Here is a 58,760-nt window from a genome sequence, read left to right on the forward strand (position 1 = left end):
TTAATCATAAAAATTAGATTTAGAAAATTTAGAAAATTGTTTACATTTAGATATATCATTGTAAAATTTGGAATATCAAAAGTTTGTATCAACTTTCAAGAGTGTTTTGATAAAGTATCTAAATTTTATGATAAAGTATCTAAATTAGAATATCAAAAGTTGATACAATGTAAACACTCTTGAAAATTGTTTACATTTAGAAAATCATGATTAAAAAAAAACATTAATTACACTGATCTACGCGTGTTTTTGTCATAAATTCCAAATTTTATACAATTTTCAAGAGTGATTTAATGTTTATATATAGCCCTAAGGGCTATGTATATCATTACCCTTATTTTAATGATATATAATATGATCGGTTCATATTTTCACATTATAAAATGACTACAATTAGTCTTATAATAACTACAATGTAAATATAAATTTTGAAAATTTTAATTCAACATAAAATAATTTTTTTATTAAGAAACTATAAAATAAGAATAAAAATTACATTAATGAAACTAAAAATTTGATAATAAAAAAAATGTTAATAATACTATTTAATACCATTGAAAAAGTAATATAAATAATTACTTGGAAAAAAATGTCAATTATAAACTATATAATCATTAAAACATTACATTAGTCATATTTAAAATTTTCAAATAATGAAACCTTAAATGATAATTTACACCATCTGTTCATAAAAAATCTTTTTGTATTCTTTTTTTTGTTTTGGATGTCCACAAAAAAAATCTCTTGTTACGTACTTAAAATAGAGAATTCAACCCATACGAAGTGAAATCCTATTAATTTCGTTAATATATGTGTGAAAGCCTAGAACAAAAAAAATTAGAAGGATAGAGGGAGTATTTTCTTAAAAATTAATTAGTTTTAAAATTAAACATGATAAAAAAAAAAAAAAAAAAATCAGTCAGCTTATTTTTTATTTTTTTTTAAAACAAAGAAAACATTGTCGTACTAAAATTTCATTTCTTTTTTTTTTTTAAACAAAATTCCATTTCATTTGAAGAGAACAATAATAAGTCATAAGTGGTTTCACTTTCACACTACGTTTTAGCTTTCCGATACAATAATTTTGACGAAAAAAACATAGCCCACAAGCCACAACTCTCAATCTCTATGGCTCAAAACTCAAGTCTATGATTATAATTTTGGCCCAAATTTAAGGGCCTGTTCTCTTACGTTGAAATTCAGTTCAGTTCAGTTCAGCTGAGTTCAGTTCAGTTCAGTTCAGCTCAATTCAGTTCAGTTCAGTTCAGCTCCTAATTTCCTTCTCTTACGTTGAAATTCAGTTCAGTTCAGTTCAGCTGAGTTCAGTTCAGTTCAGTTCAGCTCAATTCAGTTCAGTTCAGTTCAGCTCCTAATTTCCTTCTCTTATAAAATATTCATTTCAGTTCAGTTCAGTTCAGTTCAGCTGAGTTCAGTTCAGTTCAGCTGAGTTCAGTTCAGTTCAGTTCAGTCAATGAGAACAGGCCCTGAATGGGTTGGGCCATACGAAAATACTACGTAGTAAATCTTCAATAAGTCTAAGGTGCACCCTAGATAGGTGTAAAAACGCAGCCCAAAAGCCCAATTACACACAACCCAATTAAAAAAAGCCCTAAAACTAAAAAGCACGGAAACTGCAATATACCCACCCACACCCAATACACCCACCCACACCCAATAAATGTAACGTCACTTCCAAACTCAAAACTCTTCTTCTTCTATATGATTTTCTTTTTCCTCTTTTTCACTTTCTCTCTCCTCTATTTCATTTTCCCTCACTAAAAAATTGCAAAAATATCAATGGACATTAGAGAAGAGATGCAAAATCAAAAGGATCCTCCCTAAGAAGGCAATTTTATGTAAATTTCACTTAATTTTGTTTGAATTTATATGATTAGCACTTAATTTTGTTTAAATATTATTCGATACTCTATTGTTCGAAATTTTTTATTGGAATTGTTAAAAAAATTAGTGAAATCAAACGGATACCTTATGTTCATATTGCGAAATGCATATGTTCATATTTTGAATTCTTATGTTCATATTTTGAATGCATATGTTCATATTTTTAATACTTATGATGCATATGTTTCATAATCATATTATTTTTTATTTCTTCAATTTTTTATGTTCATAATTAAATGCCTTATATTCATAATAATATTTTATATGTTCATAATGTAAATATTGATAGTAAATATTTGTTGTTCATAAATATTCTCATTAAGTCTGTTTATGCATATGTTCTCTTTCTTAAATGCATATGTTCATATTTTTTCCGCATATGTTCACCTTTTAAATGGTTATATTCACTTTAAGGAAACCAATGCTTACGTTCATATTTTGAATTGTTATGTTTACTTTCTGAAATGCATATGTTCATATGTTTTATGCCTATGTTCACTTTCTGAAAAGCTAATGTTCACATTTAAGGGAACCTATGCATATGTTCATATTTTGCATGATTATGTTCATTGATAAAAAAAATGCAGAAAATCAAATGAAATTCATACACAGATGAAATTGATCGAAGCTAAAAAAAATTCAATTCATATGAATTCAAAAAATTAGATAAACAACCAATTCCATATTATAAGGAACAGATTCAATCGTTAAATCGAAAAAAAGAGAAAAATAGAAAGAAAAAAAAAACAGAGGAAAAAGGAATTAAAGAAGGAAGGAGAAAAAACAAAGTATAATTTGTGAATTCAAAGATTCATATAAACCTTAAAGCACAAAATCGAAATTCACACAAAATTTCATACTTAATAACTACTTTCATGTTGTAAGAAACAAATTCAATCAAAAAAGTGTAAAAAAGGGGGAAAATTAAAAAAACAGAGGAGAGAGAAAATAAAAAACGAAGGAGAAAAATAGAGGAGAAGAAAGCTAATGTTCACTTTATGAAAAGCTAATGTTCATATTGTGCTGTTGTTACACCTATTTCTAGGCGCATGAGTGTGCACCTAAGAATATGCGGTAAATCTTTGTTGCCTTACTTGCACAGCCCGTACCTATTTCCATGGGAATTGACAAGTAAAGCCATCAAGATTCAATATGCTACTCTCTGTCTCCCTCCATCCCTTTTTGTTTGCTCCATCCCACAAATCTACTTCATTAAGAACTAGTAAGGGAAAGATAGTAGGGGCGGTCCCTAGTCAACATTAGCGAGCAATAACTATGGCCCAAATTGAAATGGGGCAATTAATAAAGATCAATCATTTGGGAGTGAGGGATAGCTCAAGTGGTTAAAGCTTCCCCCGTGATTCCAAGAGATCATGGGATCGATTCTCATCCCCGCCCTTGTGGCTCTCTAAACACCAAAAATAAAGATCAACCATTTATGGCAAATGGAGCAAAAAAAAAAAGGGACAAAGAGAGTGATACATCATTATGATACATTGATACATAATTGCACGTAACTTTTGCTATAGAATTTCAGATCTTTTTCTTTTGATACCATTAATAGATGAATTATGACCAATCATTATTAATATTTGAGTAAAATTAACTTATATTTGTTGATTTTGAATGATGTGCAATTTATACTCCGTATCATGTAATATGGAAACATGAATCAATTGTCCCTCCATATAAATGATCTCTAAGATGTCAACTACTCATCTGTTTCTTTTTAATTTGTTGCATTTTGAATTTTAGTGTATCAAATACATGTTTTTTACAACAAATATGTTCAATAAGTTATTAAGTTACATGTAAAAATTATATAAAAAAAAAAAATGATTTTTTTGAAAATTCTTTTAAATTAAAGGCGAATCTAACATCTCACCATGATATAGTTTTGACCATTATAATAGTGTATACAAATTGACCACAAAAGTCATAACCTAAAAAACAAAAAGAAATAAGGGGAATAGCTTATTATGGAGGATAATGTCAAGAGTATCTCTTGTTATGAACTTATAATCTTCACTGTACTGTGTAATCTCTTAGCAAGTTTTGTGCACATATTATTAGCTAGAATAACACTTAGAGCTAACTTTTTAAAAAACTGTTTGGATAATTAATTACTATCTTCTACTTATGTACATAGTTATCCCTTGTTTGGATATTATCTTTTATTCTTTAGCTAGTTGATTTAAGTTCCTACATAGTCAACTACCTGTTCACCAACATATGAGAGTAAAGCATATAGTTATATACTTTGTATTAAGCATTGTGAATGAATTGAATAATGTTAATTTATGAAAATAGTGCAAAAACTCAAAACGGTGCAACTAGCTATTTGAACATAATTCATGAGAATGTAGATAATAATGTCTGTAATTGATCTAATGATCATGATCTGTAATCTACTCTTAATACGGTGTAACAAATTTTCTTAACGGCTGATAGGGCACTGATCTTGTGAATAATTTGCCCATATATTTCAACATAACCTGATTTTTCATTAAACCAGCAAAAATACCTCATTCTTTGTAGTTTAAGTACAACAATGTATTGATCTAAAAGTCAATCAATGATTAGCATCGATACTCATGATTGACATTAACGCCTTCATTAAGCATCTGCCCTTTATAGCACAAATCATACGTCCGAAATTTGATAGGATCACAAAATTACTTGATCAAATTTCACTCCACAGCAGCTTGATTGACTCTATACTGAGGCTCCTTTCACCAGCTCTCTACACGAGCAACTACCTTTTGTGCCTGCAGTGGCGGATCCAGGAAAATTATTTAAAAGGGTCAAAATACGTTTGATAAATTTTAATGGGAATAAGTGGGTAATTTTATGAGGAAAAAACTCAACTTTATAACAAAAATAATTTATTTTAAATGAAATAATTTTATTTTTTTTGTTCAAGTAGGGTCACTTGACCCCACTTGCCACTACATGCATCCGCCTCTGTGTGCCTGCTCATAACAACACACAAATATAGAGCGATCAAAATACAAAATATAATACTCTCTTCGTCCTCAAATAAAAGTCTCATTCACCCAATAGTCTGTATTATAAAAACAAAGAGAGGGAGATAGAATAATAATTGACTAGTAGAATATCGAATGATAAAACATTTAGCGTACCTCTTTATCCCAGTCGCATGACACTGTGATTATGCCCAATATCACTGTCTGAAGAGCAGTGCCACCAAAGATCATTCCAGCCCAAATTCCCTATTATATGCATTAATCATACAAATTATAAGAAAAAACTCCTAAAAAATGCTAGGAAATGATCACAAATTAAGAAAGTTGAGTTAGTTGAAAATGGTTACCGTAACACCAGTGTTGAACACCCATCCCATAACAACCCCAAGAGGAAGTCCAACAACATAGTAGCACCCGATATTAATGTATGCTACATAGACTTGCCATCCCGATCCAATTGCCACCCCTAGACCACCATAAACATATACGGAATAACATATTAGCTCATTATTAATTCATTATATACAGTACACTTATAACTTATTTTTGTTGGATGTATCGTGGGATTAATGATTCAAAGTTGTTGTTTGACTTTGCTTAAAATTAGGATTAATAAGTTAGTGGTTTTTGTCAGTTAAAATCCTAGAATTCATTATCTAGTAATTAGGATGGCAGTAAGTTTAGTGGGGCATGATCTCACGTTTATTTCCTTTGATTAAGCTTAAGTTAGTTTGTTTGTTGCCTATATAAAGGCTTATTTATATTCAATCAATACAATTAATATTATCAAATATTTATCACTTATCTCTCTTTATAGTTTCTACAATTTTTAGGTATTCTTTAACTTATTATGGTACGTTTGATTTTTCTTCTGAGGTCGTTTTTATTAATTTGATTTAAGTAGTCAATAGCAAAAACTATCTACAATACATGTACAACTCTCATAACATACGTGCAACGTGCATCATTTTTTTTTTCTTTTCCTTTTTATTCCATAAATTGTAGTAATAAATAAAATGGAGTGTATTAACAAATGTCTTCCTACTCTTTTATCTCTATCTTATCTCTCTACTCATACACACTTCTTGAAAACATCTACCTTTAATTTGTATGTCAGTAAACGCGTTAAATAATACGAAGTATAAGTACATGTATAGAGTCAATCTAACAGGCATCTCTTGAACTATCACTTTTGTAGAGAAGTAAGCATGTCATAATCTTGCAAACTTTTTTTTTTTTTTTTTTTTTTTTGTAAGAAAGAGAATGAAAATGAGTCATATCATGTTCATCTTTATAACCATGTCTTTAATTTCCGTCAGGTCATGCATATTATTAAAAGGTTGTATGAAAGTAAAAGTGATTGATAATTTAACCTTTGTTCCTCTTATCCTGTCTATTACTTTTAGCTAGGACCGTTTGATCATTATTGTTAATTAGCATCAAATTGGTAGTAATAGACTAATGCAACATTGTTTTACGACAGATTCTATTAGATGGATATTATGTTAATATCTATGATAATGTAACTCGATTTTTGAATACGCGACGGTGTTACCTGAAAGGACAGGCTGAACGCTGTTTAAAAGAATGGTAACAGCCAAAAGCCATGAAAGTTTATCAACTTCTTCAAGAACAGGAACACTGTCTGAGAATATGATGGCAAACCTATCATGGAGTGCCATGATTATTACGCAAAAGATTAGTCCGATTACTGTGGAGGTTGCCACTGACACTTTTGTCGCGAATTTTGCTGCTTTGCCATTGCCTGCTCCTAGTTCATTAGCCACTCTTACTCTGTTGAACCATAACATACGGAATATAGTAATTGATTAGCTAACTTTTACTTCGTACCATTTAAATCTATTATTGCAAAATAATGTTATGCAGATATATTATGTAATTAGCAAATGCAAAGTAAATTATCTTAATAAACTCTTTAAATCATCTATTATCAAAACACCAAAAATAACGTATCTTAATGTCAAACCCCCTAATCCCCTATATACGAAATATTTGCTTCCAATAAGCTAAATTCTCATCAATCATCTCTTTACCAAATACGCACACACTAATAATTGTATTTAAACCTATATGACCAGCATCCGTATCGAAAGTTATTAGTGACGGACTGTATATTCAGTGATAAAAATTTCCTCAATAGGACATGTAACACGTGGTTAAAGAACTAAAGGGCAGGGTTAAAGAAGCCGTATTTAATAAGGCTGTCCGACAGTCCTACACCAGTTACCCCCAAGGCCCCAACTTTACTAGTATTATTGAAACCAAATCCTTCTGAAATTTTATTGTGCGTGATTCATATTTGTAGTTTATAGAATTGATATTTAATAATGTGTACTGAAATTTGTAGTACAGAGTATTTGTATGTGTTATATGAAGTACTTCGTATGTGTTGGACCGTATTGGTGCATACTATTGTATTCCTACTAGAATTCATAAAATAAAGGACGGATTTATTTTTGGGTTAAATAAGGTCAAAACTTAAAGGCCAATCCAGCTCGGTTTACTGAGTTAGCTAGCTAGGTCCCAAGGAAATGTAATGACATTATTTCATGTTTGTGAAATGCAAACTTTTCAATAGATCAAGATTTGGTAAAATATTCATATATATTTAAATAACAGATAGATGAAAAATTGTATAGTTTAGTATGATACGACTAATGCCCTAAGTTGGATAAAATTCCACAATGTATACGGAGTATAATGTATTATTGTTGAAAAGAACTGGTCGAAAGAAAAGACAAAAGAAATATTACCCGGTTGCAGCGAAGAATGCAAGAGGAATCATCATCTCCCAACCATTAATTGTCATGCTGTCCGTTCAATAAATTGACAAGATGAGTACTAGTATTAAATTTATACAATTAATCATGTAATGTATATAAATAGTAGGTACACAAAAAATAGATTTTATCAATATAATTGTAACAGAAAGAAAGTATAATTAACAATGTACAATCACTACAAGAAATAGGTCATTTTGCGACGGAAACCTTGCAACGGACTACAATTCCGTCGCAAAAAGGGTTAATTTGCGAGGGAATAAATTCCGTCGCAACTTTGCGACGGAAACAAACTTTTGCGACGGAAATTCCGTCGCAAAGTTTGCGACGGAATTTATTCCCTCGCAAAAGTTTGTTTGCGACGGAAATAATCGTCGCAAAACAATATTAAAAAAAAAATTTAAAAAAAACATTTTGCGACGGATTCTGCGACGGAAATTCCGTCGCAAAAAGTTTTTAAATTTTTTTAAAAAAAACTGAAGTTTCGCTGAAGGAGAGAGAAAAAGAAAACGAAGAACAAAAAGAGGAAAGCGTAGAGAGAGATAGAGGAAAGCGTAGAGAGAGAAAGAAAATCCGGCCACTTCACCGCCGCTGTCGCCACCGGAACGACCGGAATCCGGCCACTCACACCTACTAACGCCCACCCCCTCCGTTCACTCCCACTCACGCGCACTCACGCCCACCCACGCCACCCCCTCCGTTCAAGCCCACTCACGCCCCTCCGTTCGCCGGCGGTGTGCAGCCACCACACCACCCTCCTTCCGGCAGCCGGATTTCCGCCACAACACCCTCAAATCCCGGTGAGTATTCCACTATCCCCCTTTGTTTTTGTTTTCAATTTAATTTTAATGTAAACCCTAACTTTTTCTAATTATGTTTTTTAATTTAATTTGTAACTAAATTTTATTATTTAATTACTTGTGTTTAGTGTAGTGTAGTTTAATTTATATTGCAATGTTAGAATTAGTTTAATTTTTAAGATATATTGCAATGTTAGAATTAGTTTAATGTATGTTAGTTTAGTTTAAAATATATGTTAGATTAGTTTATAATGTATGTTATTTTAGTTTAAAATATATGTTAGTTAGTTTATAATGTATGTTAGTTTAGTTTAAAATATATGTTAGATTAGTTTAAAATATATGTTAGATTAGTTTAAAATATATGTTAATTTAAAAATACATGTTAGTGTATGTATGTTTATTTGAATGTGGGTAATTGTGTGTTAATTATATGTGTTTCATCACTTGCTTTAAACTTGTTTAAATTAAACAATTATGGTATGTATGTTAATTATATATGTTCACTAAGATTTGAAAGCATTTGCATCTTCTTATTCCTAGATAACAAATGTGAGAAATAGGCAAGTTAGAACCAAAAACGCCCCATTTTCACCCAATTTTCCTAGTTTTAGGACCTAGTGAACCTATATTGCCACTTATGAACTATTTCAAGCCTCGAACTCAAGTAACTATGTTATTTAGGTGTATTATGGTCAAAAATAAGCTCATTTGATAACAAATGTGAGAAATAGGCAAGTTAGAACCAAAAACGCCCCATTTTCGCCCATTTTTTCTAGTTTTAGGACCTAGTGAACCTATATTGCCACTTATAAACAATTTCAAGCCTCAAACTCAAGTAACTATGTTAGTTAGGTGTATTAAGGTCAAAAATAGGTTCATTAGATAACAAATGTGAGAAATAGACAAGTTAGAACCAAAAACGCCCCATTTTCACCCAATTTTCCTAGTTTTAGGACCTAGTGAACCTATATTGCCACTTATGAACTATATCAAGCCTCAAACTATTGGTTCTCATTCTTTATTTTTATTTCTGCATTGTATATCCTTTGTTTGTTACAGGAGGCGTACCAACACAGACAGGAGGAATCAAGAACCCAGGGTTCCCAACTGTCTGAAAATGAAATTTTCTTTGAGGCGGCTGGTGGTCGTAATAAGAAGGGTCGTGTTAGAGGTCTTGGTGTTGGTGCTGACTTGTACTACGGCACATCTAGGGGACGAGGATCGGGTTCTTCCAGCCAATACGTACCGTCGGTCATAACTCAAATGCAGGAAAACTTCCACAAGGAGTTGAATGAGAGGGTGGAAGCAATTGAGAGCCAGATCGATAGCCGTGTGGCGGAACAGCTCGATGCTCGAGTGGAGGCTCGAGTGGCAGAACGGATGGCTGAAATCGAGAGGAAGAACAAGGAGTTCTTAGAGGAGTTAGCCAGTAGATTTACAGGATTGACCACTCCTTTCACTTGTTCTACGATTCAGCCTCAGATTCGAGACCTTAGGAACGACCCGGGTGGTGGTGGTGGTGGTGGTGCAGGCCAAGGACAGCCAGCTTGTGTTTAGTTAGGTGTCATTTTTCGATTTTTGTATATGGATGAAATTGTAGTTTAAAAAATTATATCATGTACCGTACTTGGTAGTTACGGCTACGTGTTGTATATATTTGAATTATGTTAGGGCGTGGACTTTTTGACTGAAATTATTTTAAATGCACGTATTTTATTAAACAGGATTGCATGAATACAGGTTCCAGGAAAACAAAACAAAATACAAAAAAATTAAACAGGATTGCAGGAATACAGGTTCCAGGAAAAAAAAACAAAATACAAAAAAAAAAAAAATTAAAATTACAATAACTTTGCGACGGAATGTAATTCCGTCGCAAAATGGAGTATTTTGCGACGGAAAAACTTCATTTTGCGACGGAATTACATTCCGTCGCAAAATTTGTGACGGACTATTCCGTCGCAAAAGAATCCATTTTGCGACGGAAATACATTCCGTCGCAAAGTTATTGACGGAATATTCCGTCGCAAAATGATTCCTCTTGCTACGGAATTTTCGTCGCAAATGTTGTTTTCAGCTACAACTACCTTTCCGTCGCAAAATCCGTCGCAATTCGTTTTGCGACGGATATTCCGTCACAAAAGGACTGTTTGCTACGAAAGTTTGAGCGACGCCATGCCTGTGACGGAAATCCGTCGCAAAGTCACTTTGCGACGGAATTTTGCCAGTTTGCGACGAATTATTTCCGTCGCAAAACGGCCCTTTTCTTGTTGTGAATGACATTTACTTACCAAACTGATAAGGCATCAACGGCAATCGCAGCATTTTCTAAGCCACCTACCATCAGAACCAGTATTCTGTAGTACCAATTCTCCAAGCTTTGTTTGCATCAGGGAACATATAGACACAAACAAAAATTTAGTTTAAGGGTGTAGGGTTACAAAACTCGGAAAATATCTAATCATTCCGTTCCAAAATATAAGTCGTTTTAACCAAAAAAAAAAAAAAAAAAAAAAAAAAATTATGTGCTCCATAGGTATTTTATACTCAGTACTCTTTTGTAATATAATTCATACTCCCTCCGTGTTTTTTTAAGTGACACACTTTCCTTAAACGACCGTTTTTTTTTTAAGTGACACACTTCCTCTTTTAGAAATTCCTTACATTTTAATAATGTATCTCCACCCCACTATATCTTATTTTATCATTTCTCACTCCTTTCATGGTCCTCACTTCCTCTCACATTCTTTTACTTTATCATTTCTCACTCCTTCAACCTACCCCACTAACATCTTATTTTATTAAAGTCAATAAAATCTCCTAAAACTACGTGTCGGTCAAAGTGTGTCACTTAAAAAACACACGGAGGGAGTACTTAATTCATATTATTTTTATAGATAATATGAATTTATACTCGAATACCTATGGAGTACATAATATGAATTAACGCATACTTAATTCATATTATGTACTCCATAGGTATTTTATACTGAGTACTCTTTATAGCAATATCCTTATTGTTGAAGCCTATTATTGCTAGCCCTACAATTATACATTCATTTTCAAGATAGTTCAATTCAACAACTTTGGATATCCTTTACTCATTGATAGCTGTTTATTACTCCATAATTAATACGGAGTACTTGGTAGCTAGCTAGTTCTATGATTAGCAAGCTGGTTGTATTAATTGTTCGTTGATTTAACTAGCTGATTGTATTAGTAGTTTATGAAAAAAAAATAAAACAATCATAATTTTATGGTGTAGATTGACTATAAAATTATTGACATAGTATATGGTTATTGGAGAATTTTTTTAAAAAACCCCTGATGATAACAGGTAATTAATTTGATCAACTAATTGTTTCACAGTTGTATATAAATCTTCTCTTTAAAGAAAGACTTCTAGTGTATTTGATAACGGGCTTGGGTCACACCCGTGTCACAATTGTCCACTTCATATGACCAACGAGGTTCCAACTCAAAACTATATGGTAATAAGGGGAGTAGCCCCTTAGCCTTATAAAGTGGATACAACTTTCTTAATTCTTCAATGTGGGATACACTTCCACACACTTTCTACACTCTTTAATGTGGGACAACACACTACTCACATGTGGGTTTTCTCATGAGCTCAACAGTATTTGACATTAAGACTAGCCAATTCTCTTATTTACCCCAAAGTTCTCAAACAAACACTCCGATCCAATACTCCAATAGACTTATTCTGTGATCACTGACACAAAATTTATTGTTCTATATATGATTGATTGTTTATTATGAATTTATGTCTATACATACATATATTGTTTAGGATTCAGCAAAAGTATGTATTGACATGAATAGCATTGAATTGTATCATCATCATGTGATGCAGCTGTTGTATAGGAATAGTCTGATAATAGAAAATTACGGAATATAAAGTGAAAGAAAGTTGTATGTAACGTACCAAAGCATGACACCTGAGGCAGCAGAGAGCTTAACGAACTCCCAAAGACCTACAAAAGCTTGCCAAGAAAATCCACTCCATGTCTCAGGACAACCACCCCAAGCAACATACGCCATTTCGCCAAAGAAAAGGATCCACCAAGAGACATTTAGGGTTACACAAAGGCCAATAATTCCCATATTAAAGACATATACAAGGAGCCAACTCATGAATATATGAACAAAGAATGCTGCAAACGAAACCCAAGCAATGATGGCCGTCTTAAGTTGGCTTTGTAGGAAACGTTGCACCGGGAACACGAAAGCAAAGCTGAAGTGTAGAGGGATTAGCCATGCTGCGACTAGGCCTGTTAATTCAGCTATGTCGTCTGGCTGGCCTGCTAGTTTGAGTAACGGGGTTGCGAAGATGTAGAAAGGGAGGAGGAGGAAGCAACAAAGGAAGAGGACTATCCATGATCTTTGCATGTAAATGCCTAGCATGTGTAGTTTTTTAGCTCCAAATGCTTGCCCACATAGTGTTTCCAATGCACTTGCCATACCTAGCTATGTAACATTTTATGTAAAGTGAATGAATTTGTGTTAGTAAAAAAAAATTGCATAGAGGATTAGGAATGAAATCATTAGAAAATCACAAAACATTAATCTCCTTGTACGTTTGTCAATGCACATTTTCGGCTAGATTTTTCTCATTATGCAGTTTTGGTAAAATGTGTATTATCAACATGTGATGATATAATTTTAAAGTCGTATATTAGGACTAATCAAGCAAAATGCCATGCACATGACTATGCTTTAGCTTATGTATTGAGAATAATGTATCAAATTCTATCAAATGTTACTACACATAAAATGTGATTCTCTTTTATGAAGAAACAAACATAAAATATGGGTTTAAACTTTAAACTATTCTAAACTCATACCTTATACCTAACTTATTTAAAACAAACACCCCTTTTAGTGGATACATGGAATTCTTGCGACTGATTTGGTTGCACCCAATTCGAATTACACTGTGTGCACTAGATTGATATTTTATTCTAAGAATTTTATGTAAACAAATTTCATTCATATTATGAATCCTAGTATATATGTAGAATATAAAAGAAAAAAAAATATGAGTGAAGAGATAGTTAGTCTCTCCATTTCCTCCAGATATAATCTGGATTCGACTCCCCATCTCCCTCTCTGGTGCAGTGATAGGAGGGGATCCCTCCATATCTTACCGTTTAAAAAATATATATTATATATTTAAAAAAAAAAATGGGGCCATCATTTGTCATTATTTATCCGTGTTTGATTTTACCACGCAACTTATTCGTGTAGGAGTTTCGTGAAATCGACCACAAAGTGGAGCACAATAAAAGAGGTAGCTGTTTAGCGTTTACCATTCCATGATATTGTATTAATCTTCCAATTAGAAAATTGATATTTTGTTGCCTCGTTGGTAGATTTCGTTCCAACGAATAAATTAGATGAAAAAGTTATGCTACTTTATCATATCCTTAACGATGATTAAAAAAATACTTTCTCATTAGGATTCCTTAGGGTTGGAAATTTGGAACACTCTAGACAAATTCACTTTAAGAAAATAATACCCTTAGATTTGATAGCCATTATATAGTCATTAGTTAATTCTCCTTTAAATTAAACGACTCATCATTACATTCACCTCACCTACTTTCGTGTGTTAAATATTCCTCAGTTCCTTTTTATTTTTTACTCTTGGTTTTTTCAGTATTTGATCAATGCACATCTTTGATTACAGATATCTTTAATTGAATATGAGAAGAAGAAAAAATCTAAAAAAAATAATAGTCCATACAAATATTTTGAAAAATATATTTAAGTCAAAATCTAATAAAATTTCACATAATATGATTTTACTGTATATAATTGTGAGTTCTTATACACAGTAAAAGTTTCTAAAGTTGACCATATAAGTCCAAATGCAAAGAATTATAAGAATCAGGTAGAACTCAATTCTCAGATTATTCAAACATTTTTCATGCTTAAATTTGTGTAATGTGTCCCACCATTGATCATGTTACGTACTCCTTAGTACACTAATTTAAAGCAAAATCAGCCTTAACCAAGTATCGATCAACAACTAATTAACCGTAGTCATAATAGTGGAGTTAATGTCGTAAAGTAGGACATCAATCAAGCACTCTTTTCGTAAGAGAAATCCGACATTGATAATATTCTAATTGTTTCAGTTAATTAATTAATTAATTAAGATATTACTAAGTGAAAAGACTAAAGCTCGATTGATTTTACCCTTCAAATAAAAAATAATCATACTGAGGCGTGGAACATTACTTCAAATTTTAAATCATTAATAACTTGATTATATAGCACCCAAATTTTGAATATATTGACCTTTCCAAAGTCATCGTCAAGGATGTCAATTCTCGAGTTCCACATGGTGAGTATTTGTTAAATACGGGTCTGAGCCACACCCGCAAATAAAAAAAGAGAGTCCACTTCACAAGTCCAAAAACTATATAACAATAAGAGAAGTAGCCCTTAACTTTATAAAGTGATTAATTCTGTCTTTTTAACCAATGTAGGACACTTACATGTGGTGATATTTGAAAGACCTTTTTTCAACAGTATTGTATTAATGCTTCGGTAATGTAGCTAAAATTTTTAAGACTATCCTATCTATCTTCTTGTATATCTTTTTCATAAATAAAACAGTTTAGCTAAAATTTTTAGGCAAATATAAATAATAAACTACGGGTCTGTTCTTTTCAAATTATTTTTAGTTCAACTCCAATAAGTTCAGTTCAATTCAGTTCTTAATTTCCTTCTCTCATAAAATATTCAATTCAGCTCAGCTCCAATAAGTTAAGTTCAGTTCAGTCAATCAGAACAGACCCTACATACTACTTTGTATAAATTTATTTATTTATTTATTTATTTTTGTTTTTTAAAGTCTCATTATATTTTTATTGTATGTGGTGCTTTAAATAGTTTGAATTCTTTTACTGTATTTTGTTTATAGCAATTATATGATACATTAATACTACGTAATATTTAAAGTCATGTTCTTTTGAGCTTCTGGATAGGGTAGAACAGAGCAGAGCAGTGCAAAACAGAGCTTCTACACATTGCGGAGCAGAGTAGAGCCTCTACACATTGCGGAGCAGAGTAGAGCAGATTCTAGCATAGCAGAGTAGAGCAGATTTTAGCTGAGCAGAATAGAGCATAGCGTAGCAAGACAGAAAACTCTAAAGAACAGGGTACACTTTTCTTTGGTCTCACCCATATTTATCAATTTTTTCTAGCCTCATATTCAATTCTTTTTTCCCCAATTTTAATTTCCTAAATTTAAGTACCTTTAGTTAATCTTTTAAATTTCTTTAACCATTTTATTCATAAGTATATACTTGTATGATTGTAATAAAATGTAACGTTGTGCGAGTACTTTGTAAAAGGTATGCATAAAATATATGGAGTGCTTTTATAAGTAGCAAGAAAATTGTTACTACTCCATAACAAAAAATTAAACGAGTAAGTTACTTGAAATTCCTTACTCGAATAAATTTACTTTATATCACCCAAAAAAAAGTAGTAATTCAAATTAGAATTTGACCACCGGTTGAAAAATACGGTAAGAAGCAGGAGAAAGAAACAAGACAGCTGCCACTCAAAAAAAATAAAAAAAAAAAAAGTTTGTTCTGGCAATATCTAGAAAGCTGGGAATCAACCACATAATTACAAACAGCTCTTTAGATTCATGAGCAACAAATTTCAGTTTTCTGATTTTAGACTTTTCTGGCGGTTCAAAATTAATTAAATAAGCAGATTTTTTTTTTAAAAAAAAAAAAAAAAGTATATTGTTTTAATATATTAAACTGAAGATAGACAAACGAACATGTACAGAGTATTAGTTACTCTAACAGTCTAACAATCTTAACATGTATTCATAAACATGCATTAAATAACTTATTAGTTTACCAATAATTACACCATATTATTAGCTAAATCAATTTAATTTACCGAGTTTACAAAAAAAATATCCATATAAAATGAATCTTATTATCCAATCTTAGACCTTGTTCACTCCAGTTCAGTAAAAATAATTTCAATTCAGTAAAAGTAATTTCAATTTAGTAAAATTCAGTTATCTTAAAGAAAAATTATAATAGAAAATCAGTAAAAATAATTTCAGTTCAGTAAAATTAATTTAAGTACAGTAAAAATAATTTAATTTCAGCAAATATAATTTTGTTTCAGTAAAAATAATTTCATTTCAGCAAAAATGAGGTGAAATGAACAGGGCCTTATTTTTAACTAATGAAAATATATAGTAAATAGTTTATATTTCATTAATATTTTTGCATTTGATTTTTAAGTTATCTTAATTTTTCTTAACTTATCGTATAATAAAAGATAAACATTTTATTTTTACATTTTGTTTTTATTCATGTTACTTTCATCATCTTTATTAACAAATATAAATGCTCCGAATATTTTTTTTTTTTTTTGAGGACAGTCTTCCACCTTTTCCCTAAGAATTTCCGATAAATGCTACACCTCACTAGAAAGAAAAGAATAGAACATTTATTACGTACCTCAAATGAGTGTACACAATAATTTTCAAAAAAAGATAATATCATAAATGTGAAATAAACCCAAAAACAAAGGAAATAATAAGAAAATTATAAGAGAGATCAAAGTACATACCAAGAGGCCAAAATTGAACCCAACAATAACGGTGTTAGCAATTGAAAGAGACGCAAGCTCAACATCTCCGAGGTGGCCGGCAAAGGCGGTCGTAACGACGTTCATTGAGAAAGATGCAATCCTACTAACGATCGATGGACCGGCTACATGCCACAGTTTCTTAGACTCTTCCCATATCCTTTCTCCTAATTTTAAACACCCTTGCTGTTGATCAACATTATTATCCTTGACAATAATCGAATTTTGGCCATTAATATTATCGTTTTTTGATAATATTAATGGTTGATTTAACTCTTCAATCTTCTTCATAGTTTTGTTCTCCGTATTTGTTTGAATATGGAAGAGTTTTGGTGTATAGGAATTTGGAATGAATTGTTTAGTAAAGAAGATGGTTTTTATGTAAGAGTGAAGAAAAATGTCGCACGTAAATGAATCATATACGATACACAACAAACACAAGCACTTATGTGGCTCCCACGAGTATTTATTGTAAACGCTCAGTGCTGACGAAATATCATTTTTCGCAAAATTTGTGTATAACGTGTACAATTTTATTTGATTGTTCGTTTTAATTGCTGAGATTTTTATACATAAGCAAAACTTCGGATTGACCGACTTAGCTACAATACTGAATAAACTTCGTCAAAAAATAAAAAGCTTTACTGAACAAGTCAGTACTATGTTGATTCGATTCCAATAATAGTTGTCAACTCCGCCATATTTATTTTATACTTTGTAAGAGATATTTTGTGTTAGATTTTTTTAATCATATTTTTCAATACACACATAAAAATAAAATTTATAGGCTACAAACTAAATGGATCGTGTGGGAGGGAGTTGTCATTGTGTATTTGTGTGTAGGCATGTAGAATTAATATTGGTCTAGGCCGGAAAAATTGATTGGACTACACCAATCCAAATAAAAAAAGAATTAACGGATCTGGTCTTTAAGTCGAAAAAAATTATATTGGTCTTTGATTTCAACTAGCTAGTCTATAACCTTTTAAAAGCATATTTATATTTTAGGCTTTTTGAGAATATTAGTATGAACCAGAATCAACAATTAGTTTTCTTTTTAATTCTAATTTTCTTTTACTAGTCGTTGGTGCACGCGCTACGCGCGTGCACCCCGACGGCAAGATAAGTAATATTCGCGAATTTGTATGGTTCGTGTAGTATTCGTTATTATGTTTCGGCTTTGTAATACAAACAGTGAAAAATTGATATAGAGTATATTTTATTGTCTATTAGAAGTGTAATGATAGAAATGTGTGTAAAATATTAGTTCAAGTGCAATGTGTTTTATTTTAAAAAATGGCTTATTGTGTTGTAAAAATAGTGCGGTGTATACATAATGTAAAGTAAGAAACATAGTGCGATCCATACGTGGTGTATTTTAAAAAAACAATTGGTATAAAAACAAACAATCTAGAAAAAAAATTAAATCGTAGTCAACACGCGTGTTTCATAGATGTGATCGTGTTTCGTAGTTTGAGATTATGAATTTCCCAGCAACCTACACTACGCGCGTGCCCCCTCGACAGTAAGATATGTAAGATTCGTGGATGTGATCGTGTTTCGTAGTTTGAGGTGTTATTAACATGCTAATTAGGGGAGCATAATTTAATGAATTTTAAAAAGAGCTTGTTGAATCATTAATGTTATTATTGTCTGTGATTATCTTGAATATCAGATATCCAATTTTTTCGAATCAAATATCCAAATTTTTTGGATCGGATCAACAAATATTCGAATTTTCAAATAGTTTTGCTTAGCCCTAATTTAAGGACTAATTGGTGCAATATATGTAATGTTATATAAATGCACATAAGTTTGGTTTATGCTAATTAGTTACATTTGAACGATTGTAGTGTTTTTAGCAATCGAGCATCTTATTTTATAAATAGGATGTTCTTGTGTTGTTTTAGGAAAGAGCGCTAAGGGCTTTAAACAATAGATAAGTTGAATTCTAATTTGGTTTGTTGATTAAATATGTATTTTTAAGAGTGCTATTGTGTATAGGAAAATATGGAACACATGATAAAACGTTTTCTTTCTCATGATTTATATAACTATTTAATGGCTTTTAAGTGTACTAATTAATAATATCTCTCTCTCTCTCTCCCTCTCTCTCTCTCTCTCTCTCTCTCTCTCCCCCATTTGACTTTATCTCCCCTTTTTTCAATAGCTTTGAAATCATACGTTTACTTGCTCACATTTCACTCATCTTTCGTTTATTAGCTCAAACTATTTCCTATATATCTCTCTCTCTTTCTTCTGTCCTAAATCCTAATCCTTCTTGTCCTTGTTCCATTCTTTAAAAAAGGCTTTTAAAACTATAGGTTGTATTTTCTTGCTCTCCTCCCCCCAACATCTATCTTTCTTTTGCTCTCCCTTGAGCCCTCTCTCTCTCTCTCGCTCTCTTTCCCAACCCCCTATCTCTATTTAGCGCTCTAGCTTTATTCGATCTTTCGACCTCCTCTATCTCTCTTGGCCCTCGTTATCTCTCTATCTCACTCTCTTTTTCCCAACTCCTCTTTCTTATTCTCTCTTTCTCCTAAATCCTCTTTCCCATCTCTTGGCTCTTCTCTCCCAGCCCTTCTCTGTCTATCCCCTAACATGTTTTTTAATTTACTCTTAGCTCATGTCCTGCCTTTTCTCTTTCTATTTTATTTTACCTTTTCTCTCTTTCATAACACGCTTCTCTTTTAGCCCATCTCCCCTCTCCCCTTCTCGTGACCTTGCCTTCTCTCTCTTTAGCACCATCATATCTCAACCCCCTCTATCTTTCTTTCTCTTTTGACATTGTCATTCGGTCTATCTGTCTATTCTTTCTCTTTCTCTTGGCCTCTTTTTCTTTCCCAACCCTTTTTTCTCTCTTTTCCATCACTTTTCATTCCTGGCTCCCTCTCTTTTTTTCTCTCTACCCCTCTCTTCCTTTCCCATCCCCCCCCCACTCTTTTTTTTCCCTCTACATCTCCTCCTAATTCTTCCTCTCTCTTTCTCTCCTCTCTCGAGTCTCTTCCACTCCTTCTCCCCCTTCCTATCTGTTACCTTTTATCTTTCTAAAGTGATCTATAACTATGATTGTATTAACATAAAAAAAAATATTTAGTCATGAATCTAACATGATTTTTTATCAGAATGTTGAAAAATTTAAGCCTTGTTATGTTGACCTTATTTTCACTTATTTCGGGAAAAATAAGTTCATATAATGGTTAATAAGTTTAGATAAGATAAATTCAGAAAAAATAAGTTTAAATTAGTTGTGATAAGAGCTTATCAGGGTTACCCAAGTTCAATTTATTACTAAAATAAGTTTTAATAAGGGTTAATAAGTTCAAATAAAATCAGGTAACTTCATATAAGTAATAAATCAAGTGAATAGAACGCACTCTTATTCTAAAGGTGTTAATAAATTAGATGCCTTAATTGTCACGAAATCACGCTGTTTAATTAATAACATTTACTAATTATTTAAAAAAAGCGTGTCCAAATATAGTTGTCAAAATCTAGTCCCCCTATTTTGCTATTTCTTTTTTTTTCCCTCCCTTTAGCTTTCTCGTTATTTCACTCGTCTTTTGTAATTTTGACTACTTTAAAATGTAGTGCCATCTTCTCCTTAATGACACTCTAATAAGTATTCTTAATAAGTACTCTCTCTCTCTCCCTCCCTCCCTCCCTCTCCCTCCACCCCCCTTTTTCAATGGGTTATTTTTGGGTGTGTTCACCTCTATCCTCTCATCTACAATTTTGTGTTCTCAATTTTGAGTATCTATTACTCCTACCTTGAATTTTGTTTAAGTTTTCATTTCCTTGTACTACTTGTTACGGAGAAAAAGTAACAATTTTGCAACTATATGCTTTCATCAAACACCAATCAGTTTATAATTGCCCCAAGAAAAAGTGAACAAATATCGACATAACTTGTAAGAACTCTTAAGCATCAATAAGAAGCCGAGGGTAGTACAATGACCCTTGATTATCATACTCTTCTACATAATGTTCTTAGCACACACATTGAGATTCATCCAACAAAACAATGAACAAATTTAAAAAAATTGAAGTTACATGGTTTGTATGGTTATTTAACTTGTTTGTTGGTTAGTTATATTTATGCTATTTGGCTAATCCATCTGTTGCTATATAGAAAAATGTGTTCACACATAACGAAATTGAAAATGTACATTCATACAAATGGAAAAACATAGCCACTAATTACGATTAATGTTAAATTCTTAGAATATCCATTTGAGTAACATCAAATGCAAGAAACTATTCAAGGACATTTTAAAGCTATCTTAAGCTAAAACACTGTAATGGATTGCCTACTTATCTTCACAAAAAAATAAAATAAAAAAAAAATTTAAAAAACCAGTGGCAAAAATTATCCAGTACTCATAATTTATTATTAAAAGTTTAACACCCAACAAAACCAATCAATTGTTTCCACCAGCAGATACTCGGTCTAGACCTCGACTTTCTTTTGATGAGTTGAAAAATGCAAACATAACACATTGATTATTAATCCTTTCTTTGGAAGGGGAGCAGGAATGAGACACGGTCACAAAGTTCTCTAATACTCTATTAAAAGATGTGTATTACTTTGATTTGAGCTGCTTCATGAACTATATCAAATTCCTTTCCCCTAAATCTTCGTAAAGTAGACTCACAGCCTTTTTCATGACCAACCTTCACCTGCATTGAACTTGGGTAGCTACTATCTTCTTGACCTCTTCCGAAATCCCATCATATAACAAAAGCAAAAATAGTAGAAGTAAAAATATCAATAATGCTGAAAAAACTCAATTCTGCAGTGATTGATTCAGCTTCCTATTCCTCCATCAAAATTATTGAGACATTAAATTAAATATCATAATTTTATAGTAAGGTATATTCTAAAAATACAACCATGATAGTTTATAAGAAATCATATGCCACTCATCTCCTACTTAGTTGCCCTCTAAAGAAAAATACATCAATACACGAGAATGGACTCAACGATCCACAATGGAGGCTATATTATAAAAGTAAATAAATTACAATGTAATCAAACATATTGTTTAGTCCAAACTTTACCAAATTACTTAGCAAAAGAATCATGTTATCTACGGCACTAAAAATACCAATCTTTTGAGCTATCTTAACAGATTTAATAATTTTCAGACAACACTATAAATTCGCTTATAATAGCTCACAAATAACAGTTTTCAGCCATAGTATAAGCATATACAAATTCTCAATTCAAGGTAATGTTAATGTTAGCTACCAATCAATAAAGTATGAGTAATAGTTTTCCCAAATGCTCACTAATACTCGCATCAAAATAGAGAGACTCAAATCAAAATAAACATGGATAATCAAGAAATCAAAAGTGAACCAGATTTAACTATGAGCATTTTGGATTAAATTGCACAACTAAACTCATTTTTTCCCCTCTACAGAATTCCAACAATACCTATAAATAAACAAAACCCAAATCTCAAAATTCAAATTCATCAAAATAAACATAAAAAAAAAAAAAAAAAAAAACACCTGAGAAATAGACTAAACATAAATGAACCAAAAAGATATTTGCCAAAGAATAAAAGGATACTAAAAAGGGAAGGCATTGGAGATCGAAGAACTCACTCAATACTGCTCTTTCGCTAGCCATTAACCTTTTCACTTCAGATCCCATTCAATCTCCCCATTTCCCCTTTTACTCTCTTCACGAACAAAGTAGAAATCATTTTTTTTTTAAAAAAAAAAAAGTCAAAATGGGATTTTTACATGAGGTTAAATATCCACAATATAAACTTAAATTATAAGATCAAAAGAAGGTCTGTTACTCTATTCCAGATGAATTAAGAACCCTCTTTGTCTTATAATCATAAGAAAACTTTGTTTAAATTTGCAAGCTTTCTATCTTCCCGTATTTATTAAAAACATGGCAACATTATTATAGTAATTTGGGGCTTATAAAAAAACTGAAAATTTACTGAGGAGCAACAATTCTAGGATGGTAATAATGAGTGTTCTCGACTCTTCCAATAGTTGGAGCTGATATTCCAACATTCATATAGAAAATAATCAATTAGAGATTGAATGATCTAAATCAAATATATAAATAAATAAAACCCTAGCTTTATGATGCATGGGAATATAATCCCCATTTTTTTACCAAACTGAAATGAAACCACCCCAAAATTCTGAAATAATTTGTCACCCTCCATTTCTGCATAGATAGAAATTAAAGCATCGTTCATAATCAAGGTATAGGAAATATAACGAAAAAAAAGGAAATGAACAAAACCTTAAAAGTAGAAACAATAATAGCACCCAACCAATCTTCATGATGAAACAATGAAGGAAGAAACCGAGTTAATTATTATAGCATTCATATTATAGCCTAAATGTTCAGAAATTTGTAAGTAAGGAGGTTTCTCTCCTTGGGCCCTCAAACCACCATAAATACCGGCAGCCTTGAATCCCTTCGCAGCTGTACCTCCCCCAGAAATCTACAAAAGAAACTAAACACTGAGATTTCAAGCTTTTCTTTCTTCATTTCAGATATGGAAATAGACGCCAGAATCTGTCTTGCTATCCTTTTAACTCAATATTCAGGATCAGCATGACCTAATTAGCTAACCCCACTCCCCCAGCCCCCTCAAAAACTACGATCACAAACATGCGAATTGGTACAATGAAACACTTAAGAACTTATAAAATAGTGACACTTTTGAACAAATAATATAAATAGTAAACTGCATTCATGTACCATTCCATGTGCTGCAAATTAATTAACATTGTTCAGGATAAACAAGAAAACACAAATATAATTCGGAAATCAGTAACCTGCTGCCACGGTCCTTCAGGGATAAGTACAGGAGCTGCAGGTATATGATTCGCTGCAAGTACGTCCTTCACCGCATCAGTAGCAACTGACGACATGGAGACTATTGTCAATTCCCTCCTAGACCCAGACAGTCTGCAAAACTGATTAAAATGTGTATTGAAATAAAATGATTCAGGGTAATCCAGACACCGTACAAATATCATTTTCCAAACTGAGCAACCTAATTATTAGCTTACTCTTATAATAATCTTACAATTAAGAAATTATCTAGACCTTTTTGTTGTTGAATCCTGGAAGTTTGACCGGAATGTGATGGAAACAAATCGACATTGTTGAACAAATTTGGACTTGCTGCATTTTAAGAAAATGTGCAAACTTTTAGAGTTTTTCATATTAAATTCAAAATCTATAATACTGGAAAAGTGAGGAATGCAAAAAAAAAAAAAAAAAAAAAAAAAAAAAAAAAGGAAAAACTTAAAACATTCTTGAGTGTCTTAGAGCTAAACAACCCACAAATTGAGGAACTGATACAAATCAACAAGACAATAATCAACATACTAATTCATTCAATTCACTCACTAATTCACCAAACCCATTTGAATTAATAACCAAATTTGACATAATAAGGAGAAGAGAATACTTCGTATATACTTATAAAAAAACAGTAAACAATCATACAAGCACAACCTAAAAAAAATAAAAAATAAAAAATAAAAAAAACAAGCTCGAAGGAAGCTAGAAGCAAAAATTAAATTTTTAACATCTAAAACACCCCTATAAGCAATAACCAAGCTCATTGTCTATCATGTTTGACGAAAAGAATAATGTGCAGCCAATTTCTCTAATCTAAATATAAATGTACTGTATTAGGCAAAGCATCATAAGATGAGAGGAAGCACAGTAAGCAGTATATCTTAAGAAATAAACCCAAAAACAATTCATAGAACCCACTATTCATTCAGCACCATTATTCTGGAATGCCAATGATGCCTTCATCCCAAGCCTACTCAAGAACAAGGCATATAGGATGTGCAGAAGAAACACGAAGAAGCAACAATTTAGCAAGAGCTGCCAGAAAAGGAGAGTGTAATAAGCTTGATGGCTACATTATACAAAATAAAGAATTGTTTTTTTTCCCTCAATTTATAGTAACAAAGCCTAAATGTTCAGAAATTTGTAAGTCAATTAAATCTTTGTCTAAAGATTAATAAGGATAATTATAAAATACAGTTAAATTCATACAAGCACAAAAAAAAAAATCCTGCAAAAATCCATAAAAGCAAGAAGTCACTCACAAATACTTATTATGAGGTTCGGAGCTCCAAAAGCATTTGGGCAGAGTGCTTGAGAACTTCTCTGAGATTGTCTTCCTCTCGATCCTCTCCTATTTTCCCCCTGGAACTCAACAAAGCACAACGAGTGAGTGAGAACTACAGCAACTTTAGAGTTATTACAACTCAGTTGTTGTATCAGGGCTAGCTGACAGATTCGAGGGGTACATTATTGCTCATAGATCGTCAAGATTTATATAAGAAGACCTGTATAAAAACACACAAAACAAGTATGAATAGCAGAAACATTGATGTAGATAGTTGCAACTGAAGTATAAGTGAGCAATCTAAATAGTCAAAGAAACAGGAAGAGACGTACACTTAAATTCATCAAGACCCCCGACCAGATTTGGCATTTAGGTAATGCCCACCTGCGAACGCAATCATAGTAGGGTGTCCTTTTTTTTATCTATGCCTCCTAGATTAACTTTGTTATGGGAAAGGTCATATTGTTTCTCTTATCTTATGACAAACTTTAGGCAGATAAGTCTGCCTCCTTTTCAAACACTTTAAGAACATGGAACCCGTCTTATTCACAAGATTACAAGTAAGAGGAATCTTCGGAACATTAACACTTCAGAAACTTCTGTCAGTTTTGTAGCACACATTATTTGTTATAGGAGTAGATAAAGTCATAAATGACAAATGACATAAACAATATTCAATTTCGGGTCATGACTACGTTGTTTGGCCACGGGAGTGCTATGCGACCGCAGCATTCCCTTAAAGTTGAAGGGAAAATTCTACAGGACTGCCATAAGACCAGTGTTGCTCTATGGTACAGAATGTTGGGCTTCTAAGAAAGAGCATATTAAAAAGATGGAGGTTACGGAAATGCGCATGTTAAGGTGGATGTGTGGAAACACTTTAAGAGATAGAATCAGAAATGAGGTTATTCGCAAGAAAGTAGGTGTGGCGGGCATTGTAGATAAATTAAGGGAGAATCGTCTGCGTTGGTTTGGACATGTAAGACGGAGACCCGAGGGTGCACCGGTGCGAAGAGTGGAAGAGTGGGACCATGGAGGGATTAAACGAGGAAGAGGGAGACCAAAGATGACTTGGTTGGAAGGAGTGAGGAAGGATATGAAGTGCATGGATTTACGTGAGGATGAAGTTTTGGATCGTAAGGGATGGAGGAGAAAGATTTATGTTGATGACTACACGGAATAATCAAATTTGGTTCATGTTAGCCGACCCCACTTTTGGGATTAAGGCTTTGATTGATTGATTGATTGATTGATTGACTACGTTGTTTGGTGATCGTGATGAGTTGTATTTTCCTAAAGTAATGACTACTCTCTAAGCTTTAATGAGTATTGGGCCATTGGCAGGCTTTTAATACATACAATCAAGAAAATAAAATAAGCAAGCAGAGATGTAAATTAATTGAAGTGCTCGAGAACAAAAAGTCTAGAAGAGTAGTATATTGTAATAATCTCATTTAATAAAAACAACAAAAGGCTCATGTAATACGAAATAAGAAGTTAATTAAGAGTGATGAATAAACTTGGGGAGATTAGTGTTCATTCATTAAATCTATTTTATAAACATTTAAACCCTTCAATACATTTAAACTAATTAACTTTAGTCACTCACACATTTGAAAATTTAACATATACATTAATCCTCATCACTTTGGCAAATTATCAAAACATCCTACTTTCATTGTAAAATTACATCTAATAACCAAGTATAATGAGAAGTTGAGAGCAATGCATTTTCATCCTTTTTAATCTAACAAATCTAGCTTTAATTTTTAATCTCCAATTGGAACTTCAAGAATCAACACCCTCAAACATCACCTATAGCATCTCATGTCTAAAAGCAAGCTCACCAGCAGATAACCACTTATTTCAATGCAATGGAAAACTGGCAGAATAAAACAATAATTACCATAATATGCTAAACATGCAAAGCTACTGCGACTGAATCAAGGCAGCAATTTGGTTCCATTGCTAAACTCCAATGATAAAAACTTACACCTCTGGTAAATGTACACGCTACAAACAGTACAAAAATCTACCTAAACCCCTTAAAATCTCAATCAAGAAATGAAAATTTATAGAACCTACTTAGTTAATCCTCTAAATTTAGCAAAAATTGATCAATGTTAGAGACATAATCAAGGATAAATCACCAATGAACGAACAGAAATTGAAATTAGTTCTTCACAAAATAAAACAAAACCAAAAAAAAAAAAAAAAAATTAAAACTTAAAAACAAAAAATCAAATTTTAGAGCATATACCAGCATCAATAACAGCATCCCAATCTGTAGTAATTCCATCTTTCTGAAACTGCTGCGGCAGAAAAACCTGTGAGATCGCTAGCAATACGAACAAGAGAAGGGTTGAAAATTGAACCAATAAGAACAAGAAAGAGAAAGGAAACAGATATTGTATACACAACACATCAATATTTCTATTACACTGCAGGATTGTTCTCAAATATCCAAAATAAATCCAAATATTCCTAATAAACTGCAGAAATTTACTCAAATATCCAAAATACATCCAAACCCATATTAAAATGCCAGAATCTTAGTATACATCAAAATTCTCCTGGGTCCATCTACGTCCTTGCAAAAATTTAATTTCTAACATCTAAAACACCCAAAATATGACAAAGCTCAAGTAAAGTAGAAATTTTTACACCCATGAATATCTTATAACCAAAATGAGAAGAAAACTCAAAACTTATAGTTCAATGACAAAAAAGAATGCCTGAATTAAGAAGTTGCTATTTAGAAATATTGTTTAGAAATGAGCAATTTTTCTATCTTTCTATTCAACCACAACAAATTGAAAGGGAAAGAAAATACATTACAAGTTTATGAGTTTCGTCTATAGTTTAAGTGGTTGCAGTCCTGAGATAGCGGCAGTCTGATGCCGGAAACTTTGCCATCACCAGTACCCCTGCCGCCGTTCATCGCAATATGTCTCCTCTTTTTCTTGTTCGACAAAAAAAGAAAACCTGAATCAAAAGGGCGAAAATTCTTAGAATTTCATCAACACTCCTTCTTTCATGGATTACTCAGATTATTTCCGATTAAAATTTCCTCAATTCAATTACAAAATTAAATTAAAGAGATGATATATAGAAAAATTGAATTACAAAATTAAATTAAACCACAAAAACCTCAAATTTTCAAAAACCCACAAAAATTCACATTACCCCATTTCACAATCAACAAAAATAAATCAAATGTTGGGTAATTAACCATCAAATGAACAACATCAATAATTATTTATTTTTTTTTTTTTACCGAAAAGCTGTGACGGAGGGGAAATCGGTGGTGGTAGGCATATCACGAAAAGGTCGAAGCTGAATATCACCCCATTCTTCTGATAGTTAGACTTCCTTCTCCCAATTTTTTTCCTTTCTCTCTCCTCTATTACTTACTTCGTCGACCCAAATCAAACAATCCCCCCAGAAAAGCAAATCAATCTCGAACAATCGATCATTTCTAGGGTTTGTTTTAATTTCTATTCAGATTAGTGTTTCATTTCTTCATTTTTTGTTGATTTCATCTATGGCGAAATGGCAATGGAGGTTTAAGGAAGAAGTAAAAAATTGGATGATTGAATTACTAATTTGAGTCAGATTGCGAGCTTAATCTTCAATTCAAACTTAATCAGGTATATATCTTCAAATTTCATGCGTTCTTCATAATTTAGGGTTTTTACTTATGTTATCATACCTAATCTTGATTCGTTCTGAACTTGATGATAGTAATCTTGTTGATATTTATCTGATTATTGATGTTATTTTATCAATTCGAGTACAATGATGATTAATCGCTGAAATTTGCTTCAATTTCTAAGCACAAAACATGCTTTTTTTTCGGAATTAAGGATTTCTAGATTTGCTGATTATTAGTTGTGGTGCTTCATAATCACCATAAATCGTATCCTCTGACCTCTGAATTTTAGCAGAAATTGTTGTAGCTACCTCTGCAATTTCATCTACCTCTGGAGGAATCGAATTCACAAGAGAGGAGTGGTAATTGATCAACTAATTCAAAGAAAAAAACTAACCTCAGAAACTGCTCCAATGGTAATTTTGAGCTCATCGCCATTGTTGTTGAAGGAAACATATTTTCTCTCTCTAGCTTTCTCTCTCCTTGTTTCCATAAAAAGTCTGAGCTTCTTTCTGAGATGAGAAGAAAGAGAGCTAAGGGAAGTCGGTGATAAATCACTCAAGCTGTCAAGCATGAAGCATCAACCAATTAGATAAGGGAGCAAAGGGTAATTTCGGCATTTCATTAAATTCGGGGCTGATAATGTAATAACGCACAAAGTTACTGTTACTAAACTTTGCATATTTATAAGTGTTATAGATTCCAAGATATTATAAATATATTCAAAAACATAGAAATAATCAAAATCAGTCCAGTTTGAATTTTAGAACAATTTTATCAATCTGATTTATTTGATCCTAACGTGATTGTTCAATCTCTGGATCTTGTGTATACAATTTTTGGTCTGTAGTCAATTGTGATTCAAATTTAGATCCACCAGTGAATAGTCCTAAATCCTAATAGTGTGACACTATTGCAAGCGTTCCCAAATGTTCGAGTTAGTTTCTTTGTAGTTATCTTATTCATCATTTTTTATGTTTTTGTTGAGTTATAAACAAACGCACAAGTGAGCAAAAGTGTTGTTCCACATTAAAAGTGTGTAAAAGTATTGAGAAGTGTATTTCATATTGAAGAAATAATAAAGTTGTGTCCACTGTATAAGGCTAAGGGGCTATTCTTCTCATTGTCATATAATTTTGAGGTGGATCGCTAACCTTCTTTATCAGATAAAGTAAATACTCGTGACGGGTGTGAAATTTGCACCAAAGCTAATACAAGTAGTTGCAAAAATGTAATCCATTCTAGATCATTTGTATGTGACTTGTGACAAATTTTTTGTTCTTTCACCTAGTGACAAACCTGAGAAGGGCCACAGTCCAAAAATGAAATTATTTGTCTTCGTTTTTGGTACTTGGCACACTTTAAATAATCGATCGTATTTTTTAAGTAAACACATCGTTTTTTAGAAACTTTCTACGAGTATCATTTTTATTTCAATCATATATTTTAAAACAGTGTGGTCAACCACATATAAAAAATAGTGTTAAACTTATTATCTTTTATCATAATCTCTCACTTTCACATTCTTTAATCTTTCTCTGTTATTACATCCTATGTTTTAAATAAGTTGTTAAACACAATCACTTTCACATAATATTTTATTTTTTCAATTCTTCAACAAACCCTGCTACGTGCTACCTTTATATTTTAAGCACCATGTATATATTTTGTCACAATATAATTATATAAAAAAGAATGGAATACAACAGTGAAGTGCACCTAAGTGAAGTGCACCTAAGTTCAATTCAATGAAAGCACATTCATATAATAAGTTTGCATTTAATTCCTATGTATAAGTTCAGCTCAACATAATATATTCGAATAAGGGCCTTTTCACATTTACTTAATTTCATTTCAGTTCGGTTCAATTCAGCTCCAATCAGTTCAGTTCAGCTCCTAATTTCCCTCTCTCATAAAATATTCAGTTCAGCTCAGTTCAGTTCAGCTCCAATCAGTTCAGTTCAGTTCAACTCCAATCAGTTCAGCTCAATTAAGTAAATGTGAACATGCCTTAAGTTTAGTCTTTAGAAATTCAAATGGCTGAAAATAAGGTGAATAACACAATCTAATTACACGGAGTACTAAGGCCCTGTTCTCATCAAATTATTTTCAGTTCAGTTCTATTCAATTCAGCTCAGCTCAGCTCAGTTCAGTTCAGTTCAGCTCCTAATTTCCTTCTCTTGTAAAATATTTATTTCAGTTCAATTCAATTCAGTTCAGCTCTAATAAGTTCAGTTCAGTTCAGTTCAGCTCATTTTAGTGAATGAGAACAGGCCCTAAGTATAAGATAGAAGAAGTTTTAATAATTTCTAGATAATACGTAATAGCCAATTGCTAAAACAACTCTGGAGTTTATCATCAGGTCAGCTCACTCTTTGATCAAATTAAATCAATTCTCTATAATTGACTGAAAATTATAAGTAATTTACTTTATTTTTCTCTATTAAAATCCATTTATCGAATGATATGGACTTACGTACAGGAAATAATGTCAATGATATTGTACTTTATTTATGACTAGCAATGATGTAGTACTTCTTATAATCTTGAACTTTTTTTTTTTTTTTTGTTATTTTCCAATATGACAACTTGACAAGTTCTCTAAAATCATACTATTAAAAAAAGCTACCAAACCTCACCAGTCACCACAATATATACAGTATAATATTCTTTTACTTATCCAGACTTTGATTTGATAACGAGTTCAATAAATATATATATATATATATTTAATATTTCAATGATCTTTAAAATGCTGTCGATTCGCTGAAAGTGATACTACTAATCTAGTACAGTAAATAAATTGGAATAATAATAATGTAGTCCATGTAAAATTTAGTATTGGGTTCGACTTCGACTTTATGCGACATTTGGGACCATAAGCCATAACGTCCATAGACATCTAATTCTAGCATGAACACTTTCAAGGATTTTTTTTTTTTTTTTTTTTTTTTTTGTCGATTAAAGTTTTAGAGCTGGTATTCAAGAGATTTTAGGTCGAATTCCATCTACATTACAACATCGTAAAATAAAAAAATATAAAATAAAAAATTTATTTTTTGACATTGTTAAAACACTACAAATTATCATAACATAATTACATATAACATCATAATTTAGCGAAAGTTTTTGGGAAATAACTTTGACGCTCCAAAAGTTGTTTTGACACTAGAGAGAATAATTCTTTGCGTCATATGGCCTATCTAATAAGAAGAATGTCAAAATGTTTTAGACTAGGATTGCCAAAATCAATTTCCAGTGTTTGGTGCATATCATGCACTCTTATAGTTCTTTTGTACATAGGCCACAGCTCGTTCCACATCCATGCCATCAATTGCCTCGCCAGCCTTCCCCGCTATTAATTTTGATGCATGAGTTTTGTCTGCTGTTATTGCCTATTGGGGACGCAGGCTGATGCACCAACACTGTGATGCGTTAGCAGACGGAACATAGTTTACATCATGAAGTTTAAGGGGGGCATGGTTGTACAAAACGCGGAGATCACTTCATTTCTTGTTTTGTTGCTGAGAAACATCGGGATTGTGGTTGTTTATAATCTTTATTTGGATCATCTTCTGGTTAGTGCTAGTTACAAGGCAAATAGTCTAAACACCTAGTTTGATAGAGTTTCTACCACCATTGATGTCCTAGGCATTAAACTTACCGAGTTTACTAAAAATTTCTGCAAGACTTCCTGCACTCCCTTTACCGCTTTATTGTAAGAGAGCAGCAGATCAAGATGCTCTTATTAGCCATTATACAGAACTAGTTCATGGAAGGATAAAAGAAGCTTATGGAGGGTTTTTTTTTTTTTTTTTTTTACAATTTTCCCATAACTATACTCTGTATTACAACAGTATCAATAATAATAAGAAACAAAAAAAAAACCAGTTACAACATACGATTGGAAGGAAATGAATACTAATGCAGATGTATAACTAGTACCCGTATTGTCTAAGTAAGAATTTGAGTGTAGCAATCATTTAATCACCCTAACAGCAACATCGGTTTTGCTTCAGCTCTGCATGACTGCAAGAGATAGACCCCAATTAGAAAGATTTAAGTGTTTAGCCTATCACATAATGAAACCAACACTTAAAAAATCAATTAGGAGTAATAAATTCGCAATCCTTGAAACAATTTCCTACAGGCAAGTTGATTTATGAATGCAAGAAGGAAAAGATAATAACATCAAATCAATAAAATGCAGCAAATCAGAAACACACTCATTGGCTCATTGCCTCACATTCCCTTCTTGACTAAGGCCGAACCTTGGTTTTTTAGGATCAAATAAAAAATTATTCTTCTGCCCAGGTGAATCAGGCATTTACATGTAAAGGATCCTTTGGGTGCACTGCATTTGTGCAGAAATCATCCAGTTAAGTGAAACCACAGAAGAGTCAGAATACCAGTCTTAGCCATATTTCTAAATGCCAGTCAACCATATGGTGCATCATAAAACCCCATCAGAGTTCACAAGGAACAGGGTGAAAAGGAAGAGAATTCAGCCATGCGGCTGCTCACCTCATACAGAAGATGTATAGGTAAGGGAATCCACGACATCCACAATTTAGAATATCATCATAGCCAGGTACATTCTTCCAAACTGGTGTTGATGCCAGTTGGCCAGAAATCCAGCCCAAAATGATTTTGGCCAAATGCCAATTATTCACTCAATATCCGTGTTTTGACTTGATGTTCAGGAAAAGATTACTAAGGTATTTTTGTTTCTTGACATCCTGAACACTTAAATTAACTAATTGGTCCAACAACCACCATTTATCTCAACTTAGCTATATTATAACTTCATACACCACTTCACCTCCATTTACCTTTAAGTCCACACATTATATTCCACTACCCTCATAGAGAAATGACACTGTAGTCAAAGAAACTTCTGAAGATCAAGATAGAGAGACAGGAATCATTGCCAACGTTATGTGAAGGGTCAGACTTCCACTTAACTAAAGATAAGCATTTATCTTATTTCTAAATAGTAGAAAAAGAAGTATTATGGGTATTGGCATTCAGAGGACGAGATACAATTTGTTTTGTTTAAAGATCTCGCCAAACTGTGTTGATTGTTACCCCTGCTTTGGACCTCCCCTCTCCTCTCTAAAGTGTTTGTCTTAAGAAAAGATAGATAGGTATATTCACTAAATGCTGGGAATTTCACAATTCATCTCGCATATGGCCCAAAAATCACTTTGTTATTATTTAACAGGCAAGGCTAGCCTTAGTTCGAGTCTTTGACTTAATTGGAGATGACACAATCACAATGCTATGTAAAATGAGTGCCCCTAAATTGACTCATAAAGTGGTTGCAAACTCATTTTGCTAATTTATTGTCAACAATATTCACAGCATCCAGGAATTCACTACATCTACAGCCGACCTTACAGATTGAGGACATATAAATTCCAAAACTACGCCTTTCTGCAATCAAACCTTTCACCCACTTCTTGACAGAGCAGTATACATAGCAACTACTTAGTGGGAAGCAGTGAGGAGACAGCACAAATTTAATATATGGATCATTTGCAAATAAGTGAAATAAAGTACCTTTTATAAATAGTCAAAGTCATAGGCCAAACCATGGCACCTGCTACCTAAGATGGATAACAAAACACATTGAGCAGATCAAATGTCTAGTCATCTACAGCTTTATCCATAAAAGTGTGTTTGCCGCGAGCTTTCTGAACCTGCAGACAATTAAGGTCACAGACAATTGATACTTAACATCACGTAAAGCAATAACATCACATGCACTTTAATACACTTGCTGATTTTATGCTCAAGATTTTCAAGTCAGTACCTCCTTTTCCCATCCATATTTGACTGCAACGATGGCCAGAAGCAATATCTGTATCACACTCCCACCAAGCATTCCAGCCCAAATTCCCTGATCAATTGGAAGGGAAGAAAAGAAAAATAAAGGGGCATTGTCAGTCATCTCAAATACTCTAATCAGTAAATGATTTATCCTTATTTTTCATACCATCCAAGGGTAGCCATTTATTATTACTCCCTCCATCCCAATGGATTTGCTCCAAAGAAGAATTGCTACTCTGTACTTTTTTATGTATTGGTTGGATATAGTTGATGAGCGAAGAATTGGTGTGACCAAAGTAGTGATGTGAGAGTAAAGTAGTGGACCCTTATGCCATTTATGATATGGAGCAAACTCAATGGGACATTCAAAAAAGGAATGTGAGGCAAATCTAGTGGAATGGAAAGAGTACCATTCAAAGCTGTATATACTTGTCACCATTGACAAGTTTGGAGATTGGTTGAAGCTAAAATTTTGACAACATAGGAGATAGGAGTGCATAAAAAACTTTAGTTACACTTAGGCTAAGCCCTGGGGAAAAGGGCTTTGAGGGTGTGCATAATTAGTCTATTAGAAGTAGCTTAAGGATGGGGCCAGAGAGTTTGTTAGAGGTGATAGAAGGAAAGGAAGTCAGAACGTTATATAGAGAGGATATCAGGGAGGACAATGAAAGTACTGTTGGGTTTATATTGCTTTAGCTTGTAGTTGAGACTTGAAAGTGTCCATCCACTCAAAGGACTGGGTTTGGGCTGTAATTCTCCTTAGCGATTATTTAATTGCACTAATACAATCACCAGTTTTCCCCATAATCCTGTCCTTCCTCATGTCTAAATTCTAAGTTTACAGTCTATTACAAGTTTACAACTTACCATGTATCCAAAGTTAAGCACCCGTCCCATAAAAATCCCAAGAGGGAAGCCCACCAAGTAATAGCTCCCGATGTTTATATATGCTGCCAACGCTTGCCAACCTGATCCAACTGCTATGCCTGAGGAAAATCATTGAATATGTTAGATGATGAAAACAACACAGTCTGTTCAATACATTTTTCCAATAAATAAAAACAAATCACCTAAAAGAACTGGAGGGATGCTATTCAGGAAAATGGTGGGAGCCAGCAGATATGCTAACTTGCAGACAACAGAAATCACGGATGAATTAGGTGTGAAAATCATTGTTAGTCTGTCTGGGATAGCTAGCACCAGTGAGGAGAATATCAGTCCTATGATTAAAGATGTCAGCATACACACTTTGGCTGCAAACTTGGCACCACTGACATTTCCTGCTCCCAACTCAATGGCTACTCGAACGCTGTACACCAAGAATGAAATAATTCAGAACTTGACATTACATTTTCTATAGTCAATATCAAAACAAGAACATTGGAAATGTCAAGAAGTTACCCAGTGGCAGCAAGTATTCCAAGAGGAACCATCGACTCCCAGCCAAACAGAGTCACACTGTCAATGAAAATCCACCAAACCTAATTAGGCAAGCACTTTTCAAAAGAATATTCCATCCATTCCATATTACCAGTCCTCTATACTTTGCATTGGTTTTCTTTCTAGAATTACAATTAAATAAAAAACTAGACAGTTTGGAGTACGAATTCCATCACCAACACGACTTCATAGACAATTGGAGAAGCTGATTAGACTAACAATATGCATTAAGCAAAGCAATGACAAGGATCCATGTCCAACCATATAGAGAGAGCATCAACAGCAACATGTGAGCTTCCAGCATCCCCAGACGCTATAACCAGCAACCGATAATAGACATTTTCCAATCTACAAAACATTGAAAATCATGGAAAAGATCATATTTATTATTTGCTCATTGACTTATAACACCTGCATAAAGAACATAACATTAAAAAATCATTTCATTGATAGATTTAAATTAACTAATAAGTGAAGTTAATATCAGTCAAGCCTATAACTAACTAGTTTCAGATAGAAACCCTGAATAGAAATCATATCCTGAAGAGCTAAACCATAGACCAAATGCTAAAATAGAAAAGTAGATCATGAGTCAAAATACCTACAGGACCATGACACCAGAAGCCAAAGCAAGCTTGAAGAAGTCCCACAAATCAGTAAAAGCAAGCCATGAGAAACCATTCCATGTCTTAGGACACCCACCATAAAGAACATACCCATACATTATAAAAACTGAGAGCCACCAAGAAAAATCAAGAGTAAGGGCAGTCCCAACTATACCAACGCCAAGCTTATAAACAAAAAGCCAGCTAATAATGGCATGAACTCCCAGAGCCACAGCAGAAGACCAGGCAATAATAGCCATTTTTAGTTGACTCTGCAAGAATCTCTGAAATGAGAATTGAAATACAAAGCTCAGGTGCATGGGGATCAACCATCTTGCCACTAAGCCAGTTCGTTCTGCCACTTCAGCTGATTGGCCAAGAATCTTCAGTAGAGGTGCGGCAAATATGAACATGGGAAGCAAAAGAATTGCACAAAAAGAGAGAACTACACATGAGCGCTGCACGTAGATGCCTAGCATGTGGTGCTGTCTAGCACCATAGGCTTGCCCACATAATGTCTCCAATGCAGTTGCCATTCCTATCTGAACATCAAAAATCAATTTTTAAAAGTTAACAGAGACCTTTTTTCCCTATCTTACATAAGCTCCAATAACATCTTAATGTTGTTGTTTCCCCAAGTGTATTCCTCAATCCCTGTGTCCTCATGCCCATCAAATTTGTATAACAAAAATATGGATTTGGCTTATGAGGTTGTGACCATTTTTACATGCTATAAATTCATATTCTACTTTGAACAACGATGCTTGAATATTAAGTCCACTTTAGCTATAAATAATATAATGTGACAGGGAAAAAATCCCCTCAACAACTCTCTAACTAATCAACAATTTATTTTCCTCCATGTTTATACACAATTATTAACACCTCCAATATTACAAAAATGGTTACTATAGGAGTCGGAGATGTTGTATACTCCGTATGAGAGAAACAACTTATAATTGTTATTTAGAGAGATATATTTTTACCTTTATAATCCAAGGTTTATGTACTGTAGGAGATAATGAAATATTATCGGTGAAAATAAACAGGCTAGACGTGAACGTATATTAAAATGAATCTAAGTTACACACAAGATCATCATAGTTATAAACCTTTTACCATGAACAAACAAAATAAGAGTCCCTAATTAACCTCAATCACCCACAATTGGCATCGTCAACCTTCATGCAAAAAACACACTCTTTTGTTAAGCATGGACCTCCTTAAGCACCCATATATAGACCCTAAATACACCTAATTTCCTTAAAAATAAATACCAATAGAATAGTAACCTACATAATACAGAGCTCCTCCATCACATATAGTCGTGGATGTCAGCTAGCTTAGCAGGTAAGTAAAGTTGTAGATGGTAGTCATGGTACCCAAGACCTAGGATCGAATTAAGGTCAAGACTTCAAGATGTAAAATCGAATCTTGTCAACATCATTCTCCTTTATCACTCTCTACAAAAATCAACTAAAAACCCTTAAACATTTCAAAAACCCCAACAAATCCCACTTAGTAAATTTCATCAAAATCAATACAAAACCATGAAATGCAGCAATGTTTATCAAATTAAGACAAATGAAGAGACAGAAAGAAATCATACCAAGAAACCGAAGCTAATGGAGATAAGAAAGGTGGTAGCAATGGAAAAAGCAGCAAGATCAAGGTCACTCAAATGACCAGCCAAAGATTGAGTGATAATAGTAAGAGAAAACATAGCAAAACGGCAAAAGATGGAAGGCCCAGCAATCTTCCATATCTTTTTGAGCTCTTCCCATGTCTTTCTCTCTTCTCCAATCAAATCATCTGTATTTGTGATTCTTCCATCAACCATATTGTTGGGGTTATTGGGGTGGAGCAACAATGGGTGTTGTTGCTCCTCTCTCATACTTTGAAATCTGGGATTTTGTCAATTTTCTAACTTCATTTTTGTGTTTTGTTTGTTGCTTCAACAAATGGGCATTTAGTTTATTTATCAGTTTATGCGAATCAAGTGGCGGGTTCCGTGGCCTTCTTTTCGTTTATTACAAAATTTTGTACTTTAGTGTTCTCAATCTTTTGATGTTTGACATATTTCAATTTTTTTTTTTTTTTTTTTTTTTTGGACATATTCCAACGTTGCTTTTCTATGGTTTCACAGCTTTCACTAATCTATCCATATAATTCTCCGGTTCTCTTTTAAATGCAATACTTTGACTTTTATAATATTCATATACTACTTTAATTAGTATTTCTAATTTATATTTAAGGAAAAATATAGTCGGGATCTTGTTAGAAAACCACAAGGGTGGATGATGAAAATCGATCCCAGGATTCTCTGGAATTGGAAGGAAAGTTCTAACCACTTGAGCTATCCCTCACACTCAACGAAATATATTCATTAATTTCAGTGATTTGCATGTAATTTTGCCATGCATTCGTAAACTTATAACAAAAAAAGTAATAAAAAAAAAAATTAAATCCTTATTTTGTAGCCATAGGGCTACATATATATAGCATTATCCAAATTTTAAAATGTAATTTTGCTAAAGCATTTATTTACTCAAGTTGAGGTGATAAAACTCAACTGAGCCTAAGTTAATTGACCTTCATTTTGTCATATGAAGAGAATATTAAGTTAACCAATTTCATTACCACTGTTTTGCTCATTGATTAAAACATTGGTTTAATTATATTTGAGTATATTCATTCATATTTATGAGCCTAGATCTAGGTTTTCAAGAAGCAGAAAAGAAAAAAGAGAACCACTATCAAATAAATTTAGAGGCCTTAAATTTCCAGAAGTAAATCAGGTCAACTTTGGTTCTCTCAACATCGAATTATCTAGTTTCGATCATTGTTTGGTGTAGATATTTGTGTAAGAGTTGGTTTTTCTAATTATACTTAATAGAAGAAAGAAGATTCAGATAAACAGCATTATACATTCATTCCACAATGAACAGAATTGATTTCCATCTACTTAAATTTACAAAATTGGAAGCTGTACCACTACAAATGTCACTAGAGCCACAAAGTTGCAGGCAAGAAATCAGATGTCCCTTAATTCTCCTAACCTAAGAACAACAATTAGTCAGCTTCTCTAATTCCAACATTCTTCCCCCCAAAGTAGCAACTTCTGCTCCTTTATACTTTCCTGGTAGACTAATGAGAATCACTAGAATCTGCACGAAGAATGTTCAGGTATTTGACCGGTCAAAAGGAACACGGACAAAGAGCCTTCCATGCAAGCTAACAACAGCAGAAGTATGTAGTGGATCTATTCTCACCGGAAAGATAACAATCTGAAAGCCATCAACCACACAGAATTAGTCAGATTATAACACTTATTCTTCTTCCTCCTATCCCACTCTCTTGCAATCAGGCAAAAGACTGAGGGCTTAGGTGTAGGAAATGCAAGCAAGTTCATTAGACCACTAATCTCTTTTCATCTGTCTAGACAAGAGTGGCCGTTCCTGAATATCATTTCATGAATTCTTTGACATAATAAGAGATACTAATACATCTAAAGACCTGATAATATAAACCCACCACTTAAGCCAACACATAGTGAAGCTGCGATGAGGCTAATTGATAAAACCATAAGATTAAATTTTCCAATGACATCACTAAATGATGATTTTACAAGCATGTCATGAGCGGAAAGATCTAAGGAAAATTTGCCAAGAATAACACCACCTTTGCAAGGTCTTCCCAAAATAGAACAACCTTTTGACACATATCCGCTATAAATGGAACAAAAAAAACCAGTGACCTGTTGTGCAAGTTATAATGGACACGTGTCATATTTTGATTGGTCAGGATTTTTCAAAACATTTTTCTGATTTTAAATTTTTTTAAAAAAAATAAACTTAAAATTAAAAAATCAAAACTGAAATTAAAAATAAAAAAAATAAAATTAAAATTAAAAAAAAAAAGAAACCCCATCCTACCCAACCGCCTCCTAACAGCCACCCCAACCACCACCTCTTCTTCCTTCCCCACCCCAGCCACCACCCTTTCTCCCTTCCCCACCGCTGTCTGGTGCTACAGACCCCCCTCCCCTTCCCCCTGCCGGAAACGGCCCTCCTCCCCAACAGTACTGCCAATTACCTCACCATTTTTAGATTTGAAACCATTTCACTCCTAAAAAACTGAGACACACCTTTGAAACATTGAGTTTGACAGCCTCACTTCCAGTCGACGACGACGCATTGTGGGCAGTCATCGACTCTGCTGCTGCGGCTTCTTACTCTTCCTCCTCTCCCACCACCACCACCACCATTTTCCATAAACCATGATCAACCCTAAATCACACTCCCTATTTCAAATCTCCACCCAAACCTCGATTCATCAACCCTAATTCTCCTCTATATATCCCCAAATCTCCCCCAAATTACGCCATTAATGGCTCAATTAGGGTTTCTTCTAATAATGATATTCGCCATTTTCGTCGCCCATAGAAGATGTCGAGAATTTCCTCCCCTTGTGTTTTATCCAATTTGCTCAGCTCTTCAAAAACCATGTTGGGTTCGATTAGGATCCATACTTGGACCAGCATGAGATTGGAATGAAGATATATTAGAGGCAATGGAAGACACTATTTCAAGTGAAGACGCACAAGCACTTTTTGACATCGCTTCTGATAAATTTCAAGAAATGGCAGCTCGGCCTTGTTCAATATGGGCAATGTTCATATGTCCAAGGCAAGGAAGTAGGTATCTTTTTCAAAGGATCCTTCGGGTAGAGTAGCCCTGATTAGTGAGGAAGGAGGAGGTGGTGGTTGGGGTGGCCGCCGGCAGGGGGCTGGGTGGGGAAGGGTTTTTTTTAAAAAAAAAGGAATTTTTTTTTTAAAAAAACAAAATTGTAAAAAAAAAAAAGGTTGGCCACTAATATTGTGACACGTGTCACTGGTAGCATGTTAACCAGGTTACCAACAGGTCACGTTCCATTTATAGCATATATGTATCAAAAGTGGTTCTATTTTGAAATAATCAAAAGGTTGTTCCATTTACGGAAGACCGGTAAAAGGTGGTGTTATTCATGGCAAATTTTCCAAGGTCTAAAAATATGCAGGTTCTGGAAAAGCTTGCTTTGAGGATGATCTAATGGACTTGTAATACAAAGCACAGAACCACTAAAATCAAACTCAAGGGTTGTTGCAATTTACCTTCCTAAACGGAGTGATGCCCCAGGGATTGTCAAGCTGCTCTGGCTGACCAGTGATGACCAGACGACCAGCAGGATCAGACTGAACGCGGACCTGAAGCATTAAAAGACAGAAAGAAGGTGAAGTGCATTTCATCAATTTAAATCAAGAGGCACACCTTTTGAATAATATGCAAGAAAAGTGCACTGATCAGGGTTATCCTGACATTGCACCTCATGAACCAAGCAACATGAGAGTCCTTTTAGACAAAAGACATCAGATAAAGGAGGCCCTTTAATGAAACCACAATATTAAGGAATGCCAATGAGCATTTATTGATGTATGAATGATGAACAAAATTTAGATACCATACAAACATGGAGATTGCAGATAACATTGCAAGGCCATAGCAGCCCAAGAAGCCCCAATCTTTTCACCAAATGTACAGATGCAACTTGTATGCCTATGTGTTAGATTTGAACTTTATTTCATAATAGCTCACTCTAACGTAGATATCTTATACTCCCTCCGTTTTTAAATACTTGCTCCATTTTCCATTTCCGGCCGTTTTTAAATACTTGCTCCATTTCCTTATTTGGAAAGCTATTACAATATTTAATTCATTTCTATCACCTAATGGACCCAACATAATTCATATTTTATTAATTTCATATTCTCTCTCCTCCAATTCTTTCTACTACTTTTGCTTTTTACAATTTTTTATTCTTCCACCTACCCCACTACCTCCATATTTTATTACTTTATCCAATTTCTCCTAAAACTCCGCGCATAAAGAAATGGAGCAAGTATTTTAAAATGGAGGGAGTATACTACATACTCAGTACCACATAAAACTTCATAACTGCATTTCAAAACTGAGCAGTCTCCCCATTCTTCTCCCTACATTAATATGCCTATTGACCATTGTAAAGCACAACCTATGATGCCCATATACCTAGCAACTTAAACCTTTCATGCATATATAATAAATATTTTTGTGATGACAAAATAGCATTACCCAAGCGACCAAACCATATGAATTCTGAAGGTTCAAAAAAGATAGTTTCATATTTAGCAAGTATTTTAATTAGTAAAAACAGACATTTTCAATCAGAAAGTGAAAACCTATCTGCAAATATAGGTGAATATTTTTATGGAGAACAGGGATGCAAGAGAAAGAGAACATCAAGCCAGAGAATTAAAAGGAACACAATCTCATTCTACAAGGACAAAATACAGTACCTCCTCTCGAAGAAGCCCGGGAACTAAGGCATAAACCTCATAACAATCTTTCTGCAAGAGAAGAGGAAGAAATACAAACCAAACCATCATCAGCAACAAGACACACTTGCTTGAAGGGAGAGAGAGTTACAACTGAGTTATGTAGGAACTAGGAACCAGTCTTAGAAAACTCACACTTTCTTTGACATTAATTTTCACCCAATCAGCTGGGGGGCCGGCATCCAGAACTGTTGGAACCGTCCTGAAATTAAGAGGGAAATGCGGTTCATTAGATACATAAGTCGGGTAAGTTTGGCAAAATCAAACTTAATACATAAATTCTATCCATCAGCTTTCTCCCCTAAGTTTTTGCAGCTGGTTTCTTTGATATTTTTATTCCATTAATAGTCATTAACATGTAGCAATTAAAGTTGTTACAAGTGACTGAGAGACTAAACAGAGGCAGATCTTTTCATATTTTGTTTGGTTTAGCCAGAAAGGATATACAAATGCTATGCTCAATCATGTCTTTTTATTTTATAGGGTCTTCTGTATTTGTATGTGTTGAGGAGGGGGACCAAAAGGGGTCTAAGAGGAGAGGGGAATCTGGGAATCTCAACTGTTTGTTTGCTTCAGGCATCTCATTTTCTGCAAGCTCCAGATTACTTGGTTTCTTCTGCTTTACACCTGCATCACATAATCATGCAAACATATCAGCAACGATTTCAGTTAAACGCATATATAAAAAGCATGATAAGATCAGCAATATACCAATATTTTTCAGATGCTTTTCACGTTTTTGTGAAGAATTGATGCTCTTATCCTGCAAGCAGAAAGCATTTAATGATATCTCAGGAAAATGAAGATGAACAGAATATCAAATTATGAATCTCCAAACCAGAAAGTCAAAGCATCACAGAATCTTTTCACAAATATTGACTTAGAATTACCTTAACATAAGTGATATGCAAATAAAACTCCAAATAAAGTAAACTTAGTTACAAAGTGATATGTACTACAGACTTATTTGCTGGTCAGAATTAGAGGCTAAAGGGAATTAAGATATTCCGAGAGTATACTACTTGAGATTGATTAAGATAAAATCCCCTACAAAACACAAAATTCTTCACCATCCCCATGATCCCATGTGCTTCGAGCCTCCTCCACCAACCCAGGATGCCATCTACTACCACCAGTGCTACACTTCCTGTCATCACCCATTACCCTTGCCAAAATACCCTACCCTTGTTGGCCCCATAAAGAAACCGCAAAAGCCCTTTACCAATTACCGCATTCTGACAGCAACAGGTGAGCCATCGCCAGTGCATTCGACAAGTTTAGGAATGTAGCAGAGCTGAGCCCAGCTCAGAGGACTCTTCAACTCTGCTTGGCTAGTCCAGCAAAGCCAAACAAATCTCTAAAATGGATGAGGCTAAGCTCAGTCAGGTTCAGGTCAGCTGGCAAGTAATAATTAAGTAAATATTTGCAATATATTTTTATACTGTAAAATTGTGATTTCTTTCTTTGACATCTATCACGTCATTAAATTTTCTAATAAAAAAATCAAAATCAAGAGCCGAACCTCAAGTTCAAAAGCTTGGCGAGCATTACATCCCCACTTAGCATTTTTACACCTCTAAACAAGATTAATAGGAGGAAACAAAGGAAAAAGAGAAGGGGAGTTAACATTGTAAGGAAAAGGGCCCTTGGGCATCTTTGAACAAGAAACTCTGAAATCAACAAGTATAAGAGATGGGGCTGAGAAAGAAAGCACAAAAGGGAAAGAATCTTAATTTTCTATGGGTTAAATCTAGGCAATGGGATGGGCATTGGCTTTGTTCCATGGACACATAGGCAAGAACTAAGAAGAGGAACTGTGACAAAGGAGGGAGGAGAATACAACATGTCATTGAGAGAAGGTAAAGGGAAAGGACAGTTTTTTAAATATTCTTTTTCCCCTTTTCCCTTCTTGTCCAAAATATCACATTGGTCAGCTATAATATATTTAAACCATTTGATGGAAGATTCTCAAAATACTTCTTTTATACAGTAGTTCTATTCTATTGCCTACTAAATCCTAAAATGTGCCATCGTCTGTACCATATTACAATTCTTATGCATATACACCAAACGATGCAAGTATATAAAGCCAATTCTCCACCATTGTATACCTTAATAATGGGCTCCCCCACTTCTCCCAATCCAATTTCCCGCTGAGCATGCCAACCCTGCATTGCACGAGCAGCAGCATCTCTCCTCACCCTTCCTGAACTGGCTTGGTATGCATTTCCCTAAAACGGAGATTCAACACATCAGAATTTTGCACCATATCATTAGTAAAGCTAACAACAGCAGTCTTAGTCCCAAGATGATTTGGATTCGGCTAACATGAATCGTCATAAGGAATTGTCCACCAAAAAATGGAACAAAGATGCAAAAGAGATACTCCATTCCTTTTTGTTTGTCCCGTAATCCTTTTTGGGATGTCCCTTTGAGATTGCTCCATTACCTTATTTCATAATTTTTCCCACTTGCAACCCCTCTTACTCTCTCCCTCTACATCTTCATCAACCCCACTTGCAACCCCATGTGCACAATATTACCTTGCTTCTCAAAAGAATGAACTTTGCTCTATGCAACAATCAAATAGGGACGACAGATGGAGCAAAATGAAATTGGATGAAAATGAAAGTGGACGAAAAATGAAAAAATATATAGTGAGCAAAAAAATGAGGATAGCATAAGGTGAAAACCCAAAACGAGGATATTAAAATAAAATTTTGAAACAGTTTTATAAAGGAGGACTAAGGGGTGATTAAAATTAAAATATAAAAAGTTAAACAAGAGTAAATACACATAAAAAGTTTGAATAAACTTAACAAAGAAAAATAAACAGAGTTTACAAAACATGATAGATTTAGGTAAAAGAAACGGAGGTAATACATTTAAATTATAGAACTTTTCCCTCTAATCCGTCCAATCCAACACAATATTTTCCTTAATCTCCAAAAGGCTCATATCATTCTCAATCACCCTCCTCCAAGTTTTCTTAGGTCTTTCTCTACCCCTCACGATTCCATCACTTTGTCATTCTTCAAGTTTCCTTACCTAAGCCTCACTTGATCTCCGTCATACATGGCCAAACCATCCAAGGCGACACTCCCTCGTCTTGTTCTCAATAAATATAAATCACAAAAAATTGTTACACCAAATTCAATAAAATGGTAAGCAATAAAGTTGCAGCAATTCCCACAACAGTAACAAAGACCATATGACTTGTCCTTAACATGGTTTGCCGGCTGTCTTTAACGTGAGATTTGAGACCAAACAAATCCCGGAATCTGATGAAGTATTCCCCTTCCTTATCTTCAATCCATGTTCTTTAAAGTGTGGAAGGGTCCAGAATGATTTTCCAAATTTCAACCACTAACCTTACCTTACAAATATAAAGGCACAAGACTACAATAGTTTTTTCTAAAAAAAATATAATGCCAAAAGCTTGACATTTTTTCTGTTTTCTCATCTCGTCTTGCTTGCTGCACAATAGAAAATTCCTAGACCACCTTCTACCAGATACCGAACAAAGAATATAATAGCATCTACTTATCATGCTTATATTGCTTCAGAAATGCAATAAAGGGGGAAAGGAAAAAAAAAAAAAAAAAAACTAATGCAATTTAAATGAGAGCTTTGTGTAGAGGTCACTCTAGCTCTAAAGGCCAGGAGCTAACCCCAGGAAACTACAACATGCAAAAGATTGCAGAGATTCCTACTCAAGGAAAAGCCACTCTGGTTGTACATGGGCTTATTTGAAACAAAAGCCAACAGGAGATCACCTAATTTCCCAATCCGATGATGGAATGTGCTAATTTTTAATAAGAAAGCATCATAGAGCTTTCAGAAAAGGGTAAATCAATATTTATGTATCACATTAGGACATAAAGAACTATAACTTTTTTTTGCAACTACCCTGTTTAAGGTTTGTAGAGATAAATAGCCTATAATACGACCAAGGAATGGCATGAAAATGAGAGCTAAATACAAATTTTTTCTTTTTATTTTCACGTGTCATCTTTCCATCTAAGACTACCCGGAGATACACATTTAGATCTTCTACGGTTTCCCTTCCAAGTAAGTTTTGTCTTAGAGATTGCTCCTCTGACTTAAGGAGTTAAGGATAGTTGGGATGAAAAAGAAAGCTAAGGCACCTATGCTACCAAAAAGTTAAAAAAAAATTAATAAATAAATAAGAGAAGAAAAGAAAAGAAACATATAAAGCCCAATAAGAGGCTTTACAAATATTGTCAGAATGATTAGCACAGAGTCCAGGATCATAAGATTCAAGTAAAAAGACTTAGCAATATATAGACTGAACTCATGACCACTTGATCAAATGCGAAATTTGTAAGATGAGAAGAAAAGGAAAAAGAAAAAAAAAAAAAAAAAAACACACACACACACACACACACACACACACACAAGTACACAACTACACAACCACTCTTTATAAGAAATTTATAATCTTGAAGTCTACCTCATTTTCAGCATATGGCTCAGGCATTGTTGCATCAGGAAATTCAAGCTCACCAATTTCTCTTTTGTGTTTTTCATATTCCAGAAGTGCCTGTACAGAAAGCAAACGCAACGATAAATCCATTAAACCTCTGGTAAATTGTACAGCAGCTAAAACAGCAACATGGAGTCAGTAAACCAATTTGTAAATTGTAATTTAAGTATAAAATCTAGTTATACTATAGGTGTGCACCAAAAGAATTTCAGTTGAAGTATAAGAGTTGATTAAATCCTTCTTAGCTGCCTCAGGAAAAGTTTTCTACCTCTAGCTTTGAGACTTAATTGGTTCAACAAGAGGGTACCCAATTACACACTCAATTTCAGAATGCTAACCATGTATAAGTTCATCCTTGAGAACATATCCACAATTAATTTTATACTAACTCCGTTTCTTATTATTTGCAACAAAGGAATTTTTTTTGTCTCACAAATGATACCTCTTTGTTGCAAATAATAAGAAGCGAAGATAGTAATATACAACCGAGATCGCACTTCGCACAATACAGTAAATCACAGAAGTATAGCACACAAGAAGAAATGATAAAAAGGAGAACCATAGCCATATCTTTTTACAAAGGCATTACCTTCTCATAGAAAATTCGAAATGTCCAAGAAACTGTAGTGCAGGTCCTGAAACAAAGAAAATAATTTATATACATTATATGTAGAGAAAAACAGAAGAATAATATGCCTGACGTTGTACAAATTCAAGTCTCCCTGAATTATGAATAAACTGAAAGTCCAAAATAAAATGCAGTTTATTCACTTCAAAAACAGTTAACTTCTGACTTTTCCAGCACATACAAGCAAAAAATTGATAAACAAGGCATTTCTTACTTGGGCGGATGGAAAGATTCTCCAACTTGCCGCCACAGCTTGTATGTGGTAACCTGTGAAAGAAATGGCAATGACTTTAAAAACTTTCTATATGAATCCTTTGTTCATGAAAGAGGATATCCAATTTAAGTTAACTAGGAATGTGAAATCAATCAATAGATCTACATTCGCCTTATACCATTACAAACAAACAAGTGCTTACAAACCCTTGCACTTACATTAAAAGCGTGTAATAGACTAACCTACAGAGGGGTAGTTTGGGTATTCTAATAATATTAGTTTACCAGGTTAATAGTCCTTGGTATAAATAGAGAGGGAGGGGAAAGAAAATGGTAGGCAGAAATTTGGTGAGATCCCTTGAGAGAGTTATGGCCTAAAGCCATTATTAGAGAGTTGTGAGCTAAACTAACTATTGGAGATTAATAGCCTTAAGCTATTAAACATTTAAACGGTTAAACCTATCTTTTGTAATCCTTGCCATTTTCAATCAATATCCAAGCTTTAATCTTTTATTGTTGCATTATTAAATCAGAAATATAAACCCAAAAAATCAGTTCATAACAAAGCGGAAGCTGAGAAAAATGACAATGTTAAACTAACTTGACGTAGGGTTTCCCATTTTGGTAAAGGTTACAATCATGGTCACAGTTGTGCAACATAGATTCATACTTTATAGTAGTGTCAAGCAAAGAGTTGACATAGATGCTGCATGATTTTCGTTTTTTTTTCAGGCTGTTTTAGCCTATAATAGGCCTGTACCAACCTATACAACTCTAAATTGGTTGCACAGTTAACATCAGTTCTGTAAGTTATGATATGCAATGTTTGTTTCGTCATGCAATGGAAAAAAACTTAAACCACAAATGCAATACAAGGTCCAGCATATCATTCTTGCACATCAATAATATGATGTAAAATTCATGTATAATATGGGGTAAAAAAACAAGAAAACATCCAGATCATGCAACACAGCACAAGTAGAAGTACAAGGGGATAACAACTAAGAAACTTTATAGTCTCTAGAGCGGAAAGTTAGTGCCAAACCCTTGAAGAGCTAAAACATACATGAAAGCACAGTATACTAAGAATGAGAATATATAAGACTTGAAACAAAGAATCTGCAAAAGGAATCATACCCTGTCATATCCACCCAATTGAATCACAGCTCTCCACAACCTAAGCAGCACAGAAATAAGAAATTTCTTTGTCAGCTGACATGTTTCACATACTTCATATTTAACAAGTAGTAATTAAGCAATTGGAGTGAGAGGCAAACAAGTAAAGGAGCATACTTAAGGCAATTTAGAGGCTCTCCATAAAACTTGTGGGGCTTAAATTCCATGTATCTTTCTTTATAGAAGGCTTCAAGCTCTTTGATGAACTCAGCTTGTTCTTCCTTAGTCCCGGCCTCCTCATCCTCTTCAATCATCTACAAGTAATTCAAACAAGGGATTATTTCCTAAACCACATTCGATAATAACAAAACAAAAACAATAATGCCATATACCTTTCCAATTTCTAAGTACTAATAATTAATTATTCAATTCAATTTCAAGGATTTTGTTACCTTAAGCCTCTTGGCACCATTACTAGAGCGCCCGCCACTGGCATCATGAAACGTTCTTATCCACGGTCTCCCTGAGGAGGATCGAGGCGTAGTAGGGTCCCCACCAACACCATTTTGGGTCTTGTTATCAGATGCTCCACCTGCTTCATGTTCTTCCCCACCGCCACCGCCACCACGCGCCCTCTTCGAAGAGTTTTCAGTCCCATTGACACTCCCATTCCCATTCCCATTTTCATTTCCATTTCCATTTCCATTTCCATTCATATTTCCATTCCCATTTGCAGGAGGGCTGGTTTGGTTTTGGTCAGGTGAATCACTCTCTTCAAGTTCAGGTTCTTCCTCAGGACCATCATCTACATCCATCTCACACTGACTCCTACCCATTTCTTACTCCTAACAATAAAATTAATAAATTAAATTTAAAAAAAAAATGTTAATCACCCACTACTATGAACAACAATTCAACCCAAATTTTTTAATTTAATTGTTATGCACTAATATCATGAACAATTGAACCCCAAAAAAAAGTTTTTCCAAATAGGGGTTTAGTGGGTTCAACAAAACCCCCAAATCTGAGAATTTTCTGAGTTTTTCAGTCTAAAAAAAAATGAAGAACCAAAAAAGGAAAACCCTTTTAAGGGGCAACAAAAATAAGAATTTAGACAACAATTTACCTAAAAGCGAGTGACAATTTCAGGGTTTTTGCGATTCTGAATTCGATTTCTGGAAAAAGTTTGATTTGCCCAGAATTGTTTTGCTCTCAATCCTCTTTGTTCATCAAATAGGGGGAATTAAAAGAGAAGTTAATGAGGGAAATTGAGTGTGAAAATTTAGTTGAAAAGGCTGGAAAATTGAAATGGATGAAGAATTGTTGAGAAATACGTACGAAAATCGGAGTAGTGTAAATGTGTAATGCTTCCAAGTTCCAACTATGAGGTCTGGGGCATTCGGCAAGGTCGAATATTGCTTTGGAACAAATTTTTTTCAAAATTGGAAAAATCTTTACCTAAACATAGAATAATATCAATTTATTAACAATTATTAATAATACATTCAATCCATGATTTGGTCATAAATTTCTCATGATATAGGGCCTATTCTGATTTGAGTTAAACTGAACTGATTAGAGCTGAATTGAACTGAACTAAACTGAATAGAGCTAAATTGAACTGTTTTTGAGAGAATGAAAGTAGGAACTGAAGTGAACTGATTGGAGCTGAACTGATTGGAGTTGAACTGAACTGAACTGAACTGATTGGAGCTTAACTGAAATTAAGCTGAAGAGAACAGGCCCTATAATCACTTTGTTTTTAAAATATTGTTTTATTTTTTTCATGCACGGAGTTTTAGGAGAATTTGGAGAAAATAATAAAATATAGAAGTAGTGGGGTAGGTGGAACTGTGGAAGAATAAAAAATTGTAAAAAAAAACTAAAACCAAAAGTAGTTGAGAGACTTAGAGAAGAGGGAAAATGAAATTAGCAAATTTGTCAAAAAAAAATCTTTTAAAAGCACTATTTTGCGAAAAAAAAAAAACCTTATAAAAGCTTTTTAGTTAAAAAAAAAACCACCACATTCATTTTTTTTGCGAGAGGAAATTTATTTCCTTAATTAGACTCTAATTTCTTCCCATTTCTTCTAATTAACTACTAACCCACCCAATTACTTAATAATTATATTTAATTTATACATAAAAAAAATTAAAAAAAAAACCAGCACCCCAACCACCAACCAACCACCCTTCCCCTTCCCCCTCCCTTTGAACAACCCCCTCACCCATCAGACCCGCCGCCCAGATCCCCCCACCTCCGGCGACCTACCTCCACCGCTGGTGGACCATCCCTTTCCCTCTTATCCCCGTTGGTGACCACCACCTCCCTTTGAATTTTTGGATCTTATATACTCAAACATGCTCAAATCAAGTCCAAATCAATTCCAATTTGTTTCTAAATCACCCTAGCATCACATACATACATAATCAAAGCCAAAACAAGCATCAATTGCAAGAAAGATGCACAAAATTAAAAACCCCAAATCAATTTTCTAGGGTTTTTCAAAATCAAGGAGATGGTTGTTGGGATGTGATTAGGGGAAAAGGGAGGGTCGTGTGGCGGTGGAGGAGGTCGTCGGAGGTGGGGGGATCCGGACAGCGGGTCTGGTGGGGGAGGGGTTGATTCCATGGGAGGAGGAATGAGGAGTAAGGGGAGGGAGGAAGGGAGAAGGAAATAGGGGGTGGTGGATTTTTTTATATATATTAATTAAATCTAATTATTTAGTAATTTGGTGGGTTAGAGGTTAATTAGAATAATTTAGAGTTTAATTAAGTTAATTAGAGGGTAATTAGGGGAATAGGTTTCCTCTCGCAAAAAAAATGAATGTAGCGTTTTTTTTAACCAGAAAACTTTTAAAAGGTTTTTTTTCGCAAAATAGTGCTTTTAAAAGGTTTTTTTTTTTGAAAAATGTGCCCATGAAATTAATAATATGATTTATGTTTGGTCCACTGTTGAGATTAATGAATTAAATATTATAAAAAGATTTCCAAAAAAAAAAATGGAGCAAGTATCCAAAACGGCCAAATTTGAAAAGTGGGGCAAGTATTTAAAAACGGAAGGAATATCAACTTAGAGAAGATAATTTTAGACCCTATTTGGTGGTAGCGTTTGAGGTAACGGTTAGTGTTTTGACTAGTCAAAACACTAGTATGAAAAAAATAAGAGTGTTTTTGGCAAGGTAGCGGTGTGAGCAGCGATTAGCGGTAGAGGTAGTGTTTAGGTAGCTTTTCTCAAACGTTAAAAATAGTAGCGTTTAAGAGTAGCGGGTAGTGTTTGTTAATTTTTAGTTACTTTATATTTAACAATTTATATTATTATTATTAATATATTTTAGTATTGCAACCCCTGCTTTTGCCAACCACACATACTATTAACCATTACTTTGACAGCTAGTCATTACCTTAATAGCTACCCGCTTCCTGACCACTAAAAGCTACCTGCTACCGCTAGCTCTGCCAAACAGGGTCTTAGTTGTTATACATAAAAAAAAAATATAAATATTAATTAGGAAAATTTGTGAAGAACTACCAAAAATAGGCTATTTTGTGAATAACTACACTTTTTTTTTATTAATTTATATTTGTGAACAATCTATACTTCTATACTTTATTAGTATTTAAAAGCACAAACCACAAATTTTTATATGACACATGTCATCACAAGTCACTACTCACCCATTACCCCTGTATGACACGTGTCACCTTTCTACATCTTTTTGTTTAAGTCTTTTATGCATTCTATAACTTGCAAATTCAATAAAGAAAATAAAGTGTTTTATTTCCGCCATAATAAAATTAAGTTGATCCAATTAATACACATCACGTAAACATATGAATTATAATAATAATAAAAAAAAATGTCTTTTCAACTCCTAGACTTAAAATATAACTTAAACTAATACGTCATTTCATATCCCACGATCTTTATGTATATATAACTAACTAAATTCCTTCATCTTCTTCCACAGTTCTACCCTCACTCTTTTTTTTTTCTTTTAAGTTTTAGCAATGAAACAATTACTTCGTATTTCATATCAAAAATTTCAACTATTGAAAAGCATACCTACATATGAAATAACCAAGTAACAACCGTGCATCGAACGGGCCAAAAGGCTAGTTACCCATAAAATGGCAAACATTTGTCTAACACTGCCCATTAACGAATTTCGTCCAATTGTGCCGTTTGTGGGGCCCACTCCTACGATTTCTCCCCCAATTAATTCCTTCCCCAAGTACCTCTCTCCTCCTTTCACCATTTTTACTTCTCTTCTTAGACCTTGCACCTTTCACCATCTTAATCTAACCTAAATGAATATTTGTGCTACAAATTCATTCCCTTTTCAATAAATTGACAAGGCTTAAAACCCTTTTTTTTCCCTCTCACAGCTATCTCTCTCATTTATACTCATCTTCTTGCCTAATTCAATTCAAACTCCAACCCTAAATAAGCAAAACTTATATATAATTCAATTCAAAACCTAAGCCCTAGAAATTAAAATCCCCAAACTGAATTGAAACCCTAAACCCTAAATTGAATATCTAATTTTGTTAATTGAAGTAAATTAAAACCCCTAAACCAATCATAGAGACCAATGGCTTAAAACATTACCTAATTTAGTGAGAAATTGTCTTGAATTGATTTTTTTTTTTTCTGGATTTTTGGATGACTTTAGGGTTCTTGGGAAGGAAATTAATTGGGGGAGAAATCGTGTAAGAGTGGGCCCCATAAACGGCACAAATTAGACAAAATCCATTAATGGGTAGTGCTAGACAAACGTCTATCATCTTATGGATAGTTGTTCACAAATAAGTAGTTGTTCACAAATTATAACATCCTATCTTTAGAGTAGTTCTTCACAAAATTTCCTTTTTGTTATTAGTTTTTAATGTTGCATGCATTAGGGGAAACATGTACTTATTAAAAAATATGTCACTTCTTATACAATTACAAAATTAGGTTATATTTACTTTATGAGAATGTTAGTTGGTGCCAAGGATCCAATAGAGGTCTACTTTGCATCCTTCTCAATTAGATGAAAATGAGTTAAGGTTTGGCGGGTGATTGTAGGTGAAAATGAGTGAAAGTTTGTTGAGTGATGATGTTAGTTTCGAGAATGTACAGGAAAACTTACAAGGCTTAATCAAAGTGGAGCCATGAGCTATATAGTGTTGCTTGTGGTTTTGTGAAAAGTAGTGTTTATCGAACCTAATTGGTGGTTCAATCGAACTCGAAAGCAAATATTGGACTCAATCCTCTGCCTAGAAGTTTGGTCAATCACCACCTAAACTTGGCCTTTTTTTTTTTAGCATTTTACATCTTTTTTTAAACGATGTGAAACCTTATTGTCCGTTCATTGTAATTATATCTAACACTAAATATACGTATGCATACTTAGTCCTTGCATTAGGGAATGTTGGGTGTATGAGATTAAAATAAAGACTCGATTATATTAAGTTTTATGTTTGAAGTGAATGTTGAGGCGGATATTTTCAATGGTAAGTTAAAAGCTTGTAATCTTCACCATTTACTATCTAACTATTACTCCATAGTGTATTGGTGGATTTTTAACTTGATTCTCAATTTTTTATAGTAATTTTTTATATCCATTATATTTAATTTGGCTGTTTACAGTTTACTACTCCCTCCATCCTCTTTTGATAGTCTTTTATGGGCATTTTTCACAGGAATTAATAAACACAAATAAGAATAGTAAAAGTAAATTGAAAAAGTAAATTGACATTGGGTATGCAAAAAAGTAGAGAGAGAAAGTAATAAAAGTACATGGGAAAACAAAATTTATGTGGGAAATTTAAATTTGCACAAATACTGTTGCAAATTAGAGGGAATTTTGGTAAAAAAATTAATATTAATGGTTGTTGAAAAGGGCAAATGGGTGAATATTTTGGGACTAAAATTTGCCCATAAGGGACTATCATTTGGGGATGGAGGGAGTAATTGACTTCTTTGTCGGTAATATATTGTAATTACAAGTTAGTAAGCACTATCTTTTTACCATTAGATAGTGCACCCTATCATGAAAAGTGCGTAGTGGATTGGTGGGCATGCAGGACTTGCTTTAGTCTTCGGAAGTCTTTATATGGTCTCAAACAAGCTCCTCGATGTTGGTTTGCTAAGCTTACTACGGCTTTGAAGAAGTATGGTTTTGTTCAATCTTACTCGGACTACTCACTATTTACTTATACACAAGGCTCAATTCAACTTAATGTCCTTGTTTATGTGGACGATCTAATTGTTGCAGGGAACAATTCTACAGCTTTAAAATTGTTCAAAAATTATTTGAGTTCGTGTTTTCATATGAAGGACTTGGGTGTTCTCAAGTACTTTCTTGGCATCGAGGTAGCAAGGAGTAGTACCGGTTTGTTCCTATGTCAACGTAAATATGCACTTGATATATTTCTGAGACGGGGCTTCTAGGATCCAAACCAGCTTTAATACCCATGGAGCAAAATCATCACTTGGGTCGTGATAATAGCCCCCTTCTTGATGACCCAGAACCGTATAGAAGGCTAGTTGGGCGCCTAGTTTACTTGGCCGTTACTCAACCAGATTGACATACTCTGTATATGTGCTCTCCCAATTCATGAAGGCTCCACAACAAGCTCATTGGGAGGCTGCTATACGAGTGGTGCGTTACTTGAAAAGCACCCCGGGTCAAGGCATCTTGTTGCGTACGGACAGCGATCTCACCCTTAATGGGTGGTGCGACTCGGACTGGGCAGCATGCCCTCTCACCCGTCGCTCCTTATCAGGCTGGCTGGTTTTTTTGGGTCGTTCTCCCATTGCTTGGAAGTCCAAGAAGCAGCCCACTGTAGCTACTTCTTCTGGTGAAGCCGAATATCGATCCATGTGTGCTATTACCATGGAAATGAAATGGTTAAATGGCCTACTATTGAGCCTAGGGGTCCAACATCCTCGTGCTATTCTTATATTTTGTGATAGTCAAGCGGCAATTCATATAGCTCAAAACCCGGTGTTTCATGAACGAACAAAACACATTGAAGTTGATTGTCATTTTGTTCGAGATGCAATTCAAGAAGGTTTAATTACTCCAATTCATGTTCGTACAAATGAGCAACTTGCGGAAATTTTTACCAAGGCCTTGGGTAAACAACAATTTGATTATCTCCTTAGCAAGTTGGGCATATTTGATTCAAGTGCTCCAACTTGAGGGGGGGTATTAGGAAAAGATATAGTAGTATCTTTACAAAATCTTATTGTTAGGCAAGATATATTTGTTAGGCATATTTTCTAGCTTATCTTAGGAAAGGATAATTAGTTTCCTAGTATGATTATATTTGCTAAATCTCTTACTTGTGGCTCAAGGAGAGTAATTGTATAAATATTTGAGGTCTTGGAATAATAAAATCAAGTGATTGAGTTTCAATCTTATCAATTTTACATTAGTTGTGTGGGTAACATAGAGGGAATAATGAAAATTTAAGAAAGAAATGTGATCACGTGAAAAGACCAATATTTGCATTAATTTCATTAAATACACATTAGAAGAATATAAAAAGGAAAAGTTATTAAAAATAATACATACTTTGAGCGGTCCGTCAAAAACAAGTCAACTTTTTAATTATTTTTGAATAATACAAACTTTATGGGATATCCGCTTTAAACAGGTTATGACCGGTTGGCAACTTGGTTAAAAGGTCATGTAGGACACGTGTCATTGTTTTATTGGTTTGACAATTTAATTTTTTTTTTTTAATTTCTATAATGTTTAAAAGATATTAAATTAAATTAATCACTTTATTATTATTATTATTATTTAAAAAAAAAAAAAAAACAAATTAGCCCCCCTCCACCAGCACTTTTTCTCTCCTCCAACCTCACTTCCGCCATTGTTGAATTAAGCAAGGTTTCTCCAAGCTTTGTCTTTAATTCATCAAATTCACAATCAAAAAGCTGTAATCACTCTAGAAATGGATAATTATATGCTTCACTTGGCAATGGAAGCATTGGTTGGAGCGTCGTTTGTGGCGGTTTTTGGGTACTACATGAACTGGAAAACGCTTTCGCAGTTGCTGGACTTTGCCAAAACTATAGAGAGAGTCAAGGAGGGAGAAGAAGGGGATGAGGAGGGTGGTTTCGGGAATGGTGTTCGGGGAATAATGGCGCCGGCGAGGGAGGGTTTCGTTGGTTGTGAGGGAGGATGGTTTCGGGAACGTTGTTCTGGGAGGGCGCCAGCGAGGCAGGGTGCTGGCTCCGGGCCTCTGGTGGGGGGTGGGGAATGGCTAGCTGGTGGGGGAGGCCGGGTTAGGAGTGGTTCTTAGTTTTTTTTTTTTTGTTTTTTGAGAAATTAAATATTTATCTAATTAGAAGTTATTTATAGTTTAATTATTTAATTAGGAGTTATTTGAAATATTAACCATAGTTAAAGGATTTTTTTTTTTTTTTTTTTTTTTTTTTTTTTTTTTTTTTGAGGGCACCATAGTTAAAGTTTTTGTTAGGAGTTAATTATTCCTCAAAAAAAATTAGGAGTTAACTAAACTTTTAAATGATTATATATATAATAATAATAATAATAATAATAATAAAAAAAAAAAACTTGTTGTCTAGGTAATGGGTAAATTATCTTGTTTAAAGCGGACACCCCTTAAAGTTTGTATTATTTAGAAATAATTAAAAGTTTAACTTGTTTTGGCTGACCACTTAAAGTTTGTATTATTTTTGACAATTATTCCATATAAAAATTTGCTATATTAGGCCAAATCTTTTTAAATGTATTGATTTAACGCAAATCTAACGACCCTCTCCACTCCAGGGCCGATCAATTTCAAATATCGAATCCAATCCAAAAATTGGAATATTAGAAAATTGCTCAAATAATCACATACTACTTCAAGGCCCATTTTTTTAATTTTTTTTTAGTACAAACATCATTAAGATCAATATCACACGAATTATAAGCATTACTTTTAACAAACAATTTTTTTTTTTTTTTTTTTTTTTTTTTTTTTTTTTTTTTGAATAGATGATCGATTACAATACTTCTAACATGGACGTATTTACAACCACCACTAGCAACAATATTGTACA

The 58,760-nt window shown here is 33.7% G+C and overlaps 5 protein-coding genes across 14 annotated transcripts; 1 reads left to right on the forward strand and 4 right to left on the reverse strand.

Annotated features, from left to right (window-relative positions):
- Positions 1 to 4,383: 4,383 nt before the first annotated feature.
- LOC145586529 (protein DETOXIFICATION 27-like) lies at positions 4,384 to 17,574 on the reverse strand. Its single transcript, XM_081643379.1, has 8 exons — positions 17,131 to 17,574; positions 12,440 to 12,981; positions 10,785 to 10,871; positions 7,664 to 7,720; positions 6,445 to 6,683; positions 5,237 to 5,355; positions 5,046 to 5,135; positions 4,384 to 4,670 (listed from the first exon to the last, which is right to left on the reverse strand). Exons 1-8 carry the CDS (start codon positions 17,437 to 17,439, stop codon positions 4,635 to 4,637), a joined length of 1,479 nt encoding a protein of 492 aa, XP_081499505.1. The 5' UTR covers positions 17,440 to 17,574; the 3' UTR covers positions 4,384 to 4,634.
- LOC145585923 (uncharacterized) lies at positions 7,783 to 10,050 on the forward strand. The gene is made up of 3 exons (XM_081642624.1): positions 7,783 to 7,845; positions 8,227 to 8,490; positions 9,553 to 10,050. Exons 1-3 carry the CDS (start codon positions 7,783 to 7,785, stop codon positions 10,048 to 10,050), a joined length of 825 nt encoding a protein of 274 aa, XP_081498750.1.
- Positions 17,575 to 21,508: 3,934 nt separating the features above from the next.
- LOC145586530 (arginine biosynthesis bifunctional protein ArgJ, chloroplastic-like) lies at positions 21,509 to 29,500 on the reverse strand. Of its 8 annotated transcripts, none has more exons than XM_081643388.1 (8): positions 29,336 to 29,499; positions 28,125 to 28,271; positions 27,547 to 27,598; positions 25,468 to 25,506; positions 25,264 to 25,363; positions 24,222 to 24,319; positions 23,968 to 24,108; positions 21,509 to 23,630 (listed from the first exon to the last, which is right to left on the reverse strand). In XM_081643388.1, the coding sequence occupies exons 4-8, from the start codon at positions 25,477 to 25,479 to the stop codon at positions 23,463 to 23,465; spliced, it is 519 nt and encodes a 172-aa protein (XP_081499514.1). In that variant the 5' UTR covers positions 25,480 to 25,506; positions 27,547 to 27,598; positions 28,125 to 28,271; positions 29,336 to 29,499; the 3' UTR covers positions 21,509 to 23,462. The 8 variants fall into 8 exon arrangements, with proteins under 8 accessions (XP_081499514.1, XP_081499513.1, XP_081499511.1 ...); XM_081643387.1 differs by having other exon boundaries at positions 27,547 to 27,613; XM_081643385.1 differs by having other exon boundaries at positions 27,547 to 27,624.
- Positions 29,501 to 32,734: 3,234 nt separating this feature from the next.
- On the reverse strand, positions 32,735 to 38,793 carry LOC145585349 (protein DETOXIFICATION 27-like). Its single transcript, XM_081642055.1, has 9 exons — positions 38,425 to 38,793; positions 36,816 to 37,357; positions 36,472 to 36,558; positions 36,172 to 36,228; positions 35,841 to 36,079; positions 35,638 to 35,756; positions 34,754 to 34,840; positions 34,501 to 34,640; positions 32,735 to 32,967 (listed from the first exon to the last, which is right to left on the reverse strand). The coding sequence occupies exons 1-8, from the start codon at positions 38,707 to 38,709 to the stop codon at positions 34,587 to 34,589; spliced, it is 1,470 nt and encodes a 489-aa protein (XP_081498181.1). The 5' UTR covers positions 38,710 to 38,793; the 3' UTR covers positions 32,735 to 32,967; positions 34,501 to 34,586.
- A 929-nt stretch (positions 38,794 to 39,722) lies between these two features.
- Positions 39,723 to 51,137, reverse strand: LOC145585350 (AT-rich interactive domain-containing protein 5-like). 3 transcript variants are annotated; one of them, XM_081642057.1, is made up of 15 exons: positions 51,030 to 51,132; positions 50,818 to 50,911; positions 50,144 to 50,536; positions 49,869 to 50,005; positions 49,713 to 49,752; positions 48,577 to 48,629; positions 48,324 to 48,369; positions 47,702 to 47,791; positions 45,339 to 45,458; positions 43,939 to 43,990; positions 43,788 to 43,854; positions 43,363 to 43,429; positions 43,189 to 43,239; positions 41,968 to 42,060; positions 39,723 to 40,102 (listed from the first exon to the last, which is right to left on the reverse strand). In XM_081642057.1, the coding sequence occupies exons 3-15, from the start codon at positions 50,525 to 50,527 to the stop codon at positions 39,998 to 40,000; spliced, it is 1,305 nt and encodes a 434-aa protein (XP_081498183.1). In that variant the 5' UTR covers positions 50,528 to 50,536; positions 50,818 to 50,911; positions 51,030 to 51,132; the 3' UTR covers positions 39,723 to 39,997. The 3 variants fall into 3 exon arrangements, with proteins under 3 accessions (XP_081498183.1, XP_081498182.1, XP_081498184.1); XM_081642056.1 differs by having other exon boundaries at positions 50,818 to 51,137; XM_081642058.1 differs by lacking the exon at positions 45,339 to 45,458 and having other exon boundaries at positions 50,818 to 51,137.
- Between the last annotated feature and the right edge of the window lie 7,623 nt (positions 51,138 to 58,760).

Source organism: Chenopodium album, chromosome 16, assembly GCF_948465745.1.
Source record: "Chenopodium album chromosome 16, dcCheAlbu1.1, whole genome shotgun sequence".
NCBI classification, from domain to species: domain Eukaryota; kingdom Viridiplantae; phylum Streptophyta; class Magnoliopsida; order Caryophyllales; family Amaranthaceae; genus Chenopodium; species Chenopodium album.

What these genes read in the sequence shown, in the direction of transcription:
- LOC145585350 (XM_081642056.1), bottom strand. Translation starts at nt 50,527, where the DNA reads ATGGGTAGGAGTCAGTGTGAGATGGATGTAGATGATGGTCCTGAGGAA. An exon ending in ATGGTGCCAAGAGGCTTAAG is followed by an intron (nt 50,006 to 50,143) that starts GTAACAAAATCC and finishes AATTACTTGTAG; the next exon opens with ATGATTGAAGAGGATGAGGA. An exon ending in CCGGGCTTCTTCGAGAGGAG is followed by an intron (nt 42,061 to 43,188) that starts GTACTGTATTTT and finishes TTAATGCTTCAG; the next exon opens with GTCCGCGTTCAGTCTGATCC.
- LOC145585349 (XM_081642055.1), bottom strand. Translation starts at nt 38,709, where the DNA reads ATGAGAGAGGAGCAACAACACCCATTGTTGCTCCACCCCAATAACCCC. An exon ending in GGAATACTTGCTGCCACTGG is followed by an intron (nt 36,080 to 36,171) that starts GTAACTTCTTGA and finishes CTTGGTGTACAG; the next exon opens with CGTTCGAGTAGCCATTGAGT. An exon ending in TGCTTAACTTTGGATACATG is followed by an intron (nt 34,841 to 35,637) that starts GTAAGTTGTAAA and finishes CCAATTGATCAG; the next exon opens with GGAATTTGGGCTGGAATGCT.
- LOC145586530 (XM_081643384.1), bottom strand. Translation starts at nt 27,585, where the DNA reads ATGGAATTACTACAGATTGGGATGCTGTTATTGATGCTG. An exon ending in GAACCTCATAATAAGTATTT is followed by an intron (nt 24,320 to 25,263) that starts GTGAGTGACTTC and finishes CTTAAAATGCAG; the next exon opens with CAAGTCCAAATTTGTTCAAC. An exon ending in CTGAAGGACCGTGGCAGCAG is followed by an intron (nt 23,631 to 23,967) that starts GTTACTGATTTC and finishes TTTCTTTTGTAG; the next exon opens with ATTTCTGGGGGAGGTACAGC.
- LOC145585923 (XM_081642624.1), top strand. Translation starts at nt 7,783, where the DNA reads ATGTATATAAATAGTAGGTACACAAAAAATAGATTTTATCAATATAAT. An exon ending in ATAATTGTAACAGAAAGAAA is followed by an intron (nt 7,846 to 8,226) that starts GTATAATTAACA and finishes AGGAAAGCGTAG; the next exon opens with AGAGAGATAGAGGAAAGCGT. An exon ending in CACAACACCCTCAAATCCCG is followed by an intron (nt 8,491 to 9,552) that starts GTGAGTATTCCA and finishes TGTTTGTTACAG; the next exon opens with GAGGCGTACCAACACAGACA.
- LOC145586529 (XM_081643379.1), bottom strand. Translation starts at nt 17,439, where the DNA reads ATGAAGAAGATTGAAGAGTTAAATCAACCATTAATATTATCAAAAAAC. An exon ending in GCCTCAGGTGTCATGCTTTG is followed by an intron (nt 10,872 to 12,439) that starts GTACGTTACATA and finishes ATGCAAACAAAG; the next exon opens with CTTGGAGAATTGGTACTACA. An exon ending in GTTGATGCCTTATCAGTTTG is followed by an intron (nt 7,721 to 10,784) that starts GTAAGTAAATGT and finishes TTGAACGGACAG; the next exon opens with CATGACAATTAATGGTTGGG.